At 40.9% G+C, this 72,089-nt stretch overlaps 3 protein-coding genes across 4 annotated transcripts; 1 reads left to right on the forward strand and 2 right to left on the reverse strand.

Annotated features, from left to right (window-relative positions):
- Positions 1-1,710: 1,710 nt before the first annotated feature.
- On the forward strand, positions 1,711-19,132 carry LOC103698392 (hexokinase-2-like). Its single transcript, XM_039125382.2, has 9 exons — positions 1,711-2,594; positions 9,297-9,447; positions 9,544-9,726; positions 11,134-11,208; positions 11,393-11,548; positions 11,759-11,857; positions 11,943-12,073; positions 18,227-18,308; positions 18,413-19,132. The coding sequence occupies exons 1-9, from the start codon at positions 2,323-2,325 to the stop codon at positions 18,767-18,769; spliced, it is 1,506 nt and encodes a 501-aa protein (XP_038981310.1). The 5' UTR covers positions 1,711-2,322; the 3' UTR covers positions 18,770-19,132.
- A 1,088-nt stretch (positions 19,133-20,220) lies between these two features.
- On the reverse strand, positions 20,221-24,547 carry LOC103698393 (uncharacterized). Its single transcript, XM_039125381.3, has 2 exons — positions 21,806-24,547; positions 20,221-21,111 (listed from the first exon to the last, which is right to left on the reverse strand). The coding sequence occupies exons 1-2, from the start codon at positions 24,453-24,455 to the stop codon at positions 20,666-20,668; spliced, it is 3,096 nt and encodes a 1,031-aa protein (XP_038981309.2). The 5' UTR covers positions 24,456-24,547; the 3' UTR covers positions 20,221-20,665.
- Positions 24,548-51,662: 27,115 nt separating this feature from the next.
- On the reverse strand, positions 51,663-58,932 carry LOC103721885 (elongation factor 2). Of its 2 annotated transcripts, XM_088707420.1 has the most exons (4): positions 58,788-58,850; positions 56,612-56,673; positions 55,574-55,708; positions 51,663-54,308 (listed from the first exon to the last, which is right to left on the reverse strand). In XM_088707420.1, the coding sequence occupies exons 3-4, from the start codon at positions 55,662-55,664 to the stop codon at positions 51,868-51,870; spliced, it is 2,532 nt and encodes an 843-aa protein (XP_088563546.1). In that variant the 5' UTR covers positions 55,665-55,708; positions 56,612-56,673; positions 58,788-58,850; the 3' UTR covers positions 51,663-51,867. The 2 variants fall into 2 exon arrangements, with proteins under 2 accessions (XP_088563546.1, XP_017701852.2); XM_017846363.4 differs by lacking the exon at positions 56,612-56,673 and having other exon boundaries at positions 58,788-58,932.
- Positions 58,933-72,089: the final 13,157 nt, after the last annotated feature.

Consider the following 72,089-nt stretch of genomic DNA (forward strand, 5'->3'; position numbering starts at 1 on the left):
AGTGTTTTTTATTGAAATCCTTTACCTCATAAGTTGATCTTTTTTGTCTAATTGATATGAGTACCATAAAAATATTCCCTTGAGCTAGAAAACAATCCCTTCTCCCACACAAACATGGCAAAAGAAAAATCAAAACACAACAATGGCAATGGTGATGATGAAGTAACTAATTACATAAATTAGACTAAATTTATATGCTTAACCTGGCTAACTTGATAAATTCTAAACAAAGACAAGCTACTTGCACAATTTAGGAGCTGTATTGTTAAACTAGCAACACCTCCCCTTGAAATACCCTTAAAACACAGAACAATGCTACATATAAAATACCATATGGTTCTTTTACATGGGTTAATACTTGTTTGGGCCTCGTTTTAAATAACATGTAGGGTGCCATCATCAGAGCCAGGCAAGTAGAGAAGCACCACATGATACAGCAAAGTGTGACTTTGCAATGTAATATTTTTCTTAGATAATTCAAGATCAAGGAAGAAGCTTGCATCTGTAACATAAGCTTTGAAAAATAGAAAGGTTTAAAAAAACACACCCTTCAACCCCAATTTTCCTTTTTTTCATATTTTTTTTTTAAGTCCGCGAAGCAAGAACGGTTTCGGCTCGTTGATACCGCTTGGCTGGCCCACGGTTGGGGCCCGTTCGCGAATCGACCGCCCATATATTTTTGTTTCTTCGGACCGTGCTCTCCCAGATTCCCATCAACTGGACCACACGTTGAAATAATAAACTCCATCATCTGCCGCTCATCGCTCGTCCCCGGAAAACTTCAGTGGGTGCTGAAAATTAGTACAGTGTATTGCTTCGTGGCCCATCTCGTTTTCCAAATGACAGTGTATTGCTTTGCAGGGTACGAGACATTCACAAGTAGCCAAGTCTGGCTCAGAACGAAATCGGTAATAGTGCTGGGCCTTGAATTTTTCCTGGGATTGTGCTTGCAAATTTAAAAAACGGGAGGAATGTAATAAACCGGTTATCGATCGTGTCCTTTTTTATATATTTTTGGTGCAATATAAATCTTATCTGGTACAATATAAACCTTATCCGCTGGGCCTTGTATTTTGCCAAATACGGTGCCTGCCAATGAAAAAAAAACAGGGGAATTAATTACAAAAAAGCAGAGGAATTTAATAAACCGCTGTCCTTTCCCCTTTTTTTGGTTACGGTATCAACCTTATCCTTCTCATATGTCAGGATAAACGTCACATGGACCCAGAATAACGCATGCCATTAACGCTCGCTTATAAGGCTAGAAGTTTGTTACAGTTATCATGTAAGGAGTTTTTCGTCACTCTCTATCCTTGGCAATGCAGGCGGTTTCTACTTCTGTTTTGAGTTTCCACTTCCTTGGACGCTCGTCTCATCGTAACTACTAGATCCTCGCCACGTGGATCTCACAAATAGTAACATACACGTGGCAAGCAAGGCTCAGGTCTCGTCTGCGGGGCACCGATGGCCGATGCCCTACCGCTATTCCCAGGAAACGAGTTGACTCCTCAATCATCCTCCGCGTTTTGTCGTCGTATCCGATCATAATTACTAAAACACCCATACCTTATTGCGTAACTATCAGACCGCCCCTCGGCCCCCGGGGAAGCGTCTGATGACCAAATTGCGATGATTATTTCGTGGTCCGTGTGAAATTGTAACCGTTGGATTTCTCGTATCAAATCAAGTGGGTGACAACCTTCCCCATTTGTTCAAAAATCATGGGCATTCTAATAAAGCACTTGAAGAAAAATTTCCGGAAGTACATGCTTCCTATGTAATAAACTGGAGCGGGGTTCGACGATCTTGGATGAGTTCTTGCTTCCCCTCCGAAGGGCTCTCTCTCGTTCAAATCGTCGCGATCCCAAAGGGTCGGAATCACGGCTCGGAGATATCTTCCTCCCTCTCTCTCTCTCTCTCTCTCTTTCTCTCTCTCCCTCTCCCTCACTCCCAAACCCCACGGCGCCGGATCTCTCGATCCCCCTACTCTAAATCCCTCCTCCTCTGAATCTCCACATCTCCATTTGATCTCAGAGGCTCCGGCGATCCCTCTCCCTCTCTGATCATCGGCGATCGGCGGTGGAAAGAAGGAATTTCGAACCTCAAGAACAGAAGCAAAGAGCTCCAAGCCGACGGGGGTTTCTCGTCTTCATCCGTTCAAGAAAGTAGACAGGGGGGAGGAGAAGAAAGCAGAAGAGAGAATTCGAGGCCCTAATTTCTTGGATCGTGTGGGAAGCTAGGGTCTTGGTAGATCTGGTTAGCACTCTACTTAAGATTTTCTTGCTTTCTTTGTTTTTGGAGGGATTTTGGGGAGAGGCGAGGATGGGGAAGGTGGCGGTGGGAGCGACGGTTATGTGCGCGGCGGCAGCATGTGCAGTGGCGGTGCTGGTGGTGCGGCACAGGATGCAGAGCTCCGGGCGGTGGGCGCGGGCGGTGGCGATACTGAAGGAACTGGAGGAGAAGTGCGCCACGCCGATCGGGAAGCTGAGGCAGGTGGCGGATGCGATGACGGTGGAGATGCACGCCGGGCTTGCGTCGGAGGGCGGGAGCAATCTCAAGATGCTCATCAGCTACGTCGATAACCTCCCCACCGGGTACGGGCTATCGTTTCTTTGCCCACCTATTCTTTTTTTATTACGGATGTGCATATTATAGTGGGTGCCATGATTAAATCCGCTCGGGCTATGAGTTTGATTCTTGAGATACTCTTCCTCTTACCATTACTTAAATGTGATATTAGTCGGAAGTTTGTTTTCTTTTGATTTAAATAAATTTTTAATAGTGTCTTATGAATGTGGATTTTAACGTAGTTTTAATTTTAAATTTTGATTTTGAATATATAGTATTTTTTTTCTCGCGTAGTTTTTTTTTCCTGTTTCTTGGGTTGATATGTGAAACGGAAGGTTTTCTTAAAAAAAAAGATGTTCTAGAATTACCAGTCAAGAAGATATGCTTTACGTTGCTCTTCCCCCAATTTTTCCTTTCTCATGAACACTACATTTTTTTTCTCTTTTTAAGCCTTCTTTTTCTTCTTTTTTCTTTTTGGGTTTGGGTGTCTTAATTCGTTTTTACCACTCATTCCCATCTTCATGTATGTAAAGATTGTTTGATGATTTTTTTTAGTATTCGTTCTTAGTATTGAAAAGATTTTTCTTTGTATGCTGTGGATGTTTCTTTTTCCTTTCTTGTGGTTGTTTATTGGTGTAGCTTAAAGAATGTTCCCCACGTGGATTTCTTTTCGTTTTGGTTTCTTCTGTCAAAATTCATCTTTTTATTTTGGAGTCCCTACTTTGATGATTTTCCGTTCCTTTTCAATGGAGTCCCTACTTTGATTATTTTTTGTCCCTTTTCCATGAATCTCTTTCTTTGCTTTTCTTGTTCCTGAAAACGTTTGCTGGATCTGGAACTCTAATTTTCCTCCGGCTTGATGGCCCTTGTTTTGTATGATATCATGGGCATGGGTTCTGTGATGGTGTAGATGAGGGGTGTTGTACTCCTTTTCAATAAGAAACAAAAAGAAACAAACTGTTTTCACATTACCACAGTCGGCAACTAACTTAAAGTTTTGCAAGGTGCATTTCCCCTCTTTGAGTAGAATAAATTTTATATTTGCAGCCAGTCGTGAATTGGTAATCATAAAAATATGCGTTTTATCTTCTCTTTGAATATCAAGTGAAATTATCTGGTTGTCATGTCGCTCTTTTTCTTCCCTGGTTATGGGTTATTTCATATGTCAATAATAGATGGAAGCAATTCTATTGCAAGGATATCTCTTGGTTGTTGGCTATAATCCAAATTTGGCTGGTGGGAAAATAGTTCTTGAACTTTGATGTACTTTAGGATTTTATGCAGTAGGATTGTTGTTAATTTTCTTTGTTTATTTTATCTAACCTTTGGTTTATGCAGTTAGCTTTATGATTAGCTCGTGGTTTATAACATCTAATTCTTTTGGACAGTTACCAAGGCGTATTAATCATGGCCTTTTAATTCGGTCGCTGGATATGGAACAAAATCTTATCAACTTAGAATTTTGTTTAGAGACCGTGGATCACACTTATACAAATAGTTGCTGAGTTAGTATGACAGAAAAAATATCTAGAGTCAATTAATAGATGCATTATAAATATAGGTAGACAGTGGCACCAAGACTAAATGCTTTCACCTAAAACCTCAATCTGGTGAGCTTCATTTTTTTTGGTAACTATGAGTTTCTTTAAACTACAAATCTTGTGCTAAGTTGTCAGGTCTACAAACAATGGCTTCACACATGTTCTCTGCTTTAGACCTTACCATCATCACCACTTCTACATCCTGTTGATAATATTTTGCAACTGACCTTTGATGCTTGAAGTAAATGTCCCATAATGCTGTAGAAAATTTGTCGTTTTATGAGGGAAAGGGGCATGCCATATAACAAAAGAATGATGCTTTACATGCTTTTACTATTATTTTTGCAAATAATTTCTTTTTTCTCTCAATAAAACTTTTTTCTTCTCATACAAGGGGTTTATTGTTTAAATGTTTTAATATTGATCTGGTCTGTTGGCTTATAAAATGTTATAAGGGATGAATTAATTCCTCAAATCAAATTGTGTTTCTTTCTCTTCATTTAGACTCTTTCATGTCTAGGATAATTTAGAGCAATAACACCTTAATTCCACAATCTTAAACTTCATAATCAGCAATATGGTTCTCCATACTTGCCAAAATGGCATGCTAGTTTTACATTGCAAGCCATCTTCTTCAATAACAGCCATAATGTTGGGATGTTTCTGAGTGGAATAATCTGAGCCCAATCGCCCCCTTGTGGTTCGCTGGCGCCATGTGGCTTACGGGGGCCACATAGTGGCATCGGGCTTGACCGCCCAGCCTGCCGATGCGCTTACGTGGCGTATTGCGAAGTCTCTCCTATCCACCTATCGCTTAGTACGGGGCTCTGCGCTACCGTTGATAGCCGTGGGAGGTGTCCTCCAGTGGTCAGCCTTGGCTTAAGAAAATAAAGTAACGCCTTCACTAACAGCAATTGCTTTTGGTGTAATAGTAAGCGCTTGATCCAACAAGTGGTATTAGAGTGAGGTTGTAGGTTCGAACCCCCATGATGTCGTTTGGGGGGGGGATTGTTGGGATTTTTCCGAGTGGAATAATCTGAGCCCAATTGCCCCCTTGTGGTTCGTTGGCACCATGTGGCTTATGGGGGCCACGTGGTGGCATCGGGCTTGACCGCCCAGCCTGCCGATGCGCTTATGTAGCGTATTGCGAAGCCCCTCCTGTCCACCTGTCGCTTGGTATGGGGCTCTGCGCTGCCGTTGATAGCCGTGGGGGATGTCCTGCAGTGGTCAGCCTTGGCTTAAGGAAATAAAGTAGCACCTTCACTAACAGCAATTGCTTTTGGTGTAATAGTAAGCGCTTGATCCTACACATAACCATAACAGTGAAGCCTTGTGCCCAACTATTTGGAGCTGGCTTTATGGATTCTCATTTTCCAAGCGTATTCCTATGCAGGATGTTATTTCAAGCTTTTTCATATTCTTTTTGACACCTTCCATTCATGTTATGTTAGGTTCTCTCTTTTTCTTACATCATTTATAGTACGGGTAGCAATCGGATCAGGTCGGGTCAGATATGGGTTGGGTTCGATGCGGATTGGATCAAAATTCATCAACCCAGATTCGACATGTTTATTAAACAAGTTAAAATTTCAAATCTGAATCTGACATGTTTATTAAACAGATAATCCGACCCGACATAACCCATTTAATAAACAGATTAAATGGGTTAGACGGGTTTTTAACAAGTTAAATGGATTTAAACAGGTTAAACAGGTTAAACAGGCTAAGTGGTCGGATTAAACAGGTCAGAAACAGGTTAAGTAGGTTTCAAATAGGTTAAACAAGATTTAAACAGATTAAACAGGTCGGGTTATAATCCGACCAATTATTAAACTGGTCAAAACAGGTTAAATGGGTCAAACGTTTAAACTTGAACCTAACCCATTTAATAAACAAATTTAGATGGGTTGACTCACTTACGACCTAAATTCGTTTATGTCAAACCCTTAAAGCGGGTCGGGTTGACGGGTTGGGTCATAAATTTTTACCCCTAATTTATAGTATATTAAAGTATACCTCTTTTTTAGAAACCCTGAGATCGTCATAGTAGATCGCTTGTGTCATCCTAATAAATTCTCCATCAGTTTGTGCTTAATTTGCAACATTATTATATCTCTTTTAAGTTTTAATATACTCATTTCCCACTCTATTGTTCATAATTTTACTATACATCCATCCCAATGTACTTATTTCTATTACATTCTAAGACATAAACGTGTACCATATTATTATTATCATGTAAAATTTTCCTTTAAGTCTTGAAACTTCAGAATCATTTTAGAGAGTTGATCTTCTTGCCAAGAGTCTATCATAACACATTTAGCAGGTTATGCCTGAATCCAAAAGTAGCCTTCATAGATGGGCTAAGGCTTGTCGGTTAGGTGTTTGCTTATAGTTTACTTGAGCACCTTAACTCATGCTGTCATGTTTAACACACAAGTCATATATGTCTACTATGTCTGCTTTTACCTGCATCTCACTCATTTTGTTCTTTACAACCACTGGAAATGCCCCAATCTTAGTCTAATCTTGGGAACAACATCTCAAGTAAAAGTGATTGCTTGGTAATAGTAGTTTTTCTTTTTCCTGATTTGTATGCTCTCTAGTCTTTTTAATAATTTCTAAACAATATAAAGGCCTAGTGTGTAAGTCAGGTAGGTCAAATGAGTTTTAGGCTAATTCAGTCCTAAGTGATCAGTAAACTATGCTGACCTAACCTAATCTGATGCATTGACTGATTGTATCATGCCTGTAACTGCCATTCATGCTGAGATTTTATTGTGACCATATGCGATTAACAACAGTACAGCTTGTAGTTCTGATTAAATTTCAAAAATGGGCAAACAAACTTCAGTTGGCAAAGCATTTATTACAAACATGGCAGATCAGATTGAGTTGGTGAAGATTTTATCATAGTCTTGGCTTAACCTGAAATCGGATTGAAGTTTGCCAACTCAAACCTGAATTACATATTGTTCTATCCTGGTCCAAGTTATGGTTAAGTTGAACCATTTTCTGGTTGTGTATATCAAAGTTGCATCATCCCTATTAGGTATTCATATTATGATAATTTGAGATCAATGAAACTGGAAGTTGTTTTATAATCTGACTTGAATGTCTATTTTTGCTTTATCATCTATAAATATGCCATATTGCCATTAGTCTAGCTCATCTCTACAGCAATACATGACATACTCTGAGGAGATAAGTTGGCCTTCTTCAATATTTGTACTGTTGAATGGATATGAATCATCTGATATTAAAGGTTGAATAGTTGTGCATCAAGTATTTATATGGATCGACAAATGAAGATCTTTCCTCGTTCATATGTTAGTACCTTGGAAGAATATGAACTAATGGTAGTCCTATGCATGATGGGTAGTTAGCCATATGTTTATATCCAAGAGGTATATGATGTAAGGTGTATTCAGTTTGTATTATTAAGGTTATGTTTGTGGTGAACTGATGCCAAATATCTTCCTTTCAATTATGAAAAGAAGTTATACTAGGCTAAGCCCTTCTATTTGGGGTTTGCGTGGGGTTTTGGATTTTATGCAAGAGTAGAATTCTGTTATCTGTATCTATGTAAGATTGTACCAGAGTTGCTAGGTTGTGACATGTTTAATGGAATTGTCGCTGTTAGTTTAGCAGATTAATATCTATATAAGGAAAGAGCAGTGTTAGGTTGTAAGATGGATAAAGAAAATGGTTTCTAATGAAGTCTTCTACATGTTGGACCTGTAATAGGACTTTCATTTTAGAAAACAAATAAAAAGCAAAAAGAGGAGTCAAACATGATTTTCTGAGTAAATCTTTATTAATGCATTAAGTTATTTATTTATGTGGGGGCCACTTAAGTGGGGGAAAAATGGCCCTTGACAATCCCAAGTTAATCTACATATTAAGGGGAAGTGCCTAGAGGAAAGATTATCAGATTTATATCTTAATGTACCATTCAGACCTCCCAAAGTTCTATGCAACTTATGCCTCGATTTTATGTTGTGTTGGCAAGCTTTGGCTTCTCATTTTGGTTACCTAAAGGTCCTAAACCCTTGTAAGCTCTGATGGATGTTGATAAAAACTATAAAGATTTTGAGCCTATGTCTGAGCCCAAGATAATAGGACACACAATTGACTTGAACCTTGTTCCGATTTCAACCTAAGATGATTCTGAGATTGTGCTTGAATCAATTATTGTTCTTTTGTTTCCAGCTGGCTTACATGAGAGATTTCTCGAATTATCTCATGTTCTTATGTTCTTCTATGTGAAACCTCTTTTTGGCTCATTATTAGGAAGTATAGTGTTCTATGGTTTACACTGGGTATGCTAGTATAATCCCTGATGAATGTTAGTTTAAGATGCTTAAATGTGAGGCCAGTACTTATTTAAATAGAGGGTGTGTTTGAAGGTCCCTGATAAATGCCTGTGTATCGCATATATGGTGAGATGAAAATAAAGAGATCAATATTGCTTTAGCATGTGGAGTGGGGGTGAGTTGGAGGCTTCCTTTTTCTTCATTTTGAACACATGCATTCCTAGTTGTTTTTATGCTGGTCTTTATATCATATAAATGCATCTGCACAGATGACCTATAATTTGGTTTGCTGCCACCCTAAACCAAGAGAATGGATAATTTTTATGCCAATAATGTCAGAAATGTTGGTTTCTTTTGGATGCGTAGGTTGTGCCTCTTACCACAAGCTGCTTCCAAAAATACTTCCTTCCATGAAAATAAATGTCCTTGCAGAGGAGATAATGGCAGGAAGAAGGCAATGAGGAGAGTAAATTTTTTATCCTCAAAACTGGAATTTATAGATCCAATGTCACATTCAGTAAAAATTTATGATACATGTATAGGGTGTACTCAATGTGTACGAGCCTGCCCAACAGATGTATTGGAAATGATACCTTGGGACGGATGTAAAGCTAAGCAAATTGCGGACTGTAGCAGAGTTGAACACTTGATTTTATGTCAGAAGTGATATTTGTAAGATCTATATATGTATACATGCATGTGCATGTATGTCACAAACATGTGCTAGCTGTTTCTTTTAGCTAGTAGATTGCATTAATGATTGCTCACCGCTGAATCAAACATGCCTGTACAAAACTAATATCATGGATGTGTTGCTAAAATAATGTGAACCATTTTTTTATCAAATATTTAAAATGTTGTATTTTCACAGGGATGAGACAGGATTGTTTTATGCATTGGACCTTGGGGGAACCAACTTCCGTGTGCTACGCGTACAATTGGGAGGAAAGGAAGGCCATGTTGTCAAGCAAGAAGTTGAAGAAGTTTCCATTCCACCTAGTTTGATGGTTGGAAGCTCCAATGTAAGTGAAGAGCCTGGTGTTGTGTGTTTGACTCTTCTTTATTCTGAAATATTTAAGTCTGCTTCTAAGCTTGGTTAATTTCAATTCTGCTTTCAGGAACTATTTGACTTCATTGCTGCAGAATTAGCAAAGTTTGTTGCTTCAGAAGGTGAAGAATTTCACCTTCCTGCGGGTAGGCAGCGAGAACTTGGTTTTACTTTCTCTTTCCCAGTGAACCAGACTTCGATCTCATCAGGCACTCTTATTAAGTGGACGAAGGGTTTTTCCATTGATGGCACGGTACATTCTGGTTTCTCTTTTCCTGTTTGAACTAAATGACATTATGATTTAGTTTTGTTATCTTATGATTTACATGCAGCTAGTCGAGAAGGTTCATGAATATGGCTAATGCTACTGGTTTATCAGGGTCCATGCATGGGATATACAATACTATAATCTTATCAAAAAATCATATTCCTGGATTTGGATTTTAAGGAGTTGTTTGTTGTTCGGTCATTTTGGAGGTTACGACATCTTCCTCTGGCAAACAGGATTTCTCACATTCTTTTGACACCTTACAACAAATTTTTGAGCCTATTTGATCTTTCTCAACCTTCATGTTGCTCACAGTTATTTCTTCATTGTAGTTTCATTTCATTATTTCTTATACATACCATAATCATGAAGTGCAATTTCTTACGCATTCTCGATTGTGAACATATACTCTTTGTTTTCTTTTCTAGTTGACAGTCATCAACAAGAGTCATCTCATATAAGATGTGGTTAATGAGTATTATTAAGTTTTTCTCCACTTTTTGAAAAAATAGTCCAACACCGTTTACTAATTTTCTTGTATTCAAAATTTTGCCCCAAGCGCTCCTCAGCATTTCAGTTTGTTCTATGCTTACTCTTTGTCTAGTCACTTTTTCTATTTCTTCCTCAGCTATGTTAGTTTTTCTAGCACTTTGAAATTTTGCTACACTTTCTCATCAGAATTTTCATTTTTACTATGTGTATTTGAGACCTCTGCAATCTGCACTTTCTTTATTGCTTTACATTTCATTGTCGGCTTTGCTGATGTTATGTCAGGTTTTTCTTTTAGTTGGTATTGACATTCAAGTTGCTGTGCTTACTACAGACAGCACTGCATTTAAATATCTATTGGTTAAGATTTTGGTTCTGTGTAGGAATATATAGTTCAAAGGTAAACCTTCGTGTTATGTAATGTTTTTTTGAGGTTACTTTTTATTGCTTTTACTTGATTGTAAGGCAAATTAGTTTATTAACAATTTTTTATTTAATAATCATTCAATGAGATATAGAGTAGAAATGATACAATATGCCTTACATATAATCACTTTTGAATAGTTAGTTTTCATTACTATTAAAATGATCTTTCTCCTGAGCTTATTGGTTGTGCCCTGGTGTGATGTATGCCATCTCCTTAGGAGTAGTTTATGACAATAGTCCATATTCCATGCCAGTTCTTTTCTTAGGAGTGTCCCGAAGGTATTACAGATCATGTCAATGAAGAGCACCTCTCTGTAAAGCTTAAATATTTCATTTAATTTGTATCAAAGATAGCAAGGTTCATATAGCCCCACAACCAATTGAGCAGATGGTTCAGATATTATCATTTTTTGCTGAACTTTCTTTTAGACCATAATATGTTTTGACTGGACCTTTTCCATATTCTTCCAAAGCCAGGTTGGGGAAGATGTGGTGGCTGAGTTGACCAAGGCCATGGAAGGGCAAGGCCTTGATATGCGAGTTTCAGCACTGGTATGTTACTGCCTTTAAATTTTACAATGATAAGCTTTTGAACCGAGGCATTTTTTTTCTTCTCTCTTTTCTTTTTGGGTATTCTCAAAACGTGAAAAAGTATTCTTCAATTTGTTGGCTTCTTTTTTCATCTGAAAGGTGAAGATAGTGCAAATTTGGGACACAGCTGATGGTTTTATTTTAGGTAAACGACACAATCGGGACATTAGCAGGGGGCAGGTACCATGATAATGATGTGGTTGCTGCTGTCATACTGGGTACTGGAACAAATGCAGCATATGTAGAGCATGCACATGCAATTCCCAAATGGCATGGACTTTTACCAAAATCAGGAGAGATGGTTAGCAAAATTTCTGTTGCATGTTTCCTTTGTCATTTTGAAACTACTTGTGGAAGGCAAGTATGAGAGGTCATTGAAAAAATAAAAATTTGAGTAATGTTAAGCTTCTGATTAAACTAATAGCAAGAAAGAATCTATGTGCCTCATATAAATGGGCCAAGGAATGTTTGTGTTGTCAACCATATGTGAGGCATGTGCATTGTCCTGTAGGTTATCAACATGGAATGGGGAAATTTCAAGTCGTCTCATCTTCCTATTACAGAATATGATCAAGCATTAGATCTTGAAAGTCTGAATAGTGGTGAACAGGTAATTTCTTCATCCTTTTCTTTGAGGAGTGTAAAAAAGTTGTTGGTTGTTCAGATTTATATGTAACTTATTTTGTTATCCCCAGATCTTTGAGAAGTTAATCTCAGGAATGTACTTGGGAGAACTTGTACGAAGAGTCCTGTTGAAGATGGCTGAAGAAGCTGCCTTGTTTGGAGACAGCGTTCCACCAAAACTTGAAATTCAATTTATACTACGGTATGCTTTCATTTGTCAATGGCTACTTTTATAATACTATTCTATTTTGCATACTATCATTTAAGCAAGTAGTGTTGATTATCACTGGAAGTTAGATTATAGTGAAATGCATCCTAAAGCATAGTCAAGTCTAGTTTCGTATTCTTAATAATATCTGATAGAAAAATGCTTGTTTCTGCCTGATTTTTCTTCTTGTCCATATCAAATGCGCTTGTAGGCAACTAAGGGTGGCATTGGAAGCATATCACTTGCTAATCTGATCCAGAACATACCTGAAGTATTAGGTCTGGATCTTGTATGCCGTATCGATGAGTTATTTGGTTGGGTTCAGGTCCCGGAATTAGATCAAAAACCTTACGAGATTCGGTTTTAACACAGGCACACTCATATTTGAAGAGCCAATGATCTGACTGGCTTTGAGATGATAATGAACACATGTCTTTGGTATTGGTGATGAATGGAATATTGGCAACTAGCCTCGGTTCAACTTGTCTTGTTTGGAACTATTTACTGTCTCATCTGATTATTTCTTTTGTTCTTTTATTCAGTTCTTTATCTAGGTATTTAGAAAGAGGCCCTACAATTTTTTGCATGCATGCTGCTTTGGTGGCCTGGTCATAGTGTCGTGGGGCTTGAATAAAAGACCTATCCATTCTTTTCCACTAATGTGAATCTCAGTGCTGTCTTGAAGACTAAAGATCAAAAATTCATGTTAAACTATTTTGGATATTTCAAACCTCCCAATTTCATTGGCTTACGAAGCATAGTAAAAAAGCCTTCTGAATTGGCTTCAAACAACCTAAGGAAATATTATATAACAAATGAATATCCAATAATAAAATTGATCAATTATTTTGTATGGATATAGTTTGGCCAGTTGAATTTAGATGGTCTGGAAATTAGGAATACTATTTGGATTTGGGCATAGATAGGGATTATCTAAAAACTTGCAATGTGTCATTATAGATTTGTTATTTCTCTTGGAAACTATATCATGTTCTATCTTGTTAAGCTTATTAATAGGTATCAAGGCCAAACAATCTGACTCAATATTGTTTATATACTTTCAGTTTTCGCCCAATTAATTTTGATTTCTAGTGTTATCTTTGCTAGAGACATTCTCCGATGAGATTGAGAGCATGCTTCTTTTACCAAATGATATCATTTCATGGATCTTGAACCGTAGGTTTCTGCAAATGCACTAGAAGGAACAATCTCTTTATAGCTTTTCTATTGGTTGAGATCTTTGAGTGCTTAGGGGCCAGGAGCCATGGATCTATGACTGTGGAAACTAGTCCACAAATTGAGGTGTTATGCAAGTTGATGACTCGATGAAGAGGAGGCATATATGGGGATTATTTATTAGATATCATTACAAGGCAATGTTATTTTGTGTAAAAGAACATTGTTATTTATATTTAGTGGTCATTCGTGTGCATGAAGATGTGCATGCATAGAGAGAGAAGACAAAGATAGAGAGTGGATTTGGAATAAATAGTGAAAGGACTCGAGTTATTACTATAAAGCATCTATAGATTTTTTTAATGAAAGGATTCCATTTTTCTCTGCATATAATATTGCTCCCTTCCTATGGATGCACATGTATTATATCATGAATGGATACTATCTTTTTGGCTTAAGTATGTTAAATCTTTTCAACTTTTGATGGATAAATGGCCTGTTCCTAGTCCAGTCCTTGATGGGAGCATTAAAGGAGATTTTAAAGGGGAAAAAATCATGGCCTTGATTTGTATATTCTTATATAGATAGAAGTTTTTTTGAACACTTTTGTGGTTTTAGTAGTCATCGTTCAACAAGGCAGTCACTCAACATAGATGGTTCCTGGCATACAGGACATAAAAGACCCCCTAGTCATGATTTACAATTAGGTTCTACCTTTAATATTTGTTTAATTCTAACTTCTAATTGATCACTCATCATATAGTAGAGTTGCCTAATGCATTGACTTAATTGTTGAGCATATTTGCTTTAGATGATTAGTTATAATTATTGAATAATTTATTTGAAAATAATATTAAATTACTAGTAGATATGTCATGTTACATTGCAGTAGATTGATTAGTCAATGAAAGTGTTTGCATCATTTCCTATTTTCTAGCTAACTTCTTATATATATGAAATTTTTTAAAATTTACGAAACAATCCTCTTAGGTGCTTGCTCAAGTGCAGCTTAATCTGAGTACTGTGTTGTCCCCTGGCCAACTAGGTAAAACATTCATCAGTTAGATATTTGTTTAAACCTACTCTCAAGCATGTGGGAGGACCCATTTGACAGGGGGTAATGGGGGTGCATGTCAAAGGAAAATTTAGGAAAAAATGTTGATATGCTTGCACTTGTTGGTGTTTTAATCCCACTTACAATGCATTTTTCGTAGTCTTAGTTGTTGTCAATGAGTCCACTTAAATGATGCCTTAGATTATTGCAATATTATAGCTTTTAAAGATACATATATTGGGAAATATTATGTGGAGGGTGAGTCCTGACGCAATGGTAAGGCTGCTCTATTGATACTGGAGATTATGGGTTCAAAATATAGAAACAATCTCTCTGCACATGGGAGTAAGGTTGCATACATCGACCCTCTCCCAACCCCACTTTTATGTGAATGGTCATCTTTGATTTTCCCTTAAAGCTTTCGGTCTTTGTACACATGGAAAAGATTATTTTGCCCTGTTAGCATCATAACCCACCATTTTTGTGCACTTACACTAATGCGAACAATCAATGAAGTGTATATCACTCATTTGTAAAAGCATTACTTCTCCCTGATATCACATAATACGCCCCACTTTTATTTTTATATTTCTCCTTTGATACCACACAATAAGTCCCATATTTATTAATGTGTTTCCTCCTGATACCACTTTCTCAAGAGTGACTCTGACCCCACGACTCGCTCCTCCCAACATCCCAAGCCACTATGATCCCGCCTCCCCCCACCTCCAAAAGAAGCCTCCAACCATGATCAAAGACCATGACCAATGGTGTCGTCGGTAGCCGTGGTGGAGTTGGAGGGGGCTCTGACTCCCATACCCTCTTTTGACATTGTACTCTTATTGTGGAACTTTAAATTGTGGAGTAGAGATGCAGATTTTAATCCTTTCTCATATTGGTATTTTAGTTAGATATTATTGTTTGATTCATATGAGTACTAGGTTGATGAGAAGATTCTATTTCTCGAATGGAGTTTCCCCTTTATGACCCTTTCCTTGTTAGGAATTGGAATGCACAATTATGGTTACTAGGCAGGTTAATGGGAAGTAGACTTCTCAATTTATGGAATTTGACATTTGTGTTATAGGCTAAATTGGATAATGGGTCTTTCCATCTACACATTAAAGATTAAAAAGAGAAAAGAACAAGAATGAAGAAAGGAAGGAAAGTTGGAAGCCTGGTGTTGATGAAATCTTTGGTGGAGTCTTGATTTAGGTTTATAGATGCAGTTTTTTAAGGATTTGAGAAGGGATGTCCATGGATTTTTGTATGAAAGAAACAAGGACAATGGAGACGAGCCGGATTATCTGTAGTGAGACCCCAATAGAACCTTGACTCTCTTGCCACTTCTTGACGACTCCCTTACCCACTTCCTGGTCCATGATATAGAAAATAACTCCTATGGCAAGTGGCAGTTTTGGCAGAGGCAAATCACATGATATGTCTAGGAGAGCAATGTGTTCAATGCTGGAAATATAGCAGAAACAAAGAAAGGACTCCGGTCTTGACAAGGCAATGGGGCTCAAAAGCCTGCCTGTGACAACCGAGCCAAGGCTGTGGACAAAGATCTTGCAATGGGATATGTCATGGTCGGCAATGGTGTGAATGCAGGTGAGGTTGGCGATTTCGAGGAGGATGTCGATGAGCTAGTCCTTGGTGTAAGGCTTAAGAAGGCAGTCACAGGAGGGCAGAGTGGAGGAGTTCGACCCCTTTGAAATCTACCATGGCTATTGGAAGCACCAGCACCAAAAAGGACAGGGTCATGGTCTTGGTCATGGTTGGGAGGTTCTTCTGGAGGCGACTAGAGCAGGAAAGGTGGTGGTGGCCTTGTTTTGAGGAGGGGGGTGGGGTTGGTGTCGCGCTCAGAAAAGAAGTGGGATCAGAGAGGAAACGCAATAATAAATATAGGGCCCATTTTGTCATCTTGGAGAGGAAATACAGTAATAAAATGGGGCCCATCATTTGGTATCAGATAGAATTTGATGAGATGGGTGTTATTACAATCTGTCGGCATTCCCAGCTCATATTACCTCCCACATCAGATACATGTGCGAAAATGGTAGGTTACAATGCCAAGGAGCAAAATGATCTCCACCGGATACCGAAAATGCTTGGGATGACCAAAGATGTTGATTTTCAGCATTGACAACAGAATTGCTATTAGTGTTTTGCAATTACACACATGGGCACACTCATCTACTACTGGTAGTATTGTTTGCACCAAATTTTCTGAAAATTTTTCAGGTCCACATTCTAATGTTCCTTAGTGAACCTAATGGAATTAGTTTTGTTATCCTGATTTTTTTAATTAGTTTCCCTAAATAGAAGCTCCAGCGTCTAGGTGTCTCGGAAGCCACATTTTTTGGATGATGTGTATTTAAGAACTTCCTGGAATCCTACCTGTGATGTGTGGGACATGATATAGGTGGTTCTCATCTGGAAGTACTGTAGTTGAGGGACTTACTTTTAACAGGCATGTTAATTTTTGTTATATGATTTGGTCAGCACATGTATCCATTATTGTACATATGATGTAAATGCACAAGCTAGGGCAAACACTACGTGTATTATCGTGCTATATGGTATATGTGGAAATAGTTGGCAAGGATCTTATAATTTAGCAGTGATGATAAGGTCCATCTGTTATAATCGCATAATCACACATTGTAGTCAGAAACCATGTTACCTATACGAGTAAGTTGATTTATTCATTGTGAGTTCATGTATAGTGATTAGTGTGTTCTCTGTTAAAGCAATTATGTAGGTAGCATCATAAATCACCATATATTTTGACTTTCAGACAACATAGCAGAACTAGCTAGATAGATACATACATATATATGGTTGTATATGTATGTTCAACTAATCAGTTCGACTTGATGGCAGGCTCTCAAGCTTGTTCAAGTATGAACAGACCATAGGCTCTCAATAATAGGTATACTTCTTCTGGATTTGGCCCAACAAAGAATTGTTTAGCCTGTTAAACTTGGAAATGAGCCAAGCTCGAATCTTTATATCTAAGCTTGAGCTTGAGCTCCCCTTTGAAGTGACGGGTCAAACTCAGGCTACCTGAAGTTAAGCACAGTTCACCACATTTGCATCTGTACTAGTGAGCTTCTTTCCCAGAGTTTCTTTGCTGGAGGAAAGGTACAGAAATTCACTCATGTCTTCGAGAATGTTGTTTCCATGAGATAGAAGGATGTTTCTCACATTATTGGATTAGAGACTTTGCACAAATATTGCGATGTGCACAATGCAATAGTGATTGGATCAAAAACCTGTCCAGGAAAAGCCTTCAGCACCGGTAGATTGTGACCTGCCCCCTTTGAATGATTTTTTTTTTATTTTTCCTGATTATTTTTTTTATTTTCCTGACTAGTTTATCGCTCTTGTTTAATGTTCTAACATGTAGTATCTCTTCTTGAAAGTCCCAAATTTGGTACCATAAGTTTGGAGCTTTGTTCTTGGATATAAAATTGGATGCAGAGATGGAAAATATAATGGCTTGACAAGTTTTGTATCACTCTATGCAGCACATATACTGTGTATGTGTGTGTGTATTATGTATATATTGTCATGTTCCAAATTTGTCTACATACCTTGTCGTGGTCTGTTTTCTTTTGGAAGTGCACATGGTAATCCTTGCATTGAATCAGTTTGATCATGCCACTAGAAAGTAATCAACAAATTTGTTTGTGTAGTCTGAACTGTGAAAGGTACTATGCCTGTTGGTTGAACTTATGTTGTTACTCTGCCATTTCTTAAAATTCACAGTGAACCCTTTGGTTGGTAGAATTGCTCCACCTTTCCTTGTTATTGTGGCAATATCTTTTGTTGTATATTTTAGTGGATATTTATGTCACATGCTGTTATGGTATTGGCTTATCACAAACAAAATTGGGACTTGAGATATGCAGGACTCCAGTCATGTCAGCCATGCATCATGACACATCATCTGATCTCAGAGTTGTTGGGACTAAACTAAAAGAAATTTTAGGGGTATGTTACCTTTACTTCTGTGTAATATAAATTCTTCCTGACAGCATATGTCATCAGAATGTGATGTTCTTTTACAAATCTTTGTTCTTTTCTTTGAATTCCAGATATCTAATACCTCCTTAAAAACAAGAAAACTGGTTGTCGAGGTTTGTGACATCATCGCCAAACGTGGGGCCCGTCTGGCTGCTGCCGGAATACTGGGCATCTTGAAGAAGCAGGGGCGGGACGGTGGTGCAGCAAGGGATGGAGGTGACATGCAGAGGACGGTGATTGCTATGGACGGTGGGCTTTACGAGCATTACACTATATTTAGCAATTGCTTGGAAACCACGCTCAGAGAGATGATCGGAGAAGAGGCTGCAGCTTCTATTGTCATCAAGCTTGCCACCGACGGATCAGGCATTGGAGCATCTCTCCTCGCTGCATCCCACTCTCAGTATCTTGAGCTTGATGAATCCTGAAGTGTCTTGTTACAAACCTAGGGGTCCTAATTTCTCTGTCCCCCCTCATTCCTCGCACCCTTCCTCTATTTTCTATGTAGGAATGCTTAATTTAACACCCTTGCGGCAGTATATAGGTATATGGTAGCGTTGAGCGAAGCAGGAGAAGTCATGCCAGTGAATAAATGCAGGGTCTGGCAGTGGGTGTGGATGATGCTGCTCCTGGCCCTGCCGTTCTTTCTTCTCTTTCCTGTAAAGTGGCCAAACCGGCAACCTTTCTTTATCTATTTTCAGTTGTTCATTACTTTTTTCCTTTTGGGGGTTTCTCCTGATGATCTAACAATAAAAGAGGGGAATTAATGAAGTCTTATTTTTCTTGGAGGAGATTGCCATTTCATTTTGCAGCTGTTACACCTTTTGAAGTTTTGGAAATCCTACGCAGAGAAGAGGCGTACCCTCTTCTGGCTGTATTTGTTCAAGCAATCTTCGAACTCAAGATCTTTGCTTTGATACCATATTGAAATCACCACTTATCCCAAAAGTTTAAGCTGATAGGATGGAGTATTTATTTATATATTTTATTTTATTTTTACAGAAAGTTGGAAGCTCAGCTGAGGCTTTTTTTTTTGTCTTGTAAATTAGAAAATGGTATGCAAATCCAAGCAACAACCAGGACTCGGAATTATTAATCTTCAATAATCCAATTGGGCCTTGTTAGGCAAATGGTACTGAGGACATTATAATGGCTCTTCTTCTCGAGGGACTTGGCAGCAACTAGCATGGGGTCTATTGGAACATGGCTTTGCTTTCAGAGATCTCTCTATTCCTTCTGCTTAATTCGTCCTTTTGGAAGGGAATTTGTTAAGTGAGTCGAGCTCTTCTTATGGGCTCCTACTTTATTTTGGGGGATGGTTCTCAGATTTGCCCCTTGTTGGACGGACTGGCGGCATTCCTCTCTTGGACCTTTTCCCTAAGCTTTTTCTTTGGCCAGATTCTTTGTTATTGGATAATTGGGATATGGTTCTTCTGCTCTTGGCGAGTTAGTTTCAGAAGGAATATTGAGCATTCTTTGGTTGCTGATTTATTTGATTTGTTAAGTTTGTCATCTTCTTACACTTCTCCTATCTTGTCAAACTTCTATTCAAAGTCACCTATCTCTAGGAAGCTCAAGGCTGATTGGCCCATTCTTGTTTTGGTTATCTGGTGGAGGATTTGGCTATCCAGAGATCAAATTATCTTCCGCAATCAGCAATTTGCTTTCAGGAACTATATTGCTGGCATCCCAAGGATTTCGAAAGAATGGGTTTCACTTCAGTGGCTCTTTCTAAAGTAACCATGGACTTGGATCACTTCTCTTCTATTTGTTTTCTTGATGGTTTTATTGCTCTGTGTATACCTTGTATTCATTTCAATATCCCCCTGGATCAGTTAAGCATGTAAGAATAGGATAATCCATAGTTAGCTGAAGCCCATTATAAGAATAAGATCTGATTTGCATTTCTCAAATAAATATTACATATGTGAAGAGTTTCTACTTAAAAGTGAAAAATATAATAGAACAATAATTCTAAAGCCATCTCACTCGAGTAATTGAAATATGTGTTTACATATATCTATGAACTGTGAAGCTCTATTATCCTGCATGATTTAAGAAAGTACACCAAGAGTTTTACTTTTTTTTAGATAACAATTATAGTAGATATTTTGTTGTGCGAGCATATAAATTTAAAACACTGTACCCTAACTGTGTTCATTCATGTATCACTAGTTCTCAAGGCATCCAAAGGACCTCTCTACTACGAGTTTCACTTAATTTGATGGTGTGAAGTGTATGCTGAAGGTTATCAACTTATCTCACTGTTGAAATCATGCCGGCGAATGCCCCATAAATGCAACTCCATCCCTAATTTCCTCACTTCACACATTGCATGCCAAGCTACCATCATCATTATCCTCGTCTCCATCGGAGGGCCTTTTACTTCTACCGCCCCTTTTGATTTGTAGAAGGGGAGCTCCATCGTACTCAACTAGGGGTTTATCCCCAAGTCCATGCATTCTTTGATACCTGTGTAATATCTCCAGCACCTTCTTCATTGTTGGTCTCGTGGAAGGCAACGTGCCCGTGCAAATGATACCAAGCTTAAGGACTGCGGCGACCTCATCCACATACGATGGGTCTCTTATATCCCGGTCTATGACATCCATCAACCTATTACCATCTTGGACGTGGCGCCAAATCCATTCTGCTAAGCTACCATGTTCTCCTCCATCATTTGCTTCTCTTCCGGTGGTTAGCTCCAGAAGAACCACTCCAAAGCTATACACATCTACCTTTTCATTCACCTTTCTTGAGTATGCACACTCTGAAAATAAAATAAACAATAATCAGAAAAAACAAAAACAAAAACAAAAACGAAACTAGAGCCATATGTCAGGCAACAGAGGTACTATAACAAAATATTAGAACCATAATTTTTCAGAATTTACCTAGTGTTTTAATTTACAATGTTTCTACTATAATAAACCAAGAATCATTCGGCCCACATTTTTATTCTATCATAGTATCCACTCACCAACTCCTGCCTTCTTAGACTGCACATTTTCTATATCAGATAAAGTTTTTGATGAAATACATCAGATAAAGTCGAGAATACAATTTTTATAATTAATATTTAGACTGCCAATCATATCATTTAAGTGAAAGTTAAATACGAAGGTTGCCAAGCCTTGTTGCTTACAATACAGTATTATAATTAACAAGACATAAGTATATGGTTCAAGCAACATACGATTAGGGTAGCAGCCGTACGCAAGATAAAAGAAACATGTTACATGATACTAATTGTAGCACCTAAACCTTGATCCAAAGTAAAATAGCAAACCAAAGTTCATTTTTCATAAAACCTGTTATTCTTTTTAGAAATGAATGCACTTCATCATAATAGTTTCTCTTCCTCATTAGATGATCCCAAGAAAGGACTGTGAATTGCATGCATTAATGCTAAAGGAGAATATATATTCTATGTCAGTAAATAGAATATATATATATATCCTTACCTGGAGCCATGTATCCAAAAGAACCTGCTATGGCCGATGTTGTGTCGAGCTCGCCAGACTCGGCCACCATCCGGGCCAGACCAAAATCGGCAATCCGAGCTCTGCACTCCGAATCCAATAATATGTTGCTGCACTTCACATCCCGATGTACTATCGGGGGCGAGCAATCATGATGCATGTAGCACAATCCCTGTGCTGCCCCAACAGCAATCCTTAGCCTAGCTGGCCAATCCAACGGTCGTGGACGACTCTCTAATCCACCTCGGACTATCGACGCAGCCTCCACCCCCCGCTTCATGTGGAGCCACCGATCCAAGCTACCATTCCCCATGTACTCGTACACCAAGAGCTTCGAATCAACGCTCGAGATGCAGCAGAGCAGCTTGACGATGTTTGTATGCCTGATCGAACTCAAGATCTCGACCTCTGATTGAAACTCCTTTTCCAATTTGGACTCCAATTTTCTGCTGTTCCAGATCTTTTTAACGGCCACGATCTCTCTTGCACGATTTCCGAGGTGGATCTTGTAAACCTTTCCAGACCCGCCGCTCCCGATGAGGTTATCCTCCGTCATCCCTCGGAGGATGGTGGATTCCGTGAAATCCAACGACTGGAAAGAGGTCAGCTTCCACTTGGCAAGATCGTCGCCATCTTTTCTCCACCGGCGGTCCCAGATCAGGAGCATGCCGAAACCGGCAGCGATCACGAAGATTAGTATACCGAGGACGATGAACATGATCTGCACACCTCGGGACAACCCATTTGACCCGCGCGATCCTTGTTTGCAGGATCGGACGTTCAGGAGCAGGTCAGATGCGCAAAGTCGCGGATTGGAGAGGAAGCTCTGATCGTATGCTGGGTTCTGGAGCGAAATCGGGATCTCGCCGGAGAGTTGGTTGGAGGAGAGATTGAGAGCGTTGAGCCTGAGGTTACCGATCGCCGTCGGAATCACGCCGGAGAGCTGGTTTGCCGAGAGGTCGAGGGTGTCCAGCACCGGCAGCGACCCGATCGATGCGGGGATTTCCCCGGTGAGCTGGTTGTGGCTGAGATTGAGCGCGGTGAGCGCTTTCAGCGTCGATATCGCCGGCGGGATCTCACCGGAGATCTCGTTCCCTCCGAGTGATAGAGTCTGGAGCTGGGAGAGTCCGGTCATGCTCGTCGGGATCTCGCCGGAGAACGAGTTGTTGTCCGCCAAGAAGACCAAAATATTCCCCGCCGACGACGGGAGATTGCCGGAGAATCGGTTGTTCCCCATCTCCAGCCGGGTGAGATTCCATGGCAGCTTGTCCGGCAAGGTGCCGGAGAGGGCGTTGTCGTGCATGACCACCGTCGTGAGGTTAACCGCCGAGGACCAGATCCCCGCGGGGAAGTCGCCGGAGAATCTGTTTCTTTGGATCATGATGTTGCTGAGGGTGGAGCAGTTGCCGAGAGACGCCGGCAGGTTGCCAGTGAGGTTGTTGTCAGATACGATGATCGAGGACAGAGCTCCACCGGCGCAGAGATTCTCCGGCAGCTCACCGGAGATCATGTTGTCATCGACCTCAACATTCCACAGCGGGCAGTATTTCCCCAGTTGTGGCGGTAGAACCCCGGTGAGACTGTTGTTGAAGAGCCGGAGGTCGGTCAGCGCCGGGAGGAGGCCGATGCTCGGAGGGATCTCGCCGGAAAACCGGTTGTAGTACATCAAGAGGACGGAGAGTTTCCGAAGCTTGCCGAATTCCTCCGGGATGGATCCATTCAATTGATTCATGGAGACGTCCAGCCCTTCCAGTTCTAACGCACCGATCGCTCCATCGATCTTGATCTCTCCAGCAAGATTGTTTTTATACAAATATAGGAACTGCAAGTTCTTTAAATTCCAGATTCCGGCGGGTATGCTTCCACTGAGGGAGTTCTCCGATAGGTCCAATTGGTACATCTGCGTCAATTCTCCGATGAACTCAGGGATCTCGCTCTTCAAGTTAGTCTGGGTCATCCACAAGTAGCTCAGCTTGGTCAATCTGCGGAAAGTTGGAGGGATCGTTGTCGGCGCGAAGGGATTATATGCAAGCCATAGGGTCTGGAGGTTTGAGAGGTTGCCGAGCTCAGCTGGGAAGGACACATTGAAGAGGTTGTCATCGAGAGCGAGATATTCGATCATCGCCGGGAGCCGGCCGATGGAGCGGGGAATGTCTCCGGTGAGGTTATTGGCGGAGAGGATGAGGGTGGTGAGACGGGGAGAGAGACGGTAGATATCAGAGGGGATGACGCCGACGAAGTAGTTTTGGGAGAGGTCGAGGTACTGGAGTTTGGAGCAGTTGTAGAGGGACTTGGGAAAGGAGGTGGTGATGTAGTTGTAACTGAGGTCGAGAAAGGAGAGACTTCTCAGCTCGCAGATGGTGGCGGGGATCGGTTGGCTGATGTTTTGGTTGACGAGTGTGATATTGGTGACAGAGCCATTAGCGGAGCATCCGATTCCGGTCCAGGTGCAGTGGTTGGCGGAGGTGGAGTTGTTCCAAGACTCGAGAGCCGAGGGATTTCTCCAGTCCTTCTTGATCTGGAGGAGAATCTGCCTTTCTCCGTCAGTTGTTGCCGGCTGGGATGCGGCTTCAGAGTAGAAGGATACCATGATGAGCAAAAGGAGAGAAGAAGAGATGGCAGTTGCCGCCATTTTTGGCGCTCGGGCTGAGGCGGCCGCCCAGAGAGGTTGGGTTCGCGGGCTTTTGTGGAGAGAAGGGGCTTGGACGTCTGCTTCTTTTTTTTTCTTTTTTCTTTTTTTTTAAAACAAAGGCGCACGGCCAACAAAATTCGAAAACAAAAAACTAACTACAATCTCTGGCATATATCCACTGTCTACGCAGACAAAATCTGCAGAGTGGTGAGCCGCAAAGAAACCAACCCAATCAGCAGCACCATTTATCTTCTTGCAAACATGCTTGGCCTAGTGGGAGTGGCACTCTTCAGCAATCTATGAATCTTATAGATGAGCGGCCAATGCTCAGCTATACGTCTCCGACTCCGGATCCACTCAATCATCGTAGCCGAAATACCTTCAAAAATGATGTGGTTCGCGCCCAGTATGTATCTTGCATAAAAGATACTCTTTCAGACAGCTCTAAGCTCGGTATACACTATTGATGAGTTGAAGATCCGCCGACCTTGCTGCAACTAATTGATAACAAATGACGAATTTCATGCCTCTGCAACTTTGATTTTCGATTATGCTGCTATCGAAATTTATCATAAAAAAGTCAAAAGATAAGGCCACTTGTAAAACGAGCACCATCCTGGACGCCAGGGTCGGGACTAGAGACGTCTTGGACGGTTCAAAGACGGAAGTCCGGTCCGAAAGCAAGAGAAATTTCGTCGCTTGGATGGGTTAGAGACGTTGGATTGAGCGGGCAAGGGGGCGCACCTACCGGCACCATTCTCCGGTCATCCAGTCAAAGAAATAAAGTTATTTGAGTATTTTTTGACCGTCACTAACTTCTCTTGACGAACGGGAAGTTTGTGTCGCACGCGGATGACCAAGCGAATGACGCACACTATAATGGGAGGGCGTCCAAAATCTAAAGAAGCTGTCTCACAATGAACAATCCATCTCTACCGTCCATCATGTATATTCCATCCAATACTACTTATCCATGATTGCCATTATAATACATAATTAGCATATAACCTATAAGACGCCTGGGTACAATTTTTTAAAAATTTATAAATTATTTTTGAAATATAATACAATAGTATAATAAATTATATTTAAAATATTTTGTAGGTTTTTCAAAAGTATTATGGTACTATTATGGTATTATAGCGGTTGTTACTTGTAGGCTAGAGTATAAATTATACTAAATTTCTAAATCAAAGTTATTCTAATTGGCTTAAATTTGAGTTACTTAAAAGTATAAAGTACAATCACTAATTAGAGACGGCAATGCTTAACAGGTTAACCCGTTTAACTTAATTCAACTCGTTGTAGGTTGATTTAAATTACCTGTTTAATAAAATGATCTTGTTGAGATATGAATTTTTGACTCATCTAATAAATAGGTTGAGTTCAAGTTGACAAAATTTTGATCTACTTTGTATTCGAACCAATCTGTATTCGGTCTGATCCAACACGACTGCCGCTCCTACCACTAATAACCCCACTATGTTGCATGGAAATATCCCCTAGATATAATATTTTTTCCATTTCTTATTATATACATGTTGGATCATTATCTTATTATTCTATAATATATTATTTTGTTATTTTGATAGAAATTAATAAAATAGCAATATGATCTAATGGTAGACGCAGGATATTGGCACTAATGAAATATATTTTTCATTTATATTAGCATGCATTAAATAAATATAGTTATTAATAATATCATCGGTTTTAGTTTAGTAGTACTAATTAAAGTTCTTTATTCAATATGATTTTTAATAATATAATGTTATTATTTTTTGATAATGAAAAGCCCTACTTATTATAGCTCTACTAATAATGTTATGAAAGGAATCTATGTGGTGAATGGAGAACTTTGTACAAGCATAGTCTCTATTTTAATATATAAGATTAGATTGTGAGCCATATATAATCAACTTGATAATTTTCCCAACCTATGAAAATAGATTAAATGATTTCATTGTTGATAAAAAATCAAGAGTAAATATATTAATTTTCTATATTCATTTCTCATGTAGGTGCATATTTAGTTATTATTGGCAGTATCTTCATCTCAGCCCCATATCAAGGATTCATGATTTTAGAAATTTCAAATTTTGAATTTTAAATAGCATAAATTTAAGATTGATCCTAGGAATCCAATTATTATTTCTTTCTGTGCATGAGCATCAATACATGAAGTATCTCAAACATCTTGCTACTCTATTTCCATATATTGAAACTCAAATAGACTGCTCAAGAGCGTGCTTCTGGTAGTGTTACATTTTTAACCATTGTGCTCATATGAACTAGATCCTGCTATTTTTCATGCAGATAAATGCGTGCAAGCAGACATGATCCGGTTGTTCATGTTTGGCATCCCTTGAGATGATAGAGATCGAGCAGGCTTAGGCGGCCTCGTCATCAACATGGAATCCTCCTACCAGCTTATGTGTAGTCATGCACGGAGGGAGATCACCCACGTAACAACTATCGGACCCGGGGAAACTGGGAATCCATCAGCTGACTCTATGTTCCTTGCAACACCAAAACAAGGGGCTGTGCCCCATTACCAAATGTCAAATGCTTCGTCATAGAACCTATCGGATTGCTTGGAATAAGTGCCTTCAGGCCCGCCTTGGCTGACTGCGGCGAAGGCAAAGTCGTCTTGAAAGCTCGAGGAAAGCCACTCTTCCAGTCTAGCGTTTAATGAAGAATAAAAGTAGTTTGAAATTGTGAAACCAATCCCTTCTCCACGGGCTACCAGATGAAAGAGAGAGAGGAAAGAGGACGGAAGGGATGGGATCCGCGACGTCAAAGTTCTTCCAGCGACTCCCCCGTACGTAGCCTTCGAGAAATGCAGAGGTCTCGAGAGCCACGAGAGCCTATTTGGTCGTCCTGTTCCATGTCGTTCACGTTAGTCAACCAAACGATAGAGTCTTTGACTTGGAAGGTCCAGAACGCAGGCTAAATTAATACTGTCCCATTCACGAACGATTATACGGGGGACTTTTGACACCCATTTATATCCTAACGGCCGAGTGTACGCCCATACATGGTTCTCTACGACATGGAGAGGGACCACATAAAGCGGCGCCGCCAAGACGCAGGCGAACGCTGGAGGCTTGGGTGTCCGGTAAGTGGTTGTGTTAAGTATATTTAACAGATATTTATATAAATTAATGTGTGGGTTGAATAAACGATGATACTCAAAGACTCTACGTACAAATTATAAATTGATAATTGCTATTTAGCATGTGCTATAATACATGTTCATAGATAGCGTGTAGAGGGAAGAAAGATAGAGAGAAAAAAAGAATTACTTTTAGGACTCATTTGATTTTTGGGACTCATTTGATCCTTCTCGAAGGGACTTTGCGATGGTAATCAAATGGATTCGGAATCGATGCTGCGCTACTGATGGGGTGCTACTGCTTTACAACATGTGCAAACTTTTAGGATAGTGCAACTTCTTCCGGACCACACATATCTATAAAAAGATGAATTGTGTAACTGACTGAGTTGCCTTTTATGCTGCTCATCACTCTGATGATCTTATCAGGGAGGACCGCATGTCTACTTCTTTCCTTTTATGCAATCTCCTTTTTTCTGATCTTGTTGGCTGCGCCCATACCTGTCAGGTGTGAGGCGCTATTGTACCAAAAAAAAGAAAAGAATTTTTTTCTCACTATAACATTTTTGTAAGAAGCTGATGGAATATATTGATATTTGGAAAAGTTATTTTTGCATGTTCGCTTAATCATGAAAAAGTAATGTTTTTTCAAAAAAAATTATATAAAATACATGTTATGCTCCTATTCTATCTAAAAGCTTGAAAATATTTTGAAAAAAAAAATTATCAAGCAGAAAAGTAACTTTTTCATGTCCTAAATAAGTTTTTATTTTTTATAAAATATATAAATTTTATTTCAATAAAAAGTTATTATTATTATTTTTTGAAAACTTCAGCTAAATATAAAATATTTTTCTTTTTTTTTATTGACCATACTTTTTTTTGTTTTTTTGTCTACGAACCAAACAAGTCTTTCAAAATGGGAGAGGGAAGGGAGTAGGCGGAAAGGAGAAAGGGAAAGAAAAGATTAGTCAAGAGACAATCCCTTCGGTTCCCGTTATAATACTAGACTAGATGACAATATTGCGGTGGAGGATCACGTTTTACCCTTGCAAGACTTCCTCACACAAGCCAACAACGAAGATCATTTTAGCGGAAGAGGAGGGATATTTCTTGCTGTTTTTAAATCTCCAGCACGCGTATATGAGATACAAGCTCGACTTAAAATACGGCCGACCATGGTCTCCATCATATATGGGCAATTAATCCCTATGCAAATATGTGTCCCAGAAATTCCTCTAGGGACAAAGGAAAGCCACACGACTCAAGAGCTAACACTATGATGCGGTGAGCGTGGGAGAGGAAAACCTGTTATCCTGCGGCTGATTCAACAACCGAAACAGAGGAGGGAACAGGGGAGTTTTGGGCTCAAGAACAGAGCTTTTCTGGGTTTTCTTTTCACGGGAAAGCAATAAATAAGAAGGAGGCGGCGCTCATTTACAACCTTTATACATAACCACAACTCCCCTAAATCCCTAATCACAATCCTAATCAAACAGACTCCTAATTCAACTTAACTCAGACCCTAAACAAGCTTAAATTGGAAATCAACTTGATTAAACAAGGACTCAATTAGACTCAACCAAACCAGAATTCTAAAACAAAAAAAATCACTTAATCAAGGCTCCATGCTGGGTTTCATTATGGTCGTGCATCAGTCCCCTCCACTTGAACACAACTCGTCCTCAAGTTCTCATCTGGGTATAGCTGCTCTTCAGGGTTATGGTATTCATAGATATCAGCGACATTAAAAGTTTTTGAAATTTCCATATCATCTGGTAGGTCCACAACGTAAGCATTGTTATTGATCTTTTTCAAAATTCTGTATGGGCCATACTTTCTTGGCTTCCATTTGCTGTAAGTTTCCACGGAAAATCTTTCTTTGCACAGGAAAACCATCACCATGTCGCCTTCTTGAAATTCTTTATGCCTTCGATGCTTATCTGCCATTGATTTGTACTTAGCATTTATGTCCTCTAGGCGCTTCTTCACCTCCCACTGTATAGCTTGAACCTCCTCTGCCAAATATTATGCTGCCACACTCTTCCAAAAAAATTTCGGTAGGCGCACCAGATCCAATGCATGCTTTGGTGCCTTTGAATAAACAATGGAGAAAGGCGACCTTCCGGATCCACTGTGGACAGTATTGTTGTAAGCAAACTCTGCTTGGGCCAAGGCATAATCCCAATGTTTCGGGGTGCTCCTACAAATACAACGGATCAAATTACCCAGTGTCCTGTTAACAACTTCCGTCTGTCCATCAGTCTGAGGATGTGTAGTGCTGCTAAAATTTAATGAAGTGTCAAATATCCTCCATAGAGTAAGCCAGAAGTAACTCAAAAATTTGGAATCCCGATCTGAGGTTATAAATTGTGGTACTCCATGCAAACGAACAATCTTCTGAAAGAACAACCTTGCAATGTGGGATGCATCTGATGTCTTCTTGTAAGGGATGAAATGTGCCATCTTGGAGAACCTGTCTACCACCATGAAGACTGAGTCTACCCCTCTTTGTGTTCGGAAAAGTCCCAACACAAAATCCATCGATAGATCCTCCCAAATAGCATTTGGCACAGGTAGAGGCATATATAATCCAGTGTTTTGCGACTGCCCCTTCGCTGTTTGGCAAGTATAGCACCTTTGAATAAATTTTCCAGCATCTCTTCTCAGCTGCGGCTAATGATACTTTTCCGTGAGACTGGCAATGGTCTTGTCCCGACCCATATGTCCACTAAGACCGCCACCATGAAGGTCTCTAATCAGCTTCTCTCGCAATGAGGATCTGGGAATACGTAAGGAATTGCCCCGAAATAGATAGCCATCTTGAATGTTGAAGTCTCCAGTTGCTTGATGACTTGTACACTTTGCCCATACATCTTTGAAATACTCATCCTCTGCATAAAACTCTTTCAAATATTCAAACCCCACAACCTCTGTCTGCATAGTAGTCAATAAAGCATTGCGTCGACTCAAAGCATCTGCCACCCGATTCTGTTGCCCGAACTGATGCTTCTGAATGTTAATTGTAGGTTCTTCGGTGTTTAGCATGCTGAATTTTTTTTTTTTTAAACCATGGTTGAACCTGATCGGGTTGCCTACGTACCCCTTCACAAGGGGGATCATGCCACACATAGTTCTTTTTAAGTTTCAAAAATGCAGCGAAAAAATGAATCAAACAATTTGATTCATGCATGCTTACAAGATCAAATCTAGAAATCAGCACATTAAGAACACATAGGATTATGTCAAAATCGTTTAAACAATTATGCTAAAAACTTTTATGCATGATTAACTATCAGATCTGAAACTTAAGAACTCTATTTCAATTAATCTCCGAATATCCATCGAATGGATTCTGGAGATATCTCCGTGAGGAGCCCCCAAAAAAGGATAAAACCTTGACACCATTATAAATGATTAATGCCAGATTAATACCTTTTATGATGGATGAAAGTTGTTGATCTGGTTCTTGACTTCGCAGCCACGCACACGAATGGCCTCTACGAGAAGTACACGCGAAGCCTTGAAGGATCTTCTTCCGCAACAGTGCTAGCAGCTGCAGAACACTTGAAAGCTGAAATCTGCTCACCGGGATTCAATCAACTCTTGATCAATCGTCTTGAAGCAGATGGAGATGAGGTTTGTAAGAAAAGTAGAGGACTCAGATCTGATCTTGAATCTTCTAGATTTTCACCCGAAAACCCTATCTAAAATGGAGAAGAAGAGGAGGAGGAGGCGTGTGAGGAAGAAGGCTGCAATGGATGTGTTTTCGGTGCCCACGTTTGACCCCTTTTAATGGCCTCCGAATTTTTATTCAAAATTTGAAAATTATCTTTAGAAAACCTCCTTTAGTTGGTGCATGCAATGGAATAGGAACAACCCAAATTGGATCTCAACCAAATCTGATTTAAATTCAAATTTTAAACACATGTGCAAAAGGGGAGGAATTTGAAATCCATGCAGCAGAATTTTCCTTCCTCTTGTCGCATATATTTCATTTGAAATTCGAATTTAAATGATTTAGAGGTTCACACGCCAGCTAGGAAAGTTATTTGATGTATGAAATCATTTAATATATTGCTTAATGTTTGAATTCAAATTCAAACAACAAACAATGTCGCCATGTGTCAAGCAATGGGTCCATGTGCCATGCAATAATTTTGGTTTATTTAAAATTCATGAAATCCAATTCCATGTCACCACTAATTGCCACATCATCTGAGCCTAATCCTCTTGGGTTGCACCTAATCAAATTTGGTCAAACCTGGATTAAAACAAAGCAATTTGGTTGAACCCAATCTAATCAGGTCAGACCCTGATTGAGCTCAAATGGAATCCAATTCAATTTTTGGCGAATCCAAACTCAATCAAATTGAATTAATTACTTTGTGTTGGACCTAATCCAATTAGGTCAATCCCCAATTAAGTGCAAATTAATTTAAAATTAATTTTATCAGCTTAAGTCCTTTTTGGTTCCGACCTAATCCAATCAGGTCAAAACCCTGATTGAGCCCAAAGTTGAATCCAATTCAATTTGGCTCATCCTTAGCACAATTACTCAATCAAATTGAGTTTATTAGTAATTTAATTACTAATTAATCCTCCAATAATTACTTTAATTATTTTATAAGATAATTTGTCAATCAAATTGATCAAATTATCCCCGAATGATTCTTAATTATTCATCAGCCTTCTTGATCAATCAGGAATCTTCTATGCGTGTGACCTCATAGGTTCGAACCTAGGCCGGTAGTATAGGAACGACTTCCTATACTAATCGATGTGACCATCTAGCAATGGTACCCGACGTCTGGATAGGCCGAATATATGTGAAGCAAATATTCTGGAATCCCGGACTATGGTTACTGTATAATTCAATCCCTTTGACTCCTAATGCCAGGATGACTTAGAGCTCACTGTCAACCCTATAATTAGTACATTCATTATGTGATTAACTTTAGATATCCCGTGACTCCTCACTGAGATTATTCTGGCCAAGGTTTTGCTAAATTAATCACAAGACATTATCTCCTGTTTTCAGGAGGGGTCAATTCCATCTTGACTCACAACTGACTACGCAAGTACTTGACTGCACCCAGTGACCTTTCGTCACTGAATTAGAAATTCAGGTAGTCTGGTACCAAATTACAATGAGTTGCTTGCTAGTCACAGGTTGCGGTCTCAGGTCAGAGGGACAAACTTATAACCATATCTACTCGGAACATCTCTTGACAGTAGAGCGTTTCGGAATTGGTCACGTTCAGTGAAATGTACTCCTACACTTCACCTGTGTGGCATACCAGTGTCTCCACACTCCTTGGTTAAGAGGACAACCAACGTATATGTCACACAACGACCTAATCTCGATAATGTTGTCGTCCTAGTAACAATATATTATTTGGTCGCGAACAAGTTTAAGGACTCAAAGATAAATCCTCCTTTATCATAACATAAGTCCTAAGGACTTTATCATATAAGAGTTCATTTGAAGATGAAATGATGAATAATGCCAAATAACACTTTATTAATTTGTCAATTCATTTACAAAATTCAATCATCAATATGCTGACGATTGACATTTAGGATACAAATCCCAACAGCTTCAACACAAAGAAAAATTTCTGCAAGAAGCTTACCCATCGAACATGCATTCGGTTCAAATTGTTCTGATTATTGATGTACTTCAAGGCTTGATGGTCGCTGTACAGAACAAATTCTTTTTGAATAAGGTAATGCTCCCAATGCTTCAATGCCCGGATGATGGCATAGAACTCTAGCTCGTAGGTTGTCCACTTTTGCCATGCTTCACTAAGTTTTTCACTGAAGTACTCCACGGGCCGTCCTTCTTGGGTCAAAACAGCCCCTATGCCGACCACAGAAGCATCACACTCCACTTTAAATAACTTCTCAAAACTCGGTAATGCTAGTACTAGTGCAGAGGTTAGCTTTTCTTTTTAAATTTAAAACTTGCTTGTTGCTGCTCCCTCCATTGAAATCGGCCCTTCTTCATGCATTCGGTGATGGGGGCGACAATGGTGCTGAAGTTCCGGATGAAACGCCGATAGAACGTCACTAACCCATGAAAGCTGCGGACTTGGCTAACATTTGTAGGAATCGGCCACTCCTGTATTGCCTTTACCTTCTCTTAATCAACATGTATGCCATCAGCCCCAACAACAAATCCCAAGAACACCAAGCGTTTCGTAACAAAATGACACTTCTTAAGATTAACAAACAAATGATTCTCCCGTAAAGCAAGCAAAACTGCTCTTAAGTGCTCCTTATGCTCAATTTCAGAGCGACTATAGATCAGAATATCATCAAAGTAGACGACAACGAACTTTCCAATAAATGATTTTAGTACATGGTTCATTATTCTCATAAAGATGCTCGGTGCATTGGAAAGGCCAAAAGGCATGACCATCCACTGATATAACCCATCCTTCGTCTTGAACGCTGTCTTCCACTCATCACCAGGACGAATCCGGATCTGATGGTAGCCGCTCCGTAAGTCAATTTTGGAGAAGACCTTGGTTCCTTCTAACATGTCGAGCATATCATTCAAACGGGGTATGGGAAATCGGTATTTTATTGTTATCCTGTTGATCGCACGGCTGTCCACACACATATGCCAACTCCCATCCTTCTTCGGCGTCAAAAGTGCAGGCACCGCGCACGGACTCATGCTCTCCCGGATCAGCCCCTTCTTGATCAAATCTTCAACTTGTTGCTGTAGAATTTTGCTCTCCTTAGGACTCATGCGGTAATGAGGCAGATTGGGGAGACTTGCACCGGGCACCAAATCAATATGGTGCTGAATATCTCGCATGGGAGGTAGTCCATTCGGTAATTCTGCAGGGGTGATGTCTTTGAACTCTGTCAGCAGTTCTTTGAACTCCTCGGGCACCTGCTGCAGGATAGGCATCTCCAACCCCTTAACAACCAACACCATAACCTCTTCAGCCCCCTTGAGTTCCGCCATGAACTGCGCACCAGAAACTGCAAGGAAAGACTTCCCCTCCACTTGAGAAGTTTTGTGGGTAGGCTTCTCTTTCATAGGCACCAACAGAATTTTCCTACCCTACCATCGGAACAAGTATGTGTTGTCTCAGCCCCTGAATGTAACATCTGTGTCATGCTGCCATGGACGCCCGAGTAGAACATGACATGCATCCATATCCACCACATCGCACACCACTTCATCCTTGTAGTACCTCCCGATGGACAATGGCACTCTGCATACATTTTCTACTCTCGTTTTAGCTTCTTTCTTAATCCATGCAATCTTATAAGGAGACGGGTGCCTTTCTGTCTTCAATCCCATCGCACGAACCAACGCGGAGGAAACAATGTTTTTGCTGCTGCCGCTATCAATAATCACATTGCACACAGTTTTGTTGATAGTGCAGCAAGTTTTGAAGATGCTGTGGTGTTGCGATTTCTCTTCATTCCTCGGGGCAAATAAAATTTGCTGAACTACGAAGGAGGCCGGAACTCCCTGATCCGGCGCCGTCACCTCGACGTCTTCATTGTTGGTCTGCCCCTCTTCATGATCCTCCTCCTCATGCGGCATTGCTTCTTCATCCTCAGCTTCGACTACATTGACTGGCCGTCGCCTCGGACACTCGTTAGACCGATGCCCAACCTCCTGACATCTGTAATATTTTATAGGCATTGGTCTCTCGTAGGGGTTGCCACTACCTTTTGGAGCTGCCTGCTGCTTGCTGAAATTTCCGGCTCCTCTCGACGTGGATGTCGATGGTGGTTGACTCGAGGTGGCCGCCCTTCAACAGTCTTCTGCTTTGCTATGGTGGAGCGCGAGGACGATGCTCTATTCATGGACTGAAATTGGTGTGCCTTTTGTGTCGCCTGCGCCTAAGTTTTAAGGCCAAACTTGTAGCTTCCAACAGGCTCCACACCGGATATAAATCCATCTGATCTCTGATGGCCGGTTTCAATCCACCAATGTACCTCGCCACTTGCTGATTTTATGTTTCCAACAAGTTGTTGCGGGCATTGAGGCGGTTGAATTCATCAGTATATTCGGTCACCGTCTGAGGGCCTTGTCGGCAGTTCTGGTACTGATGGTAGAGCGCCTGCTCGTAGTCAGGCGGAAGGAAACGGCCACGCAGATGTTGCTTCATCTTGCGCCAGGTGGTGATCTGCATCTTTCCTTACCGTAGACGGTTATGTTGCAGTTGATCCCACCATGCTGATGCTCCACCCTTCAATTTATATGCGACCAACTTCACCTTCTTCTGATCTGGGACCTCCATGTAATCAAAAAAAATTTCTACTTCGGCCAACCAATCCAAAAATCCTTCAACGTGGAGATTACCGTTAAATGCAGGAAGGTCCACCTTCAGCCTGAAATCAGGAGAGCCCCTGTCGCGCGTGCCCCGAGGGACCCTATTTCCCATGGGTCCAGTATTCCTCCCCCTTGGATGCACTCTGTTCATTCGTGGACGTGGCTCATAAGCTTCGTCAACGACCACCTCTTCATCAGGGGGCCAGCCGTCGAAAACTATATCTCCAACAGGGGGTCTTCGGTCGAGTCCACGGAGCTTGTGGCCCGCACGGTCTTGATTCCTCCATGGACGCCGCCCCCTGAATTCATTGGCTTCCTCGAGTACCCCGTCTCCCTCAGGGACTCGCCGACCAAAAGCTGCGCCTCCGACGTGAAGCCCACGGTCGAATGCCTCAGGCTGGTTCCTCCATGGACGCTGCCCCCCCGCCGCCGTCGTCAGCCGCTCCTCCGTCAGGAAAGCGTCGCTCGAAGGATCCTCCGGCCCGTTCGCCCCCATCGAAACCATAGTCACCTGGATGCAGTCGCGGTCCACCAAACGCCCCGTAGACCGCTTCCTCTTCTTCCTCGTCGAACGACTCCGGAAGAACCTGTTGCTGACGCCGGTGGGGTGGATCCCGTGCCGGCATCGGTGGACTGTGAGAGAGATCCTCACGGGCTTGCAAACGCTCCCGGTTGAGGTCGATGCGCATGCCTTGGAGGGCTTGTTGGATGTCACGGACGGCTCCTTCCAAGCCGCGGACGGCCGCCCACAACGCCGACATCCCATGATCATCATCACCGGGAGGAGCACCCGCCACACCGTCATCTGCCATCAAACCAGAGAAATCCTCGCTCTGATACCAAATGATGCGGTGAGCGTGGGAGAGGAAAACCTGTTATCCTGTGGCTGATTCAACAACCGAAACAGAGGAGGGAACAGGGGAGTTTTGGGCTCAAGAACAGAGCTTTTCTGGGTTTTCTTTCCACGGGAAAGCAATGAATAAGAAGGAGGCGGCGCTCCTTTACAACCTTTATACATAACCACAACTCCCCTAAATCTCTAATCACAATCCTAATCAAACAGACTCCTAATTCAACTTAACTCAGACCCTAAACAAGCTTAAATTGGAAATCAACTTGATTAAACAAGGACTCAACTAAACTCAACCATACCAGAATTCTAAAACAAAAAAAATCAGGTAATCAAGGCTCCATGCTGGGTTTCATTATGGTCCTGCGTCACACTACCTACCATGAGCAATTGTTATGCAATCCTGACGGCTCATCTTGTTATAAAAATAGGGACGCTGCCAAGCTCGATTATTGATGTCACTTTTTATGACATTTTATTATGAAGTGTTTTCCAAAGCATCCCTGCAAGCTCCCAGGATCGATTTTGAAGCTCAAGGACTCGGACAATTCTAAAGCCAGCAAGAAGAACTCTCTCCGGAGCCTTCCCGTTGAAAGAAATCATGTAGATATGGTGGTAGGGCAACCAAAGCACTAGCCAAGGTTCCAAGCGCCAATGAACATATTAGTAGAACATGCAAAAAAATGAGGGACGGACAGCAACAAGGAATTAAGGACTCCATGATGGTGGAAGAGCTAGTTTGTCTGCGGCGGTTTTTTTTTCTATTTTTTTTTTCCTGACTGAAAAAAAAAGAAAATATAGGAGTAAAGCGCAGACACTTATTCCAGATGAAACTTCTAGAGTGGTAAGCCGCGAAGAAGACAATCTAGCTAGCAGCACTATTCATTTTTCTATAGACATATATGTTCCGATAAAAAACTTAAACAAAAAAAAGTAAACTAGATCCCACAAGTTGTGGGCCTACAAGCATGGTTGCCCAACTTGTTTTTGAACCGAAGATTCTCGTTGAAAGTTTTAACAGGAACAAAAACAAAACAAGGAAAGAAAATTAAAACGATGAGGACAACCTTTTCTTTTCTCAGTGTAAGACGGAAAGAAAACGAACTTTGATGAGTGAAACAACGCACGCATCATTTCTTTGCCGTTTTAGGCTAAGACCCGGATCGATAGAATCTGGATTGGGCTAAGAAATTGGACCCTTCCATCGGGCTCGCGCATAAAAAGTTGGAGCCTAAGCTTGCGCAGGGCAGGCCCCGGACACAGAATTGCGACCATGCATGCCTTGTATCAGGTCTAACATATTTGAGCCAGTTCTTGATTGGGCTGACTCGACTTCAGGTTGACTGGGACCATAGCCATTCGTATTTCTGGTTGTCACATAAGACGCATACATTAAACAATTATTTAAACAAAAAAGTACTTTAAACAAGGTTGAAAAAAAATCTGATGTGCATAATTTTATAAATATATCATTCATATCATTGTATTTGTATGTCTTGTGTTGATAGGTATTTAATGATTATTGTAAATTTATATCCTTGAAATTTAGTGGTGTCGTAAATAATATTAAAAAGTATATGGAAATTTGGATAGCAACTCGATCATATTTTGAATTGGAAAAACCAATTGGATTAAAATACTCAAACACCGCGGCAAGTGGAATGTCTTCTTGACTGAGTTAGCCTGGGCCCTTTTATGTTACCGAGACTACTAAAAATTAGGTTGGTTAACTGAGATATCGGTTGGCATTATTTTTTTATTTCAAAAATAAAAAATAAGTATTCTACCATTAGGAGAGGCTGATAAGAAATCGTATCAGATGCTATTCCCCGCCCATCCATCGGAGAGAGGAACTGTCCTAGCTAAGCTTTACTTTAACTCCTCGATTCAAGAAGAGCTCGGAGATAGGAGGAGAATAAGAGGTTAGCAACGTACGAACGTTTTCCAAGCGAGCCACGGGAGTCTAGGTTTTGCGAGCTAGCCCGGAAAAGAGGCAAGCCTGTATAAAGATTTAGGTCCTATGTTTAAAATATAAATATATTTTATATAATTAATTATTTAAAAAATATAATTATGATGGTGGTCGCAACAGTAGTTATGGATATGGATATTTGACAACATTAGCAATGTTCGTGGCGGAGGATTATGGTGGTATGGTGAAGAAGGAGATAATTTTAGCGACGAAAATGGTGGTGGCATTAGTTTTGTTGGCGGTAGATACGGAGACTGGATGACAGAGATGATAATGATGACGAAGCAATGACAATAGTGATGAAGATATGGTAGAGATAAAGAAAATAGCGATGGAAGGGTGGTTAAGATGGTGATGTTGACAATGGCGACCGTAACACCGGTGCAAAGACAACGATCATAGTGGCAGAAAAAGTGATAACAATGATGGTTATGCAAAGCTAATAATGATGGCAGTGGTATCAAAAAAATGAATTTTATTTTTGAAAATATCAAAAATAAAAATTTCTAACTTTCATTTTTTTTAGAGAAAATAGAAACAATAGCATCAAATTTATTTTTTTCTCAATTTTTATGTTTTTATTTTTTGAAAATAGAAAATATGAAATTAATGTGATGCCAAACAAGCTCTAAGATGTTTTATCTAAATTGTGCAGGATAGCCTTAAATCAAACTTTAATTCTAGTAAATAACTCCAACCAAAAAGAAATAACTTGACTCCCTCTAAGTTATGTAAAAATAATGAATCAGATCAGCTTAAATCAAATTTCTCCCACGGTTTGTTTTGCTTCCCCTTCTAAAGTAATCTAGCAATCTGATAGATGAGTACAATCAGTCACATTTCTATAATACTTGGGCTTTCTATAGCCTCCTTTTGTGCTAAATTTCTACTGTCCTTGAAACAAATTCAATACTCATGCAGCTTCTACTAAAGAAAGAGAAATTAAAAGGAGCACCAGTTAATAATAAGATTATATTTGGCAAACAAAGATCACAACCAAATATCTCCTTCCATGTGACCACAACTTCTACGGTTTATTAAAAATATAGATTTGAAACTAAACTAAATCCTAGGTACGATTGGAGAAGTAATGTCCTTGTCTCTAGTCGGAAAAAAGAATAATTTAAAAAATGAAAAAGAACTTTTTCGTAAATATAACAAAGATCAGGGTCGAAGAACAATCACGCGCCTCCCCTCTTCGCAGGGCGGGAACACCCACCATAAAAAAACCAGCATCAGAAAAGGCCCAGAAAAAAAACATCCGGTCCCTTTTTCCCCTCCCCAAACCTTCTCCATCCTCTCTCTCTTTCCCCATGGCGGCCGAGGGTTTCGTCTTGGACCCGCTAAACCCCCTCCCGATCTCCGCCGGACTCAGCCGATCCAGCGGCGGCGGCGCCCCTCCGTGGCCCCCGCATATCCCTCCTTTCTCGCCGTAGATTCTTGAGGCGAACCCACGGGATCTCCTCGCCTCTCGAATGTGGTGTACATAGACGGCAGACAGGGTGAAGCCAGGCAGCGGAAGGCATCGATCGATTGCTAACACACACGATTCTTTTGGGTTTATTCCTCAATGCATTCATATTATAATTTTTATACCTTAGATTTATTCGCTCTTCATGAAGGAAATTTTCTTTGTTAATCTCACTTGTATGAATCTTGTTTAATTTCATAAATTTATCCGATAAGTACGCATTAAGATTCTGTTTTAGATTATATCGAAATTCTTGATTGCCTGGTGGGAGTTGTTAAATGTTCTTCACATGGTAATGACCTACATGAGATTTTTGTCTTTTATTGGTCATCACATGTTTTTTCTTCTTCTTTGTTTGTGTGTGTGCGTGTGGATCATTTTATTTAGGTTGCTTTTACTATGGTTACTTGGAAATGATTAAAAGGTTCAAGTAGTTATGCTTATTGCTTGTGCTTTTTTTTTTAATGGTAGGTTAAGTTTATTTTGAACCATCTAGTGTTTGTGGCCTATTTTCCTGAAAACTGTGCGATATTATTTATTTGAACAATGCGAGAGTTTTAGAATGTTTATGGTTATCTTGGCTGATTGATGAAGCTGAAAGTCTAGAATAAACTGCCTCACTGTCAGCTATTCTATTCAGTGATTCAGGGTTTCGGTTTTGGATGTTTGACAGTATGTTAAAAGTTGATAGATTTAGTTTTGAATTTTGACATGTGTTGTCGGCAATGCAGCCATGTTGGTGAAGCTGGGTTAAGGATTTGAGCTACCATTATCTTTATTTCTTTATTTTGGATAATCGTTGAACATGAGATGCATTTGACTTATAGGTCTGCAATGTATTGGGAATTTCGGCTGTGTTAGTTTGTCATTTCTTGTAATGATGCTGCCACTGTACAATTTCTTTGTTAAATCCCTTGGATGAAAATAGTATTTCTGTTGAATCCTATGAATTGAAATGTTGCGTTTTGTGTCTGCTGAGTTCCTTTTTTATCAAGGAAACATCTGCTTTTGTTATATTTATCTTACAACTTTTTGTTTGCTTAATAAAAAGTCTGGGTGGGGCTTTTGTTCCTCCTCTTTTCTCAAAATAAAAGTGCATTTGTTTTTCTTGTTGCTCATTTGTTGTAGCATTTTGGTTTCAGTTACCATTGTCCTGAAACAAAAAGGTAGGAAAGAGAAAAAAGGTAGCCTTTTTCTTAGTTGCCCTTTTCATTATGACTTTGTCTTTTAAGATAGGATGAAACATTTCATGTTGTTTTACTATTTTTTCCCTCCCCTTTTTACCCAGTGACATTTCTCCATTGTATTTTGCTGATTTTCACTGTTGTGTTCGTGCAATGTGCTTTTGGTTTCACACAAGGCCTTTGTAGGTTTTTCCACTTTCAAATTCATACCAATTGGCTGAATTAGGGTGAACCTAGTTGATAATAAAATAATAATATATAACTATTTAATTTTATATATCTTTTACCATTTTAACTAGTTGGTGGCAATTTATGGTTTTCTTGATAAAGTTGACTAATTTCTACCAAAGTTTTATAAGGAAATCTAGATAGGTCCAGCACTTCTCATTTGCTCGTCATTACTTTTGTCAACATATACTTGGCTACATAGGTTAAACAACATTCCACTCATTCTGACTCCTCTTCGTCCATGTCTTATAGGTGCATTTGTTTCAATTTAATGTCAATTACTAGTGTATCAAGTTTGAGAAAATTTTGCAAGCTTCTTGATGACAGGAAGGTGCTTGAATCATGATATTGGGCATTGCTACTAGCTTTTGGGTAAAAGAAAAACTGTATTGTCAAGTGATAATGAGGAGATATGTTCCTTGTGCCTTTTCATCAGAAACTTATGGTTATGCAACTGAGTTGCTCTGTTCTAAACTCTAAATATAGTTTCTCTTGTTTATACTTACATTGGTGTAAGAAGATATATTTAGATTTTCATCATAAGTAATAAGCTTTCAAATCCTTATCTCTTCACCATGGTGATCACCACAACTTGTTGGCATCAAGCACCTGACAATTACATAAGGCTTATAATTTAGAAGAATAATATGGAGTAGTGTCTGTCCCAACTTTGCATGGACATAGATGACTAAATCATATTTGATTCTTACCAATTCAAATCTGGAAAGAGCATTAAATTAGATCATTTCAACTTACCACAACTTAAGTGAGGACACATCTTCAGTTCTTTGGAACATCATGGTTTACTCTTTTGCTTGTTGATGTCTGTGGCTCCTCCTTTTGTATGTGAGGGTTGAGGGTTCTGCTGCATCTTGTTTCATGGTCTTTTGGTTTCTCATGGTTTCTGGAATTGCTCTTACTGAGGTTCCTGGTGCCTATGTTCCGCATCTGGGGTATTTCCTTCCTCTGCATTCTTGCCTTTATTCATGTTCTTCGTTTTTCGATTTCTGTCTGGGGCGATTTCTCTGTGGCCCCTTCTATATCTCTCTTTTATGTCACCCATTTACTCTCTTCTTTCAATCTTGGCCTTTTCAAAATTACTTGGTAATTCAAATTCTATCATGCCCATTCTTTCTTTCTAACAGCTATCTTCTATCTTCTACGATTCACTTGTACTCTGTCCTGGCCATAGCCTCCCTAATGTGACCACACATCTTCCTCACCCTTTTCTCTTTCTACTGCTAATCTTATGTGCTTAGACTTCCCCTGAGGGAGAGCCGGAGAGGGGGATGAATGATCTGCCTGAATTAAATTACCTAGGTCCAAATATTGTGGACAAACCTCCCAAGAATCGAACCTGGATCTCCTTTAATTCGATGAAAGATGTGACCACTTTGGTATCACCAGTTCAAAAGTGCTGGCACCATCTTCGCTGTCCTTCATTTTGATATATTGAGCATTGCCAATCTTGTAATTTTCTAGAAATTTTCCCTTGATGTCAAAGTCGTGTGACAGTCACAATTGTCTGCCATTCAACTATCTGCTCTGATTCTGCTATTTACACCTTCATCTATCTCGTTATCCTTCTCCAGCCAATTTGTGTTAGCGGAAATGATCTCACTGGTGTATGTTTTGGTCATCAAGTTTTATGGCTTTGCAGAGATTGCTTATTCTCCTCGATTCTTATTTAGCGTGTAACCTAATCTTTGTCCTATTTGTTCACTATATCATTCATAAATAACACAAAGTTTATGCAGATGCTCCTGAATATTAATAATCAGTCCATTTTTGGTAAATGCACGGAGGAAAGGACTCAAGGTTGACACTTAATATAGTCCCATCTGAAGTGGCAATTCATTCATGTCACTGCTCTCATAAGACTGGCTATTTTTTTTTCTTTTGATGTCCTTTTTAATAATCTTAACGTACTCTTTGATACATCTTGTTGGGTAATGCCTATTACATTCCTCATGCTATTCTATTATGTAATACTTTTTAAGTCAATGGAACTATGTGTGTCATACATACACAGTATTCTTCTTTAAATGTTTCTAACGGTTGCCTAAGCATGAATAACCTCCATTATTGACCCTTCTGGTATAAGCAAGATTAGCTCTCATATAATTCTGACGACTTCTTTTACAAGATCTTCTCAAGCAAATGTATAATTTGGATATAATTTTATACATCATAATTCTTATAATTTAGCTCCATGATACATCTCTATTCATTTGACTTTTGCATCATCTCATTCAACATGATAGGTAACCAAATTAAGTCAATTTCTCCTATGATTTGTTATTCTTTTAGTATTTCATATGGCCCTATCGCTTTACGCTTGCATTCTTCCTTTAAAAATGGTATCTATTTAAGCTATGCTGAGATGGGGTGCTGCCAATGAATCTGCCTTAGTTATAGTTGTTCTAAGTATATTTCTCTTGTGCAATCGTCAACCCTCAATTTCTACAACCAACGTTTCCACTTCACTAGTGAGAAAACAGCAAATAGAAAATCATCTCCGAAATTGCTCTTAAAGCTTTTTCCATGTTGGTTCTTCACAATGTCACTGGTTAGCTTTTCCTGTTTGAATAATGAGATCATAAATAGATTTATATTTTATAACTATATTTAAGCTAGGTGGATCAAAATAAATTGTGGTTCTTCTGCGATGTGTCACCCTGCAACCAAATTGTAGTATTTGAACTTTCAACTACGCTAGTTTGGAACCTAGTCCTGCTGTTGGAACTTGTTATGGAAATTCTATTTTCTGCCATTGGACAGATGCCCTTCATGGTCAAATAATAGTTGGCAATTATATGAGCTGCTGCTAGCTTGTGCACTTAATTAAATCCACAGAAAGAGGCATGGGCCATATGGTGTGTCCTTAAATTGGCTGCTGGACATATTTGGATGTCCGGAACAGGCTTTAGGGGTGTGATGAGGTTTTTGCTTGCTTGAATTCGGTGCACCTATGATTTGAGCATGGTGCAACGAGTTTGTAAGCAGGGAAGCCAAACTATTATGGGTTCCTCTTGATGGAACAGGGAAGGAAAGACCATCCTGGTCTTGGAAACACTTTGAGACGTATGAACACTCCTGATCGTGCATGATCAGACATTTCAAAGTGTGATCAGGCTGTTGTGTGTGCATGAAGGACTGCGACGGTCTTTTGCGATAGAGGCCTAGCCCAGTCCCTCCTGATGCCTGTTTGTTTGAAGGTGCAGTTGCTTTAGTTTCTTACGGTCAGTTGTATCTCAGACTTCGGATTTCTCTTTAACTTGCCTGAGAGCATCTAACAAAAAATGTACTGTTTAACCTGGGATAATTTAAAATTATTAATGCAACCATGCTTGGCAAAGTAATTCCTGATTGTTTGATTTTATGTTATATGAGTTATATCAACCATCACAATAAATTGCCCATCACTCAAAATCAATTCTTTTACATTTAACTGTGTATGGGTGTAAAGTAATTTGAAATAAATTCCAGATTCGCTATGCTGTATCTATTTTTCAGCAGCCATGGTCACTATTTTATTTGGTTCTCTTTTTGTTAGATTGCTGAATATGATGCACGTTTTGTATTTTTCTTTTTATTTATGTTTTGTACTGTCTGTTGAATTTATCAGAGGAGCACAATTTGCTAGAGATCCTTCTAAAATATTTCAGTTCTTCGCTCTCCTTGAACTGTTTAAATAGCTACATGGTGTCTTATTTTTATCTATCGATCGTCTTCTTTTTAATTGGATTTTGCCTTGTCTTTTGAGTCCGTACCGTATATCCTGTGTCATGGTTAATACTTGTGGACCTTATGGTATGTCTGTTACCTCAAATGTCGATCATGGCATTTCGTGGAGGATTCGGAAATGTTCTAAGGCTGAAGTTCATTGTGCTAATCTTAAGATAAAATTGGATATGGATATTCCAATAAGGAGAAACAATTTTCCTTTCATCTGATCTAGGAAGCGCGTTTGAATAATTTCATCTTTTCCTTCTTCTAGGCTGATGCTATAAATCATCTTCTTCTTTATAGAGAGGGAAAAAAGGAGAAACATTCCTTAGCGAAGCGGATGAGGATTTTTTTTTTGTGTGTGTGGAAAAAAAATGCAAAATGGTAGCAGAGATACCTCTTTTTTTTTTCTTTTTTTTTTTTTGGTATAGTAAACCAACTCGCATTTTATTAGTTAATGAAGTCGAATAAAAAAAGAAATGAAGTAACAGGGGACCCGGGAGATGCATCGCATGCTCTCTCTCTCGCCCACAACAGCAAAGGACTGCATCGTTACAATCCTGGACCAGCTCCAGGAAAGCTACCAAGCGAAGAGAAAAGATCAAGGTAAGCACCCCCGAGACCCACTCTGGTACACCCTAGCAACTAATCTCGGTAGCCCGTCCTTCACAATATCCAACTCCACCTCGGCTCTGCCATTGCTGGGACCAGAGGTCAACATTTGTCATCCTGAGGCCATGGAGCCCTCTGAGCTGATAGTGGCACTCTTTACCCTGGCTGCTTCCTTACGCACCTTGAGCAGTAATCATTCCGCACCGATCTGATACAATTTCTTGCACAAGGAAAATCGGCTCAGCAAGTGATGATGCCTTTGAGAGATGATGTGCGTATTCCTTTCCAGCCAAATTCGCCCGACATGCGGTCGTCATCAGATATCAGTCAGCTCTAGTCTTAGGCACCCTCTTCTCCCTCCGAGAGGTCTACAGGGATAGTGACCCGAATTCTGAACCTATGTTTGAATGTGGATCTTGTGAAACTGCTGCCATCATGGAGGAACGAGTGGTTGGTAACTCAAGGTGCCTGTTGAAAAGAATACGGTCGTAACCACCTCCGTCTCCCCTCTCTTTCGAAGGTTCTCCACTGTGAGGATCGTCAACTAAGGAAAGACTTTCAAAAGGGGCTTTACCTTTCCATAAACATTTGGGGAAGTTGGAGCTGCCGTTTCCACCAAAAAAAAAAAAAAACATTTGGGGAAGCGGCCAAGTAGCCTTCCATGCTTAAGGAACCGGTAGGAGCTCCGCAAGAACACACCACTGGAGACTGGAGTGGCGCAGGCCTATCTACAAGATGCTTCCCCTCTTGAACGCTGGTATTAATTGGCCATACCGAATCAACTCTCCCTATTCCAGGATTTCCCTAAAATAGGGCTGCCACTAGAAGCCCCTTCACATATCTATTATCTGCCAATAGAGTTGGGCAACGGGCCGTGCCGGGCCGGCCCGGCCCAGGCCCCCCGGGCCCAAAGACTAAACGGGCCGTGCCTGGCACGGCCCGTCCAGCACGGAACTGCAGCCCGGCCCGGCCCCAGGCCCCTCTATTGGTGGGCCGGGCCGGGCACGGCCCGTAACGGGCGCAAACGGGCGGCCCGCAACGGCTCCGAACGGGCCGTGCCGGCACGGCCCGTAACGGCTCCAGACGGGCCGTGCCAGTCTGGAGAGGGGGAGGAAAATAGCCGTTTCCAACGGCTATTTTCGGGAAAAAGACGCTTTTACCCCTCCCAACAGTCCAATAACGGCTGAATTGAGGGGTATTTTGGGAAAAAAAAATTTTGGGCTTCTATAAATAGCCCATTCCTCCCTCATTCTCACCACACCAAACCTCTCATTCTCTCCTTCTCTACTGCTATTATTTCTCTCTTCTAAAGTGCTCTTCTAGCAATTTAATTTTTAGTTTGTTCAAGTGCTACACAAGAGGAGGTTCCTGTTGAGAAGAGAAGGTCGCTTCTGTTGAGAGCACAAGAGGAAGCTCGGAATCTCGGCTCTGCCTCTGCCCTCCGACCCTCTACTCAATTCCTCCTTGCGGTTAGTTTTTATTTTTTGAATTAATCATAGATATGTCATCTTTTGAGGAAAGTCAGTTTGGCATTCCTGTTTCTGAGGGAGAAGAAACTAATCCCCAACCCCCTGTTCCTAGTTCCTCTAGAACTGGTGAACCGAGTGAAGGTCAAACCTCTTCTCGTAAGAGGACTAGTACTGTATGGAATGAATTTGATAGAGTTATGGTTGAGGGAGTCTGGAAAGCTAGATGTAAAAAATGTGCCAAACTTTATAGTTGTAGTAGTAGTGGGGGAACAGGGCATTTAAAAAGACATCAAGAGAGTCATAGGATGCATGATTCTCATGCTCAAACTCAAAGTAGCCTTAATATACAAGGGGGATTACTTGTAGGTAATTTTGCATATAATCATGAAAATCAAAGAAAAGCACTTGTAAAATGATGAATTACCTTTTAGTTTATGTGAATCTTTTAATTTTGAAGAATATGTTCAATTAAACCTACAACCTGCTTACAAAAGAACTAGTAGGCGTACATTTAGAAGAGTAGCTATGACCAATTTTTTAGCAATGAAACAAAATTTAATTGAAACACTTTCTACTTTAAATGTAAAAATTTCATTAACTTCTGATATTTGGTCAGCATCTGTAGGTAGTAATTGTTTTATTGCCATTACTGCTCATTATATTGATAATGATTGGCAATTAAATAAACGTATTCTTGCTTTTCGTGCTTTTGATTTTCCACATTCTGGGCAACAAATTTCAAATATAATTTATCAAACTGCATGTTCATATAATATTAATGAAAAAATTATGTCTATTACTTTTGATAATGCATCTAATAATAATTCTGCTGTTGTATTATTAAAAGACTCATTGCATCCCATATTAGATGGAAATTTACTGCATATTAGATGTGCATGTCATATCTTAAATCTTTCTGTTCAAGCTGGCATGGGCATGATTCAAGATGTGATTTCAAAAATTAGAAATGCAGTTTCTTTTATTCATGCTTCTAGATCAAGACTTCAAGAATTTAAGGAATTATACATAAATCATGGTAAACGTTTTAAAAAATTTAAACTTGATGTAATTACTCGTTGGAACTCCACATATAGCATGATACATGATGCATACCCATATAAAAATTTATTAAGTGCATATATTAATGATCGTGGATTAGGATTTACATTGACTGAAACTGATTGGAATAAAGAAAAAATTTTGGAAGATTTTTTGCTTAGTTTTTATAATGCTACCAATGTTCTTTCTGGTATTTATTACCCTACTTCATGTTCATTTTTACAACAAGCATATATAATTAGTCAAAAATTTGCAGAACATAGATATGATGATGTTTTAATGCCTATTATTGAATTAATGGAATCTAAATGGAATGAGTATTGGGACAGGATATGTCCTATGCATAACTTAGCTGCTGTATTTGATCCTAGAGTTAAATTAAATGGCGTGCTAATTTTACTTGATGCATACTCTGAAAATATGAATCAAGATGCTGAATCTGCTAAAGATGAGGTAAGACAACTTCTTTATGATATTTATGCTATATATGATGAAAAAATTCGTGGATCTAGAACACAAATACAAACCTCTATTCCTCCTTCTAGTAGTTCTCGTTCGTCATCTATTTTTTCATTCATTGCACAGAGAAGACACACACATGCTTCAAGTTCCTCTTCATCTTCTTCATCTTTAAGTAGTGAACTAGAATTTTATTTACGAAATGATCTTCATTCTGCATATGATGAAAATCAAATAGAGAATCTAGATGTATTATCTTGGTGGAAGAGTGTTAGAAATCAATATCCTGTTATGTCTGCAATTGCACGCGATATTTTAGCTGTGCCGATGTCCACGGTAGCATCGGAATCCGCTTTTAGTGCAGGTCGGCGTGTTCTTGACGAAAAGAGAAGTAGGATGACGGGCGAAACGGTGGAGATGCTTCTCTGCTTCAAGGATTGGCTGGATGCTGAGGCAAGACTTCAAGATAAAGGTGGACATAATACAACATCCTCTGATGATGATGATACAAACACTACTGAAGACTGAAGACTGAAGACTGAAGACTGAATACTGATTCACTGAATCACTGATGATTAGTAAGATTTCTTAATTTTTTATAATTGTACATTTTTATTGTATTCTGGAGGTCAGACCAAGGTCCAAACCTCGGCCCTTTCTTAGTTTCTTATTGTATTCTAGAGGTCAGACCAAGGTCCAAACCTCCCTTCATGTACCATTTTGATTTAAATTAATAAACTGGTAGGGGTCTATGCCAAACCCCCCACCATTAAGGTGGCTTTATATTCATAAATCAAGATTTCTTAGTGTTCAATATTTATTAATTTATTAAAAAAATTTATGAAGCATTAATTTTTATCGGGCCGAGCCGGGCCCAGGCCCGGACCGTGCCAGGCTCGCATGCCAGCCCGGCCCAGGCCCTTATGGGCCGTGCCGTGCTGGCCCGCGGGCCGTGCCGTGCTTGGCCCGCGGGCCTAGACCGGGCCGTGCCGGCCCAGGCCCGAAGCGGGCCGGGCCCGCTGGCCAGGACCCTCTAGCCCAGCACGGCCCTATCAAAGGGGCCGTGCCAGGCACGGCCCGGCACTGTAGCTTGCGGGCCGTGCCGTGCCGGGCCGTGGGCGGCCCGGCCCAGTGCCCATCTCTATCTGCCAATAAAGCTATATGCCGTCCCGTCACACGGTTCCATGCGTTGCTATAGAGAACCGGGAACTGTCACCCGAAGAGAGGCTACCGGTCGAACGTTCGGTCCAGAAGATAGCATCACCCTACGTTTTGAGGCGACCTAGGGCGGCGCTAAGAAACATTTTTCCAGAACGAGGAAAGGAAGTTCTAAAGTTGAACTTTTTTTTTTTTTTTTTTGCTTAGAAAAAGGGGAAGGGGGGAGGAAGGGATAAGCCCACCCCGCATAGCAACCTAGGCTCCACCCTGCCAGGAGAATGTTTGATGCGGGCAGAAATGACCGTGTGTTGGCACTCCGGCCGGTTTTACTCATATCCTCCCCATCCGTGGGTTGGCTCGGTTACCTTTATGGGCTCCGGCACGAATACCATGTATGAGTACGTCACATTTAGCACCACCGAGGCTACTCGCAGAGCGATACATCCTTCCAGATTCCATGTCCGAGTAGAGAGCATCCGGTCTCTACAATTTAATCGATATCTGTACGTTTCAAATTCGGAACCACTTGGTTAAAAGTAAGCCACGCTTTCACTAGGCTACCACCTTAGTAGCAAGAACAAACTTTTTTGTTGCACCTCTACCAGTGAAAGCACATAACAAACTCATTCCGTGGCCGTAGATTTATCCCATCATTTCCTTTTTCCGGTACATGCAAGGGAGTCGACAGGCTAGAACGAAATAAGAAAAACTTTTCCTATCATTTCTTCAACTGCAATACAAATAACTGAACTCGATGATTACCTACCTGGCCATTTGCTGAGACAGCTTAATGTGCGGCAGATACTATTCAAATATAATAAAATACTTTCTCTTGGCACACAGGAAAGTCATAATATTCTTTTTTAAAGTTGATATTGCAGAAAACAATTTGAGAAATAACTCTTTTCCAGGATAAAAAAAAAGTTTGATGGCCAATTTTCTTGATTGTTACACATGTGACCCCTAGGGCAAGGCCAATGACATATTCGAACCCGGATGGCCTCAAATCAAACAGCTGGTTGGATACGTGTCCCCGATCATGAACAGCAACGGACATAAAACAAACAAACCTCACAAATGTTTCATTCAAATCTCAAATAAAATATTATGACACAGAATCTGTCAATATATACGATAGGATTGAAAATTTACGATTGTCACTAAAAGAAATAAGAATAAACTGGGCAGACAATTCATATTATTTTGCATAAAAGATCTTCCTAGCATTTTGGCAAACTAATCAGACAAGAATTAACATTTGCAGGATGAAGAAAGCCCATTTAAGTAATTCGACTGCGAAGGAGAGAAACCTTAATTGCAAGTTTGAAGTGGAAGATAACTTCATTCCAGCCTAGGTGCAACAGTTCCCATGGCGCGGACATCATAATGCCGTAGCATTTAAGAATGACTGGAAAATCCTCCAACGGAAAAATCATAGTGCATATCGCACCATATTCTGCCACAAAAACGTGTGACAGCAAACTAACCAATTCACAGATAATATGGCTGTTGCAAGCTTGATGCAACTCAGTTTTCATCTTTAAGCAGCATTGATGGATAAATTATCTTACCTGCAAACTTGGTCTTAATATCTTGACGGAAACTTGGCCAGCAAAGATGTATAAAGCATCTTGACAGCATACTTTGACATTAGGAATTGTTCAGATAACACATCAGAAATGAAAGTATCCAAGTACATGGAAACAAGAAAGAAACCGATTGCAGGAACTTCCTGCAAAAAGACTCTGGTAGATGGGATGGAAACGAAATAAAGACTAGATGCATAACTCGCAATAACTTAGAGCTTGTCTTCAAACTCAGATAATGGGGTCATCTGATCCTTCAAGCCTTTCCTCTTGCGGATCTCGCTCACAAGCTGTGCTGCTTGTGTACCAGGCTCCAATGGGTCCGAAGACATCATATCCCAGTGGTCAAACACGCACTGGGGGAAAGCCTGACCAGATGTCGCAGCCCTCAGAGTGCTCGAGAACCCAAAAGACTCGACAACTGGGAGGTAAGCCTTGATGTTGTAAAGGGGAGTACCTGGCCTTTGTAGCTCTTCAAAGACATGGCCTCGCTTCTGGTTAAGAACACCATAAATGCCTCCAAGTGCCTGCTCAGGAGCCTGAATCTCTACCAGGTAAACTGGTTCCAACAGCCTCGGTTTGGCTGTCAACTGAGATGCATATATGACCCTTCTAGCAGTTGGAATGATCTGGCCACCACCTCTGTGAATAGCATCAGCATGCAGAACCACATCGCAAACTTCAAAGCATATCCCACGCATGTTTTCTTCAGCCATTGCTCCTTCCTTTGATGCCCACTGGAACCCAGCCACAACAGAGTCCTTAATTTCATTAAGGTACTGAACTCCCTTACACATATCAACAACCATGTTAGGGCCGGTGGTCTCAGGCCCAAAGCACCAGATCTTCTTAGCAAGATCCTTGTCCCAACCAAACTCCTCAGACAGAATCTTTGCACGTACTTTTGGATCATCACGTGGGCCAATGCGCCCTTCATCGATGGCCTCGGCAAGCCCATCTTCCAAGGGTCGTGCTTCCATGTAGAGACGATTGTGCTTGTTCGGTGACTTGCTCATCACAGTCCGGCAAGATTTCTCAAGGACGGTTTCACGGAAAGAGACCACAGGGTCAGAAACTACAATCTCTGCACCACCCATAAAATCCTCCTGCAGATCTTTCAAACAAATCTCAAGGTGGAGCTCCCCAGCTCCTGCAATGATGTGCTCACCAGATTCTTCTATTGTACAGACCACCATAGGATCCGATTTGGCCAGACGTTTTAAACCTTCCACAAGCTTGGGAAGGTCAGATGCAGTCTTGCATTGAACCGCTACACGTACGACAGGAGAGACAGAAAATTTCATAGCTCTTATCGGATGGGCGTCGACTTCCTTCTCATTTGTCAGAGTTGCATTCTTGGTGATATATTGATCTAACCCAACCAAGGCAACCGTGTTCCCACAAGGCACATCCTCCACAGATTCTTGTTTCTTACCCATCCAGATAACAGTTCTTTGCACACTTTTCACATACAAGTCTTTTTTCTGACCTGGGACATAGTTTGGTCCCATGATTCGAACCTTCGTACCTGTAGAGACCCTTCCAGAGAAAACCCGACCAAATGCAAAGAATCTACCCTTATCAGAAGCAGGAATCATCTTAGAAACATATAGCATAAGAGGGCCTTCTGGGTCACAAATTCTGATAGCATTTGCATATATATCATCTAGTGGGCCCTCATATAAGTTCTCCACACGGTACTTCTGGGCCTTGGAAGGAGATGGAAGGTGGAAGATCATCATTTCAAGGAGGGCACTGCTTGCAGGCAGCCAAGTCTGCATGACACGCTTCATCAAAGCCTTGCCCATAAGTTCCTTCTCCTCAGATTTCATGGTAACACCAAGTTTCTGCAGCATCGGCCATAATTTGTCTTTCTGATCATTCATGCAAGTACTGATAATTTGTTTGATTGGTTCATAACAAAATTGTACAAAGCCACGCTTACAAGTAGGAGAACCTGTGTTCTTGCTGGTCCACTTCTTGGTTGCTGGGTCAAAGTAATTCTCACCCCAAAGTCTTTCCATCATCTTGGCCTCATCAACTCCAAATTTGGCAGCATACATTTTGGCAAAGTTGGTGAGAGTGAAAGCCCAACCGTGCAACCCAGCCGAGAAAGCAACAGTCCCTTTCTCTGGATAGACTTGGACATCACCAAGAAGTGGATCCTCATAGGTTGCCATAATAACATTTGCATTCTCAATGACACGTTGAAAGGTCTGATAGGCTTCCTCCCCATCAACCTGAAGCTCTAAGAAACATCTATCCATCTTGTTAACAGTCAAGACAGGTCTGATTCTTTCTCCAAGTGCTTGTCGAAGAACAGTTTCAGTCTGGACACAAACACCCTCCACACAGTCAACGACGACTAATGCACCATCAGTAATACGGAGAGCAGCGGTGACCTCAGAAGAGAAGTCAACATGCCCGGGTGAATCAATGAGGTTGATGAGATACTCATTTCCATTTCTCTCACCCTTATAGTTCTTCAAAGACTCATCAGACATCTCGTAGTACAGAGAGATCCCTGTAGATTTGATCGTGATACCACGTTCTGCTTCATCCTGGCGGGTATCAGTCATCCTGACATCTCCAGCAACTTCCTGGGCGATGATTCCAGCAGCCGCCACAAGAGAATCAGTGAGAGTAGACTTGCCTGCAGAACCACACGCAAGGAAAAGCTTTATTTTTTAACCATGAATAAAAATATATAATTGGATGGTCCAAAATATGAATTCTCTAACTTACACCAAATTTGAACATCATTTAAAAAAGCACCCATACAGAATCTTGGAAATAAAAAGCATTTATTGTGTAAATTATCATATATATTGTTGAACATCAAGCAATTAGCATGATACTGAAACATACTACTTTAAAGCAGCATTGACAAAAGGAAAAAGAATCTACTTAACCAAACAAAATTTCAATCCATACCAGCATAAAGTTGCACAATGTCATTAGACTTGTGCAAATGCAAGAAAAAATTAATAATAGAGAATAAAGATCACCAAATTGTAACAGTATTTTGGCTTTTCACATAATATTCGCATTAAATTATAATGTTACTCTATAGTTACGTAAAATTAAACTAAAAAGGCATAAATAGATGCTCATAGTAAAGCTAAAAAACACTCTGTGCCTTTAAGTAACACCAATTGATCATCCTTCACATAAGACCAATTTGAATTTTTAACAATAAAATAACATTTGTTGATTGCAAAAAAATCTTGCCATCTAATGATTTATATTTTTCATAGAATATAATGCAAACCGTGAATATGCATTTTCCTTTAAGCATTATGGTTGTCAATTGTATAAGATAAGAAATAAAAATGTTACAGAGGAGAAAAACCACAAGAAGCGGAAAGAAGCAAAAACTACAGTATGCATGGTCAATCCTTTCCAGCATATAAATCCTCGAGCCTATTATGTTTAAAATTAAACTAAATTAATGCAAAGAATAGGTATCATCTCCGTTTTAGTTTCTTTTAGAGGCTAGCTGTTTGTCTACAGTTGCAATCAATGGAGAAGCACAGGTCAAGAAGAGTTTTTTCCTCTCCGGTTGCTGTTATGAGAACAAAAAAAAACATTTTTTCCAAACAAAAGTGAGTTATTTGGCAGCCCCACACCACCTACGTGATGTCATAATGGTGAGAAACTCGAATAAATTCAGTAGGCAAGAACCAGGGATGCCAACAAGCTTACTGGTTAAGGGAAAAACAATAGATCTGAATCTCTACGAGTTCACAATATCTCTTCATTGTCTTTCAATTGAACAGCTTAAAGAAATGTCTATTGTGTCTTAATCATAGAATGTTGAAGACTAGAAAAAGGAGGGGGTAATAATAATGGGGTGAGACAACCACAATTTTCAGTACACAGAGTCAAATAAAAGAGAAAGCCATTGATGATTCATACCATGATCAACATGTGCTATGACAGACATGTTACGGATGTTATGCTTCATGTCCATAATCCTGCGGAGCTCTTCAGCTGTGAACTTCACCATCTTGCCTGCTCTGAAGATTCAACAAAAGATGCTCAAGTATGTACCTGTGAATCATTTGTTTTTCAAAAAAAAACAGAGCCATATTAGCAAAAATTATAACATGATCAACTCTTCAAAACACCGATATAATAAAAACAGTATCAAATTTGTAAGAAATAGAAAACGATGGCAATATAATCTTTTCTGAGCAGCTGTTCAGAATTCCAACTTCAAAATTACAGGAAAAAACATTCATTTATCAAGACATATGCAAAATGTTTCAAACTATCTTGTTCACCAAACCATGTATTAGATGACTTTATGAACTGCTCTAAAGAATATTGCCATCTTAATTATAACAAAATCTATAGTGCCCAGTCATCATAAAAGCCACCAGAAAAAGAAACTCAAAAAAATTCTACCATTCTTTATTCTTGAACAATGTAACAGCAGTAGACCATAAAAAAGCAAAGCTAGGTTCTATTTACTCTTTCTACATCCAGGAAGCTCCCAGGCACCTGCCTAAGGCCTAGGCAGCCTGATAAGACACTCCACACATATGGCAGATGCCTAACCTATATATGCAAGTATGTAAGTGGGTGCCTTGGTCACTTAACCAAATATTGGAGCACTAATAAATCATTTAGAAGAAAGTTTGGTTTAGAATACATAGGGGGCATGAATTCTCTCTTGTACTCACATTCAAGCAAAGAGGGAGATAAAGCAAAAGACTTTGACAAGTGCTGGTGCAAGCAAAGGGTAACCACAGTCTCAGCTTCTACAGTTCAAACAAAGAAGAGAGGAAAACAGGAGAAGGACAAGAAACAAGGAAGAGAAAAAGAGAAGGAGAAAAAAAATTAAGCAAAGCAGATGAATAACAAGGGGAAGAAGAAATAAGTGATTAACAATTTCTAGGTGTTATATAAACAATGCCTAAGTTCTAAGAACCCCTCCAGCCACCTGCTTACCACTCAATGATCTCTGGAACACTTGGATGGAATGAGATTCGTGGGTTTCTCCCAAACAAAATCTGCAGTATGATAGTTATAAAATCCTTCAAATCTCATTAATTTAACGGATGTTATATTGGACACAAGCAGACCGTAAGAGAATAACAAATCAAGATAATGACAAGTAAATAAAGCAAAAAACAGCAAGAGAACCCCTTCCAGACTCTATCAAGAAAGAAGCAAATCAGGCCAACCTTCAACCCTTTACTTGTTAAACTAGTACAAAACAAGTAGTCAGGAGCAGGCAGGAATACCATGTTTGAGATGGTGAATTGGTAACTGCTAAATAGAAGGAGGGGAGAGTACAGTTTTAATAACACAAGTACTGATGCATGTAATATAACCACCTAACAGACATCAGCAATACCAAACCAAATAGAAGAAAGAGGTAGCTTGGCGCATAGACAAACAGGTCAAAGAGTTATGTCATTTTTTCAACTATGGTCATCCTTTGTCTAAATCTTTCTTATGCTAAACAAATTGAAGCAGCAAAGAGTATTTTTTCACCCTGGAAATTTGTCGTAGAATTTCAAAGGACACAAAAAACAGTTATCAACTAAGATGCCAGGAAGCGAACTGTAGGTCATCAGACAGAATAGAAACAGATAATACTCGTTACAACAAAGTCATGTGATGTTTACAGCACTATCAAGAGAATCTGTGAGGAAGTTAACTACCTGTTTGAACAGGCAGAAGTCACTCTATGGATAAAAACAGGTAGAACACTTAACAATAACTGTGACCTTTTATATGACAGCAATCATTAGAAATTTCCATGCATAAATCTCATTGCAAAAAATTTAGACCCAATTAAACCAAACCAAATAACAATATAACAAATTCAATAACATTTCACATGTGCCCATATATCACATATATAGCCAAAACTTTGACGGATGGCAAGTACTTGTAATCACATATAAAATACAAGTATTGCAAATGCAGATCTTGTGGTCATGAATTTAATACATCCCTAGCACATCAAGGTTATTTAACAATGAATTTTTTGCCCAAGCTCTATGTGCGAAATGTTAGGAAAAAGCTTTGAGGAGAATTGTTAAAACAAGTAAGAAGCAACATGAGTTGGGATTGAACCAGAATCCAATGCTCTTTACAGCAGTGCGAACAGGTAGGGAGAGATCTGAAGCAAGAAAAGCGTGGATGCTACAATAACGTGATCAATACAGAAGCTTCTACAGCATTTTATCTTTGAATAGGAACCTTCAGATTTCAAACAATTAACCTACAAAGCTGGCAACTTTTCTCAAAAAACTGCAACTAGCATTAATGATAAAATAATTAGAAATGGACCAAATACAACTTAATAGTTAAACTTAATGGTCAGCTGCCAAAACTATGCCATATACTCTTAAAAACATAGGTACATGAAATCAAAAAGATCTCATCTAGTTTCCTGTTTCCTTTCATCAGATGGTAATACAAACCTAATCCAACCTAGTATTAGAACTCACAAAAAAGGCAGCCAGTGCACTAGGCTCCTACCACTGCAGGGTCTGGGGAGAGCCAGATGTATACAGCCTTACCCCCAGAGTGGTTGTTTCCATGTTTCAAAAATGGGACCTCCAGGTCGGAGCAACTTTACCGTTGCCAAGGCTCACCCTCTTAGTATTAGAACTCGCCACAGATCCAAATAAACCCTCGCATCCCAAAACCCCCACTTACATAACAAATTTACCTATAATAATTTAATAACAAATATAACCATAGTTAAGTAAAGAACACAGATCCAGAAGACGTAAAACAAATAAATCCAAGCAATCTAAACGTACAAATAGAGTAGCTAATTAGTTGAACTTTATGCAATAAAGTCATGGATCTAACAGCAACAAAACCAAATCCAGATCTACAGCTACATGTTAAATTTCCAATCCATCAATACATCAAAAGGCTTACTATAGCCAAAGAAAACAGCTTACAGCCGCACATAAATCCTATACAAGCAATCCATATAGATCGATCTTGATTTATCACCAATGAACCAAAAAAAATCCCAAAAAACCGCTGAAAACACGAAAAATTGAATCCAGATCACAAAGCAAATGACTTTAAAAACAATCTGAAATAAAATGCAAACGCCGAGTGGAAATCAAGGGAGGGATGGCTAGGGTTTTACCACCGGACCAAGAAAGAGCAGCCGCAGACTCAGAAGCGATGGCCCTAAAACCCTCGTTCTCTCACGCTGGAGAATATATATAGGTCTCGAGCTCGGACCACGAGAGCTCCACTTGGCTTTAGAAAAAAATATTCTCTACCTGTTCGGATGAACCGCGGAACACGTTTTGCGTAAACTAGTACATCGGTCGGCCCTTCGATCTTTATGCGTTCAGATGCAAGCAGATATTTTTGTCCGTCTGATTCGTGGTCTTTAAACGTGGATTAATCTGGGCGGTGGATTTCTTACCTTACGTTCTCCTTATTTAATATCTCACCACATAGGCATTTGAGAAATTAATAATATTCTAACTATTATACAGATGAATGTAGATGGTATATAAAAACCCGAAAACTTAACCTCATTGTTTCATAATAATTGGATGTACGTCTGAGGGGGGGCAAAATGGATCGTCCTATTTTTAAGTACGAAGTCATCCAATTCTGAAAGGCCGAGCCCAGAAGGCCGAGCTCAGAAGGTCAACCCCAGAAGGCCAACCTCAGAAGGCCAAGCCGGCCTCAGAAGGCCAACGTCGTCGTCCACCTGCTGCGGCCATGCCCTGCAGCAGCCTCACCGCACCATGCTTTGCTTGCTGGCCACGCCACGACATATCAACCAGAGACCATGCCCTGCTTTCCCAGCCATGCTCTGTCATATCTACCAACGTCTTATTGTTCATAAGAACGGCATACACCGTACGCCACAAGCAAGCTCTGGCTGCACGTCATCCCTACTCATGATGGGAACGGGCCATACCTCCGCCACCTAAACGCCCCTACAGAGACTATAAATAGCCCCGTCACATAACGCCTAAGAGACTTTTTTAACTGGATAAAATATACATCACTCTAACTTGAGCGTCAGAGGGCCCTCACCAGAACCCCACCAATGAGGCTTTGTGCAGGTACATCACCGCACAGGAGGTGGCCCAGTCCTCTCATTCCACACTCCAGCAGCTCCTCCAACTCCTCCGACGTGGTCAGCCTTGGGCTAGATTTGAACCACAACATATTTGGTGCTAGAAAAAGGGACTGAGTCGTGATCATGAAGTTGAGGGGTCAAAGAGCTTCAAATGCATCGAGGAGCCAAGCACTAGCTCTCGGCAACTCGCTCCGAAGTCCACCCCTTTCAGAACCGGCAAACCAAATTTTTCAAGTCTAGCCGGAGTAGTTCAACCTGCTTGTCCAACATGTCCAAGCACTCACTGCAGCCGTTCAAGGCCTGCAGCAAGTATAAGACCAGCCTGTACTTCCTCCTCATGAGCATGAGTCCTCAGGACGCCGCTCGCGACGTCATTTTTCTGTAGAGCGTTGCCACCATTGAAGCTCCCACCGAGCTCGAGCCCCAAGACGGGAGGGCTTGTCGCGCATATATTATCCTGAGAGCTCGCGTCGAAGCCAAACACCTCGAGCACGGGATTACCCATCTGAGGCGGGGTCTGCCCCATGCCGAGCTGCAACAGGAGCCCCACCCGAGCTCGACAGAAAAGTCGAGAACTTGGAGCGGCAAATACAGATGCTTCGAGACTGAGTGTTGCAAACCCGGCTCCGCCAAGTCAAATTTCAACTGGAACAAACGAGGCCAACCTCGCCCAAAGCCAAGACTCGGTCCAACTCCATTGCTTGGAGGCTTGGTCGAGCTTTGGCCAAGCATGGCAGCAGCCGGCCCAACCCCGCACAGGCCCTCCACAGCGCCCATGCGAGGTTCGGGGCCATCAGCCATGACCACACCGGCGTGCGGCCAACCACGCGCCCGCACGGCCACAACCTGCACCTGACCAACCGCGCGCGCACCAGCTGGCACGAGGCCCTCCGTGCGTGCACCAGCAATGCGCGGCCCTCTGCGCGGCCCACCAGCCCGCGCGCTAGAGGTGGGCAACGGGCCGTGCCGGGCCGGCCCGGCCCAGGCCCCCCGGGCCCAAAAACTAAGCGGGCCGTGCCGGGCCCGGCCCGTCCAGCACGGAAGGCCAGCCCGGCCCGGCCCCAGGCCCCTCTATTGGTGGGCCGGGCCGGGCACGGCACGCCACGGGCCGTGCCAGGCACGGCCCGTAACGGGCGCAAACGGGCCGTGCCAGGCACGGCCCGCAACGTCTCCAAACGGGCCGTGCCTGGCACGGCCCGTCTGGAGAGGGGGGAGGAAAATAGCCGTTTCCAACGGCTATTTTCGTGAAAATGACCCTTTTACCCCTCCCAACAGTCCAATAACGGCTGAATTGAGGGGTATTTTGGGAAAAAAATTTTTTGGGCTTCTATAAATAGCCCATTCCTCCCTCATTCTCACCACACCAAACCTCTCATTCTCTCCTTCTCTACTGCTATTATTTCTCTCTTCTAAAGTGCTCTTCTAGCAATTTAATTTTTAGTTTGTTCAAGTGCTACACAAGAGGAGGTTCCTGTTGAGAAGAGAAGGTCGTTTCTGTTGAGAGCACAAGAGGAAGCTCGGAATCTCGGCTCTGCCTCTGCCCTCCGACCCTCTACTTAATTCCTCCTTGCGGTTAGTTTTTATTTTTTGAATTAATCATAGATATGTCATCTTTTGAGGAAAGTCAGTTTGGCATTCCTGTTTCTGAGGGAGAAGAAACTAATCCCCAACCCCTTGTTCCTAGTTCCTCTAGAACTGGTGAACCGAGTGAAGGTCAAACCTCTTCTCGTAAGAGGACTAGTACTGTATGGAATGAATTTGATAGAGTTATGGTTGAGGGAGTCTGGAAAGCTAAATGTAAAAAATGTGCCAAACTTTATAGTTGTAGTAGTAGTGGGGGAACAGGGCATTTAAAAAGACATCAAGAGAGTCATAGGATGCATGATTCTCATGCTCAAACTCAAAGTAACCTTAATATACAAGGGGGATTACTTGTAGGTAATTTTGCATATAATCATGAAAATCAAAGAAAAGCACTTGTAAAATGGATAGTTAAGGATGAATTACCTGTTAGTTTATGTGAATCTTTTAATTTTGAAGAATATGTTCAATTAAACCTACAACCTGCTTACAAAAGAACTAGTAGGCGTACATTTAGAAGAGTAGCTATGACCAATTTTTTAGCAATGAAACAAAATTTAATTGAAACACTTTCTACTTTAAATGTAAAAATTTCATTAACTTCTGATATTTGGTCAGCATCTGTAGGTAGTAATTGTTTTATTGCCATTACTGCTCATTATATTGATAATGATTGGCAATTAAATAAACGTATTCTTGCTTTTCGTGCTTTTGATTTTCCACATTCTGGGCAACAAATTTCAAATATAATTTATCAAACTGCATGTTCATATAATATTAATGATAAAATTATGTCTATTACTTTTGATAATGCATCTAATAATAATTCTGCTGTTGTATTATTAAAAGACTCATTGCATCCCATATTAGATGGAAATTTACTGCATATTAGATGTGCATGTCATATCTTAAATCTTTCTGTTCAAGCTGGCATGGGCATGATTCAAGATGTGATTTCAAAAATTAGAAATGCAGTTTCTTTTATTCATGCTTCTAGATCAAGACTTCAAGAATTTAAGGAATTATGCATAAATCATGGTAAACGTTTTAAAAAATTTAAACTTGATGTAATTACTCGTTGGAACTCCACATATAGCATGATACATGATGCATACCCATATAAAAATTTATTAAGTGCATATATTAATGATCGTGGATTAGGATTTACATTGACTGAAACTGATTGGAATAAAGGAAAAATTTTGGAAGATTTTTTGCTTAGTTTTTATAATGCTACCAATGTTCTTTCTGGTATTTATTACCCTACTTCATGTTCATTTTTACAACAAGCATATATAATTAGTCAAAAATTTGCAGAACATAGATATGATGATGTTTTAATGCCTATTATTGACCTAATGGAATCTAAATGGAATGAGTATTGGGACAGGATATGTCCTATGCATAACTTAGCTGCTGTATTTGATCCTAGAGTTAAATTAAATGGCGTGCTAATTTTACTTGATGCATACTCTGAAAATATGAATCAAGATGCTGAATCTGCTAAAGATGAGGTAAAAAAACTTCTTTATGATATTTATGCTATATATGATGAAAAAATTCGTGGATCTAGAACACAAATACAAACCTCTATTTCTCCTTCTAGTAGTTCTCGTTCGTCATCTATTTTTTCATTCATTGCACAGAGAAGACACACACATGCTTCAAGTTCCTCTTTATCTTCTTCATCTTTAAGTAGTGAACTAGAATTTTATTTACGAAATGATCTTCATTCTGCATATGATGAAAATCAAATAGAGAATCTAGATGTATTATCTTGGTGGAAGAGTGTTAGAAATCAATATCCTGTTATGTCTGCAATTGCACGCGATATTTTAGCTGTGCCGATGTCCACGGTAGCATCGGAATCCGCTTTTAGTGCAGGTCGGCGTGTTCTTGACGAAAAGAGAAGTAGGACGACGGGCGAAACGGTGGAGATGCTTCTCTGCTTCAAGGATTGGCTGGATGCTGAGGCAAGACTTCAAGATAAAGGTGGACATAATATAACATCCTCTGATGATGATGATACAAACACTACTGAAGACTGAAGACTGAAGAGTGAATACTGATTCACTGAATCACTGATGATTAGTAAGATTTCTTAATTTTTTATAATTGTACATTTTTATTGTATTCTGGAGGTCAGACCAAGGTCCAAACCTCGGCCCTTTCTTAGTTTCTTATTGTATTCTAGAGGTCAGACCAAGGTCCAAACCTCCCTTCATGTACCATTTTGATTTAAATTAATAAACTGGTAGGGGTCTATGCCAAACCCCCCACCATTAAGGTGGCTTTATATTCATAAATCATAAATTCTTAGTGTTCAATATTTATTAATTTATTAAAAAAATTTATGAAGTATTAATTTTTATCGGGCCGAGCCGGGCCCAGGCCCGGACCGTGCCAGGCCCGCGTGCCAGCCCGGCCCAGGCCCTTATGGGCCGTGCCGTGCTGGCCCGCGGGCCTAGACCGGGCCGTGCCGGCCCAGGCCCGAAGCGGGCCGTGCCAGGCACGGCCCGCTGGCCAGGACCCTCTAGCCCAGCACGGCCCTCTCAAAGGGGCCGTGCCAGGCACGGCCCGGCACTGTAGCTGGCGGGCCGTGCCAGGCACGTCCCGCTTCGTGCTGTGCCGTGCTGGGCCATGGGCGGCCCGGCCCAGTGCCCATCTCTACCGCGCGCAGCCCTTTGCGTGCGCACCAGCCAGCACGCACCCGACCACACGCGCACCAGCAGCGCGCGGCCATCCGCGTGCACACGGCCATATCCAGGCATCCGCGCCCGACTGCAGCAGCATGCGCGCGCAAGGCAACCCACCAGCGCGCGCCCAACCTCGCCGAAGTATGCTTGGCGCCCAGCGCCTGCAGGCGACCGACGGCCACAGTCTGAGCGCGCGGCCAACCGCACGCCCAAGCCACTGCAGCAGCAGCCCAATGTGCGCGAGCCAAGCCTAGCAACGCCCGCGCACATCCAAGCAAGGGCGGACCCCTGCCCACTTGAGCAGCCCCCGACGCACATCCAAGCGACCTCACCATACATGAAAGGGGCTGATGCACAGCCAAGGCGCCCACCCGAGTTGTGCCAACACCCGGCACACATGCGGCCGCCACAAGTTGCTGTAAGCACGCCAAAGATGGGCACAACCACGAGAGGCGATAAGTGGCACCAACCCATGCGCGCACACCGGAGTACGCGTGCACGGGGGAGAGGTCTAGCAGCACCTAAAGGCAAGGCAAGGCTGCACCAGCAGCGAATCATGCCCAATCAAGGCAGCCGAGCCAAAGGATAGCGCCTAGACTTAGACACATCAAAACAGTCCTTAAAAGTCTAAGTTCAACCGCAACAGCGTGCATCCAATCAAGTCCAATCCAAGAAAGAGGGCACACCTCAGCCAAATGCCATCCAAGGGGCCACATGCCAGCAAGCACAAAAGCCCCCACATGCCAAACATAGCAGCCATGCAACCCAGCAACATGCGCACGGGCTGAACCCATGCAAATCAGCCTATGTTCGGCAAAATCAAGCACAAACCAACGGGCAGCACATCAACCAGCGCATGCATCACATGTGCGCCCAACCAGCAAAGAAGGAAGGAAAGCCCCCAAAGGCAACGCTCGGCCAAAGACAGCAAGCCGAGCCACATGGCAGAAATCCAAGCAAGGGGCCAAAGGAGGAAAGAGCACATATAAAATGCGAGGAGGAGTCTGCGGACTCTTCCATAGCTATCTGGCGAGTAAGAGCATGGGCGACCAAGATGCAGTAGGCTGCCAGATGAAGGAAGCGCAAAGGGACAAGTTAACAATCCGCGGGAGAACATTTGCTGGATCCGCGTTCCGGCCAACCAGGATCCGCATCCCAGCCAACCAAGACGCGCGTCCCAGCCAGCCCGGGAGCTCAATCCAGCAAGTTGCCAAATCAGCCAACCATGGACACATAGCAGCCCCTACACGGGACACACGCCCCAGCCAACCGTGCAATGCATCCCGGGCGTTCATCAAGCCCAACGATTTCAGCACATAGCCGCAAGGAATCAGATTCAAATGAATCCCCTTGCAGCTGATTAGGAATAGATTTGAAATTTGAATTGCTTTCCGCCAATAAGCTGATTTCAGCACATGGGCATTACGCCTATATAAAGGAGCCATTAGGGCCCTTCCAAGATATTCTTTGGATCATATATTTTCAGCATTGTAAAAGGTTTTTCCTTGGGCGGCATTGTGCCGATTTCAGTCTAGGGGTTAAGCCTTAGATTTGGGCTAGTATGGGATACATTAATCCCTACTAGATTGTTGGCTAGTGAGGGATCCTTACGATTCTTCATTTGATTGGGCTAGTAGAGATCCTTGAATGCTTTATTAGATTTTTCTTTTCTTTGTTTGTTCTTTGTTCTTGTTCTTCAATTTGAGAGTTGAATCCATTAAGTTTGCTTTATTGATTGCCTTTGTAATTGAGTGATTTAACGAGCGTTACCTATAAATCGGTACAAACCATCCACCACCGCAAAGGCGGACGCTGAGGAGCGACGGCAAAGGCATGGTGTGGGGCTTGGGACCGTGAGCCCCATCAACTGGTGCTTTCATTGAGAGAGTCTCACCATCGTTGGGATAAGTCTTCTTCAAGGAGGTAACGTTCAGAACACAGAAAATTTCAGATCTGACTTCTGCAATTGGTTGAAAATTTTCTGCAGCATATACTTGCTGTTACACCAGATTTTCTGCAACGATTTGATTGTGGCAGTATTTTGATTTTCTGCCATCTATAGAAAACTCCTGTTTATTTGTGTTGAATGTGAAGGGTTTAGACAGCAACTTAGGTAGGGAATAGTTGATGATTTCGAGAGTTGTAGGTAAAATTTTCTGCGTTGGGTGTAAGTTGGTTTTAACCAACATTGAGCAGGGATTTCGGGGTTTGTATTTGGAGTTGTAACCATGTGGAGAGAGCGGGAGCGTAGAAGAACTCATGGAGAAGTGTCAAGGTCGCATGCCTCACGGCAGGACTGGGTATGGGATGAAAGCAAGAGTGATTCTAGTATTGGGGCAACCGGCCGTAAGGGTTATGGCTCGGGGCAAAACATAAAAAAAATATGTGGAAAAACATTTGTCGAGAAGGAAGAATAGAGGGCCGAAGAGTTGTGTTAGAAGGAGACCGATATGGTGAGAAGCATAGGAGGTACTATGATGATGAAACGGAGTCTGAAGACGAGCCTTTCCATGCTCGAAGGCTTGAAGACCGGAGAGGGCACATGGATTAGAGGAAAGGGTACTATGATAGTGAGACGGATTCCGAAGAGGAACCATTCCGTGCTCAAGAGCCTCATGGCTGAAGAGATCACATTGATAGGTGGAGGAAGCCGATGGCTGACTATGGTAAGAATGTTGTTAGGGGATCACAGCTTCAAAGGCAGAGGCCAAGGAGTCCCAAACTTGACCACCCAATAGTCTGCAATAAGAAAGGGGCTGCTGAAAAATTATGCAGCAATATTGAGGCGGCTAAACTCAGCCGTGGCATGTCGAAATCGGCTGCAGCAGACCTTGTGGCTGCAGCAGAAACTTTAGCAGCAAACTTGGGCCAAAGTCAGCAATCAAAGGGTGCTAAAAATTATGTAGCAGAGAGCGAAGGAAAGAACCAATCAACCGGTGCTGCAGCAGTAGAAACAACCTGCAGCAAAGGCAGCAAGCCTCTGCAATTTCAGGCGTCATCCATAAGCAAGGAGACAGCTGCAATCACCAACAGACCGCAAGTGAAGGAGGTAAAGAAACTTACTCATGATGAACTGCAGGACTTCATCAACAAGGGGTTGTGCTTCAAGTGTGGCACCAAATGGACAAAGAACCACCGTTGCAACTCCGGCCAGGCCCTTTTGCTGGACGATTGCAGCAAACTGAAAGCCAAAGGTGTCGCTGCAATTTCAGATCGCAGCAGCATCGAATCCCAGCAACTTGAAGCCACCGAACCAAGAAATCCAATTCTGCAGGTTGCTGAAACTAATTGCAGCAAAAGAGATGCTGCTGAAACCAACCCCTGCACGGTAGAAGATGCTGAAGCGGAACCTGATGTGAAGACAAAACCTGCAGCAGCCAGCCGTGGCGAAACAACCCATCAAAACGAGCTCGCTGATGCAGAAGATCAAAGACTGCAAGCACCAGAATTCTGCAACGAAATTGCTGCAGCGGCTGATGGACTTGCGCATCACCCGTTGCAAGGAGGATTGTTCTATTGGAGGTATGTTCTTGTACCGATCATCCCAAATTACACATGGAACATGCTTGGCTACTTCCACTACCGCAAGGATGACAACAATGTGGCGGCACATGAGCACTCCAACATCATCCTTGAGGGCAAGGATGTTCTCCAAGGGAGGGGGAATGTTGCGAACCCCGCTCCGCTAAGTCAAATTCAGCCGGAACAAGCGAGGCCAACCTCGCCCAAAGCCAAGACTCGGGCCAACTCCATTGCTTGGAGGCTTGGCCGAGCTTTGGCCAAGCATGGCAGCAGCTGGCCTGATGCGTTTGCAAAACTGCTCTCCTAAATGCAGGAGAATCGCACAAGTAGTAAAACTCGGGAGTTCGAGATCGAATCCTCAGAAAACGTTATAAGTATTATTAGCATAATTTCAGATGTAATTTCAGATTGTTTTCAGAATTAAAAACAGAGAAGAATAAGTAATTAACAAAGTTCAATAAAATAGAGATGGTTAGGGATCTGGAATCTCACTTGATGATATTGCATCCAATAAATAAATTTTATGGTTCTTGATTAAAGATTAACGGTAGGATAGATCTAATCATGGTATATATTTCATGAATATATAAACTCAATTTTTAAGCATTCATCGTGCCTATTACATCAACGACAAATCAAATACTAAAGCAGTCCATGTATCAGTAAACATAAACCATTAAAGAACTATCTACAAAATAATTATGCAAGAATCCATAACACATCAAAATATAAATCAATAAGAGCAAAGGTTTAGAATTTACTTTAAAGAAAGCAATACATCAAAGGTTCCTCCATCACCCTTCCTAAGATATCAGCCCTCCATAAAAGACATTAGCCTCCCCATATTTTTTCAATTCTTTTCGAAAACAGATGCTCTGTTTCTCCCTTTTTTTTTCAATGGCAAAGGCCCCCTGTTTTCTTTTCGAAATGAGAGATAAGCTCCACCCTCTCCCCCAACTGAGAGATAAATATCCCTTGGCCTTCGATCCCCCTGATCGCATGCGGTGGAGATCAATGGATGAATGCTCGGGATGAGACGTGAATCTGGAATGGATGGCTGGATCGAACGCGGACGACTGAAAATCGGACGTGGGGAGGATCCAACGCTGGCTCACGGGCGTGGAGAGGGTGCATGCCGCGGATTACTTGGCATGCATCACGGAGAGTGCTGGGAATGTTGCTGGGATGCAGGATCCGGATGCTTTGTGGATAGCTGGGTAAGATACGAAATGCTAGGAGATGCACACAGGCGGATCCAACGCTGAGAGCTGGAACGTGGACGGCTGGAGGAGACTGGATCGCATGCGGAAGATGAAGCACGGATGCAGGAGCTTGGACTGGGACTTGGATGGATGAACGGAATGACTGGGGCGATCACGAATCCGGAAGATGCGCGGATGGATCGCGATCCCTTCCACTTGGGCGCTGGGAAGCTTCACGGGATGCTGACGAATTGCACACGGGCTCACGGACAGATGAGGTTTGGATGCTGAATTGCAAGCTCCTTCAAATGGATGCCTGAGATTGTGCACGGGAGCTGGGACGCACGAGATGCTGGGAGATAATGGGCATGCTGCTATGAACACCACGGACCGTTGGATCCTCCTGGATAATGAATCTAGGCCCTTTGTGCATTTTAGCTTTGATTTGTGATCACCTGCACCCCACAAAAATATAATATTAATGCAGCACTTTTATCATTATTTGTCAGTAATAATACTAATTTAAGTGATGTGTAGATTGCACTTTTGTGCTCTCATCACACCCCCAACTAGCTTATTGCTAGTCTCTAGCAATTAACAAGCAAATAATAAAATGAGAGTGCAAAAGGTGTAGTTTAACCTATGACTTTTTATTGAAGCTAAAGACATAAAACTAAGATATGTACCCGCTTTCGTAGGGCATCACGATTGCACTTAGCATGTGCAACAAGCCGTTAAATCCCTAGGTTACCCTAGTGGACGAGTGTTGTCTCGTGAGAGTTTGTAGAAATGTTACCCACAAACATCATGAATGATATGACATGACATGAGAACCTAAAAAAATGTGAAATAAATTCTAAGCTAATACACATGTAATTAATTAATAAATATTTTCAAGCATGGCAACTATCAAAGCAAGAAAAATATAAAAGTGCAGTGTGCATAAAATAGTTTGACTTTCTCAGAGTACTAATACCTCCACTACAACAGGGCACCGCCCGAGTTTTAGGTGCACTACTCAAGTTTTCAAGTGTTTTCTATAATTTGTTAGACCCTGATCCACCAAATTTTCAGAATATCACATGTTGTCTGAATTTGCCAAGAATGGTTCGCATATAAAGAAAAAGTTTTCAATCCCAACTAAACAACCCGGGTACACAATGGTCCAATACAATGGAGTCAAACCAGCCATTACCACATGTCACTGGGTTCAGCCTGACCAACTCATTCATGCTTATTTTTATTTCTTTTTTTTTCAACACATATGACGACTACAGCTGTCCAACCCCATTAGGCTCTAGTAAGGTCCATGTAGCGAGTTTTCAGCCAATAACCCCCGACCCAGTTGGCTCAAGAAATTTGGTGAAACACCCCTCGGACTTAATTACTTGAACCAGACTATGCTACGAGGCCAGACTTGTCATCATAAGAATTTTTTTTTTTGAATAATAATTATGCAAGAAAAGAGAAGGTAGGCTGAACCATATAGATATTTTTATTATATACGTGACTGCATCGTGACTATAGGTCAACCAAGGTCGGATCATAAGACACCTAAGTAATCAAGCCGGGATATTCAACCTCTATCTTTATGTGAAAATTAAATCATGAACCTTATGGTATGAACAATGATACTCATACTTTTTTTATAGATAAGGCTAACAAAAATGCAGTTAACAAATGTGAACTCTTGAGGCCTTCCTATTGTCATTAGGTACACGTGCGGGGATCTAATAATAGGTCTCTGATCAGTCATCGTATGCATGTGTTCCTTGCCTTAATAGTTAAACAAACTCAACATGAAAATACATGTGCATTTGCTTAGAAAAGAAAGTAATAGAATAAATCAAATGCAAAAACGAAATCTCTCTCTTTTTTTTGGTGCAAAATATTTCCCTCCCCCCAACTTAAACATTGCATTGTCCTGAATATAAAAGATGCAAGAAAACTATATATGAGAGACAATAGAGAAAATAATATTAGAGAGAAGAGGAATACCTTGAGTTGTTGATATCCAAAAAAGAAGACCTACAAAATAAGAAAAAACTAAAAATAAAGAAAAAAATAATTCTAACTAATATACACATACCTTTGCCGTCATGCTCAATTATAAGAAGGCTCCCCCAAGAAAAATGAGTCCTCTTCATCTGCAAAATTTTCAAGAAAATGTTTTAATCTATGTCCATTTACCTTAAAAATTTTGTCATCCTGTGGATTCTCAATCTCAACTGTCCCGTATGGAAAAACAGTTTTTACAATAAAAGGACCTATCCATCTTGATCGTAACTTTTCAGGAAACAGATATAAGCGAGAGTCATAACAAAAAACTTTTTGTGAAGGTTCAAAAGATTTTCTTAGAATTAATCTATCGTGCCTAATTTTCATTCGTTCTTTACAAAGTCTAGCATTGTCATACGCATCCCGACGAATTTCATTCAACTCACTTAATTGTAATTTTCTAGCTAAACCAGCATCTTGCAATTTAAAGTTTAATTTTTTAATAGCCCAATACGATTTATGCTCTATTTCAACAGGTAGATGACATGCTTTTCTATAGACTAGCCGATACGGGAACATACCAAGAATAATTTTATAAGCAGTACGGTAAGCCCACAATGCGTCTGAAAGTTTTAAAGACCAGTCTTTGCGTGATGGATTCACTGTTTTCTCTAAAATTTGTTTAATCTTCCGATTGGCTAACTCTACTTGGCCACTAGTCTGCGGGTGATAAGGAGTTGCAATTCTATGGGTGATATCGTACTTTCGTAATAGGATCTCAAAAGGCTTATTACAGAAATATTTTTTCCCATCACTAATTATAAACTTGGGCATCCCAAACCTAGAAAATATATTTTATTTAAGAAATTTTAAAACTGGTTTGTGGTCATTTGTTCGACAAGATACCGTTTCAACCCATTTGGATACATATTCAACATTGACTAATATGTATTCGTATCCAAAAGATGGCAAAAACGGATCCATGAAATCAATGCCCCACATGTCAAAAATTTCAATAGCAGTAATGGGCTGAAGAGGCATCATTTGCCTACGAGTTAGACTCCCAACACGTTGACATGGGTCACATGTCCTACAGAATACGTGGGCATCTTTAAATAGTATAGGCCAATAAAAACTATATTGCAATACCTTAGCTGCCGTTTTCTTAGATGCAAAGTATCCTCCGCAAGCACTGGCATGACAAAAAGAGAGTACACTTTGCATCTCATGATCCGGTATGCATCGTCTAAAGATTTGATCGTTGCAATACTTGAACAAATAGGGGGCATCATAATAATAACTCCTTACTTCACGCAGGAAATTATTCTTATCATTCGATCCCC

This window comes from Phoenix dactylifera, chromosome 1 (assembly GCF_051530095.1).
Source record: "Phoenix dactylifera cultivar Ajwa chromosome 1, Ajwa_hap1_PhDact_Kaust_v1.1, whole genome shotgun sequence".
NCBI lineage: Eukaryota > Viridiplantae > Streptophyta > Magnoliopsida > Arecales > Arecaceae > Phoenix > Phoenix dactylifera.

What these genes read in the sequence shown, in the direction of transcription:
- LOC103698393 (XM_039125381.3), bottom strand. Translation starts at nt 24,455, where the DNA reads ATGGCGGCAACTGCCATCTCTTCTTCTCTCCTTTTGCTCATCATGGTA. An exon ending in TTTTGGATACATGGCTCCAG is followed by an intron (nt 21,112 to 21,805) that starts GTAAGGATATAT and finishes TTTTATTTTCAG; the next exon opens with AGTGTGCATACTCAAGAAAG.
- LOC103698392 (XM_039125382.2), top strand. Translation starts at nt 2,323, where the DNA reads ATGGGGAAGGTGGCGGTGGGAGCGACGGTTATGTGCGCGGCGGCAGCA. An exon ending in TACCAAAATCAGGAGAGATG is followed by an intron (nt 11,549 to 11,758) that starts GTTAGCAAAATT and finishes ATTGTCCTGTAG; the next exon opens with GTTATCAACATGGAATGGGG. An exon ending in GAAATTCAATTTATACTACG is followed by an intron (nt 12,074 to 18,226) that starts GTATGCTTTCAT and finishes TGAGATATGCAG; the next exon opens with GACTCCAGTCATGTCAGCCA.
- LOC103721885 (XM_017846363.4), bottom strand. Translation starts at nt 55,664, where the DNA reads ATGGTGAAGTTCACAGCTGAAGAGCTCCGCAGGATTATGGACATGAAG. An exon ending in CATAGCACATGTTGATCATG is followed by an intron (nt 54,309 to 55,573) that starts GTATGAATCATC and finishes GTGGTTCTGCAG; the next exon opens with GCAAGTCTACTCTCACTGAT.